This window comes from Gossypium hirsutum, chromosome A09 (genome assembly GCF_007990345.1).
Source record: "Gossypium hirsutum isolate 1008001.06 chromosome A09, Gossypium_hirsutum_v2.1, whole genome shotgun sequence".
Taxonomy (NCBI): Eukaryota; Viridiplantae; Streptophyta; class Magnoliopsida; order Malvales; family Malvaceae; genus Gossypium; species Gossypium hirsutum.
This window is the reverse complement of record NC_053432.1, coordinates 37981783-38053871: the sequence shown is the minus strand read 5'-3', so window position 1 is coordinate 38053871 and position 72089 is coordinate 37981783. Positions and strand designations below refer to the sequence as shown.

Below are 72089 nucleotides of genomic sequence, written 5' to 3'. Positions count from 1 at the left end.
GAGTGTGCGGGCTCAATATACATTCGTGAATCATTATGGACACTATGTGTGCGACACTATTGAGTCGATCGCGGACAGCGGATCGGGTAAGTGTCTTGAGTACATGGCTAATAGGTGCTATGCTTATACTTGGTGTTGAGCTCGGTAAGTTGAACCTATGTGACAACTATACTTGAAGTCACGTACATAAAATTTATCGTAGGATGGGTGAAAGGCCGTTTAGTCGTTTGATTGTAACGAAAATAAATTGATTTATGAAAATGCTTCAATGTCCTATTGATGAGTATATGGATTGTGAATGCACGAATTGATATGAAATTGAATCGATAGGTTGGAGGAACTATGGTATGGTTCGGTATGGATGGAGTAAATTGTCTCGTTCCATTTTGTTTCCTCTTGTGATAATGTTATTGATGGATGGTAGTGCATTGCTTATGACTTACTGAGTTATAAACTCACTCGGTGTTTCCTTGTCACCCATTATAGGTTGCTTGGACTCATCTATTTTTGCGGGGTCAGGCCGTCATCGAAGTCATCACACCGGATAGCAAGTTTTGGTACTTTCTTCTTAGTTGGCTTAGAAGAACATTTTGGAATGTATAAGCTATTACGTTGTGTTTGAATTTTGGCATGTAAACTTTAAGCCATGCGAAAATGGCACGAATGTTCGATTGAGTTGGATCAAGGGTAGGCATGAGATGGACCTAGTTACTTTCGTAACAGATGCTGGCAGCAGCAGTGTCATGAGATTGAAAAATCACTAAAAATAGTAGGAGTGGAATTAATTGATGAATAAATTATGTAATCGAAGCTCGATGAGTCTGCTTTCATGAGGAAGTAACGAAAAGATCATATGGGCAGTATATTAAGAGATAATCAGATTATTGTGGGACAGGGCCAGAACGGTTTCTGGATTCCCTGCTCCGACTTTGGAAATTCATCACAAATTAACCAGAGATAATTAGGGGTCGTACCATATATGTACAGATTCCTCTCTGAGTCTAGTTTTCATAGAAACAAACGGCATCAGTATTGAAGCCCCGTGCAGGGAGATATCCAAGTCGTAATGGGCAAAGGTCAGTGTAGTCTTCCCCTGCAACTTGGAAGACTTTGACTAATAAACTGTACTAATTGGCCCGACCAAAAATTCTAGAAAAAAATACATAGATGGGCACATGAGTCTAGTTTCTGGGAAAAATTACCAAACTGATTTTCGAGTTACGAAACTCAAGATATGATTTTTAAAACGACTAGTACACAGATTGGGCAGTGTCTGGAAAATAAACTTTGTAAGGGGTTAAAGTCAGTTAACACCTCGTGTTCGACTCCGGTGTCGGTTTCGGGTTCGGGGTGTTACACTAGCCTTTAACCAATTCACGTCAAAGGGAACTGCCTCGGACACCTACACCATCTTACTAAATTAAATTAACAAATTAAGTAGAAAAAGATACATTACAAGTTAAGTTTCATGGGTTATTTTTGTAAACTTCCCTTATGGATGCCTTGTCACAAGTGCTCATAATTCTAAATGAACTCTGTCGCTCATTAGGAAAAAAGAAATGTTAGTAAAAGAACAAAAAGTAATGACTAAAATTAAAATCGTATATATAATTTAAAATTTTCTTAATTATTTTATTAAATGAAAAAATTAAAACTAATTTAGTGGCGTTGCCTCCCCAGCAATGACACCAACAACTTGACTACCTTCAGATGTACTAACATCTAGAGTGTGAATACTGCAACCAAATGTTATCATTAGGCAGTTTTCGCAAGTATATGTGTCAGATTATAACATAGTTTATACAACAAGGAATGTAAGTACTTTGAGGATCGTACCCAAGGGAGGCAAAACTAAACTAATTCTAACTTCGATGTTAATAGATCTAATTAGTAATTTAACTAAATTATATTATGATAATTCCTAAAGTGATGAAAATTCATACTTTATAAAAATAATTAAAATGCATAAAGATAAAGAGAGAAAATGAATTTGTAGATTTGATCAATTATAAGAATGGAAGACTAACTCGCTTCGGTGGTCATAACTAATTCCTGTTTGGGGTTCTATTCAACCAACTAGTTATTAACCTAGCATGATCTCTTGATCTTTCACTAAACTAATAAGTCAAAAAGAACTACTTATCTCTCGACCTCACAATCTAGACCGAGTTGGGGTAAAGTGTTTACAGATACACAATACCAATTTTGGGTTCATTCCCAGCTAGATGACTTCCAAGGGTTGTCAGGCCTAGAGTTTTAAGTTATTCCTATCCCAACCAGCTGATCCGTTAAGAAACCATGCATAGAAATTAATTACTCCCACGTCCACTTGCTAATCTCATATTAAATGATCAGTTCCTCATGGATCTCATAAATGACATAAACTTCATTGAAAAGATAAACAAGAATAATAAATCAAGAATAATGTTTAAGAAGAATCTTGATTTGTATTGATAATCAAATGAGTAGAAATCCATAAAGAGTTAATGAATCCACAAATTGAACTCTATAAAGAATTATAGAAAAGCAAAAGTAAATTATAATGATAAAAGAGCCTAAGTACAAAATAAACTGAAAAACTAAAAACTAACATTAAACAAAAGTTGTGACCTAAAAGTTGAATAAAAAGTGTTTATGAAATGTTTAGAGTTGCCTATATATAAGCTTAGGGTTGATTGTCATCTACTAACCTAATTCGACTGATGTTTTTAAGTTAAAGTCTGTTGTGCGGACCAAAATGCCCTTGGCTTATTAATTCTCCAAGTCAAGGCGGTGTCGCGACATCGTTTGATCTATGTCCAACACTAATGGCAGTTTTGTGCTAAGTCTTGATTTTAGGGCTATGTCGTGACACTCTGTTACTATGTCACAATAATAAAGGTAGTTTTCTCCTTTTGCGTATCCTGCTCATTATGTTTTGACATCGACACTTCGTGTTGCAACATTGCAGCCAATTCATGTTCATATGCCTCTGAATGATGTCCTTCACACTCACTGAATACACTAGCGTTCCTTTAGGCCTATTTTGGCCCCTAAGGTCATATAAATACCTCAAATCACACTTTATTATTATTATTTATTACCTAAAGATAAAAAATAAGTAAAAACCTAATTAAATTTCTTTTATACGAGCTCTTTAAGTACAACAAGTTACGATAGATCAATCACACCAATCACACCGCTCTTACAAATTTAGTTCCTGGCATACCTCTTGAATGGAAAACTTCCCCATTGGGATTCCCATTACTTACATCTTGGTGGACTTATTTGCTTTTTCCGTCCTTGTGGACTACCCATGATACCTTAGTGTCATACAATCATTATCTTATTCAAGCTAACCCTATGTTTAACATTCTAGAAAACTATATATTCTTATGTCCCGGTAGACTCTTTTGGTTTCCTTAGTTGAGCCAAGGTTTTACACCTTCTTACCACATATCCCCTTGGTCATGGCAGACCACCTCGTGTTTATTGTCCAAGCAGACTAGTTATTTTGTGTTTGCTGTCTCAGTGGATTATCTCAATGGATGCTATGGAGTCTTTTATCCATGGTCTTACACCGATTCACCATTCTAGTATACTATCATATGATGGCATGAATTCTTTCATCCATAGTCTTACTCATTATACCTAGCTACAATAACATATTTCATCTATGGTCTTACATCATATACCTTATACCTTGTACCATGCTGCCATGACATCTTTCATCCATCGTCTTACACTACGTATCTCATACTAGACTACCATAGCATCATTCATCTATGGTCTTAGGCCATATTGTAACACCCCTAACCTGTAACCGTCGCCAGAATAGGTTAAAGGGAATTACCGAACTTGTAACTCAAATCAGAACTATCATAAACCAAATATCATCTCATTTCAATAATTATAAGTCACTCATACTCAATTTGAATTTAAATCTAACATACAAGGTCTAAATCATGCATTTGGGACCAAATCGGTAACATATGCAAGTTTTAGAACTTAGAAAAATTTTCAACTCTTCAAAGGTCACACGCCCGTGTGAGCATTAGACACGCCCGTGTGTCCAAGCTGTGGTGAAACAGGGCATACATACTGACTTGTCCACATGGCCACAAGACACGCCCGTGTGCCTTGGCCGTGGTCAAAACTGACTTAAGTCACACGGCTGACCGCACACCCGTGCTCAAGACTGACTTTAAACTGTAGGACTACCCCAGGGGACACACGGCCGTGTAACATGATTGTGTGTCGCATTTGAGTATTCCTTACAAGCATCATTCAAGCATCAATATACTACATTTTCAGTCAAATTCAACTCCAAACATGTATCAATCAATCCATACTATCATCAATCAATTTCATGTTCAGTTTCTATTCCAAAACATACCAATATCACATGCCAAATTCATTTACTCATACATGATCAACATCTCAAATTACCATATCAATCTTATACCAAGATTATACCATACATACATACAATAAAACATACTTCCCAAAATGAACTCATACCATGCCCGAATATACACAAACATTAAAATCTTTAGCGAGCCATTTTCACATGGCTACATATAAATACACAAGTCAAAATGAACCATCTGAAAACTAGCCTATACATGCCACATTACCAAAAGTTAAAGCTTTTATTTGCCGAAGTGATAATCGAATAGTGTGATGACGTCTCCTCAAACTTCCAACCCGAGCAAGTCTCTGAAACTCTATTGACATAGGATAATACACAGAGTAAGCTTTGAAACCTTAGTAAGTCATAAGAAATTAAATCATTTCAATGATATTTATAGACCAATATCATTAAACCAAAATTAACAAGTCTCAATCAAATATACCTTCATTGTACTCGTAAATTCATGAAACCACATTAAATAATTCACTTAACTTATTTAATAATGAATGTATACCCTTGCTTTCAAACTCGACTAACAACTGTTAGCTCATTCATATAAATCAAACTCACTCATATTCATTTCATTGCCGACCAAACCATGGTCATTTATTACAAATCATACATAAACTTATATCAACTTCTTTATAAACACTTCCAAACTTGAAAATCCATAATTTTCTTATTCACATAAACCAAATTCACATACATGACTCATATAGTCAACTCAACCATTTTGATTTCATTATTTTTTCAAGTTTTCGAACCAAGCATTCACACATCAAAGCCATGTCTTACTTTTATTCCACATCTATAATCTTTTAAATAGCATTAATAATACTATCAAATCCAACTCATTTCATCATTCATTTACATAATTTTTCATCTACTTCATACTTAACATTATCAACCACATAGGTTCCGTACATACCTATACCATTATGTTCTTATCTATCACATTTATCACTCTAATGCTTGAAACACTAATTCATTCGATCGTCCTTGAACATTCAACAAACTCGCACACTTAGTGCAGATTAATTAGCTGAAACTATAATTGTATCACACACTTAGTGCCAATTAATTAGTCGAGGCTATAATTGTATCAGGCACACTCAGTGCCTCAAATTCAATTCACATTTTACATATTTCAACTTCACAATTATTTTTCTTTACAACTCAATTCAGCACATATAATGCACATATATTTCAATTTAACAACATTTATTTACTATGAACTTACCTCGTACTAACACGAACAGATCGAAATAACTATTCAATAATTTTTGACTTTCCCCAATCCAAATCTGATTTCCTCATTTCTTGATCTAATTCAAAATCAAATTTAACTTATTTAATCACATATTTACTCAAATTCATCCAAAAACACATAAATGGGCTAATTGCACTTTTACCCTGACATTTCACATTTTTTGCAATTTAGTCCCTATTTCACAAAACACAAAAATAATCAAAATTTGACGACACCCATGCTTGGCCAAATTTTACCCAATCTCAAATCAGCCCATACTTTTCACTTTATTCATACTTTTAACCACATAATTTCATAATTTCACAAATTAGCCCATAATTTGCATTTTTACTCAAAATCACTTTATAAAATATGTAAAACTATTATCTAACTTTCATATTTCATCATCAATCATCAAATAGCATGAATATTCATCAATGGAAACTCACAAATTCATCAACAAATTTGGAAATTAGAGCACGGGCTAGCTAGAACACAAAGCAACGATCACATAAACATAAAAATCATCAAAAACTAAGCTCGAAACATACCTCAATTAAAAACAACAAGGGCCGAACCCTCAAAATGCTTCCTTGGTTGTTTCTTTACTTTGCATTCAGTGGAAGATGAAAGAATATAACATGATTTTACTTTTATTTTATTTATTACTAACTTTAATAACCTATTTACCATTTAAAAACATTAAACCTCCACAATCTCATAAATGGGCTATTTACCAATTAAGGCCATCATATCAAAAAGCCAAGGGCAATTAACACCTTTAACTAATAGCATGCAACTTTTACGCTTTACGTAATTTAGTCCTTTTTACCGAATTAACCATTCAAACAATAAAATTTCTTCACGAAATTTTCACACAATTCTAATATCATGTTGTAAATATTAAAATAATAATAAAATAAATTTTTCAATGTCAGATCGTGGTCTCGAAACTACTATTCTGACTAGGGTCTAAATCAGGCTGTTACAACTTTCCCCCCTTTAGGGATTTTCGTCCCCGAAAATCTTATCAGAAGGTAAATTAAGGATTTTCTTTCACATAGTATATTTCAAATTCACATATAACTTCGGATTTCATAGCTCTTTACTCTCACTATTAAGATTCCGATCTGCTTCCCACTAAACGTCATATCAAACTAAATCTGCTTCTAACTGTATTAAGTTACCTTCATTTTTTGCTTTATTACACTGATGATATTAATCTCATGAATCATTTATTCACAAAGCTCGATCCTGAACAACAGAGTTAGAAAATTGCCACATACGATATCTCATACAATGTCATTTTTATACTCACCATATAATTTATCAAACAGTATCAATGTCACATACATCAATATTTCAAGAATTTGATTTGCATTCCTCGATTTCACTATAATCTCATACTCATAGATTATTGTAATTTGCCTTAGTATTATCATATGAATTTTAGATCTTAATCCGAAACAACAATGACTGGCACCAAAAGGAGACTTGCCATCATAAAAACGAATAACTCAGCTGTTTAATCAAAAGAGAAAATCTATACGTACCGAGAGATTTCTTTAGATAGTTAACAATGTTTCGAATAACTCTATCTTTTTTGATAATAAGGATAATTTCGATATGGAATTCATCCACACTCTATTTTCTATAATTAACAAAGTCAGAAATATCACATTTCACACTCAATCATCAATATCATATCCTGGACTGTTGTGCATCTTGTTAAATCCCATATGGACAGATAAACTATCACTGAGAATTTCTTATAGCAGTTGTTGTCTATTCGTAAAGCTTTTTAGTATACACTCTCTATCTCAAAATAACAAATAATCATCGATACCACATCTAAGGTTCTAAATCAAAAATCAATTTATGCTGAACCTCTTTTTAACTTATAATACACTGACACATTTTTGAGTTTTACAATTTCACTAAATAAACATTTATTTAACCTCTAATTCATCTAACAGCTGTTATAAGATCAACCAAGTATCCATCGCTCAAAAAACACACAAAATTTTCCCATTCAAAACATCCAGAACTATAATCATTTTCCTTGAATAAGAATCTCTTACAGACTCAAAAGTTTTTCGACAATTCGAGCTAACTTTACTGTGCCAAGTTCGGATCTTTCTCTGACATTAAACATTTTAAACTCATGTAGTCTTCATATATATCATATAACTCTTTATTCAACTCAGACGAAACCAGAACTAACATTTCGGTTAAATAAGTCTTCGTGCAAAAGAAAGCTTCAACATTCGAACTAACTTTAATTTTTCACAACATTTCTCAGATAGAATTGTTCCAATAGATATAATTTTGTATTAAATCTTCAAGAATACGAATTCTTCTTCCAAACTATCCCTCAATTCACACATGTACTTTCAAAGTTTATTTCTAGTCCAGCAAATAGATTCAAACTCATATAACCCAATTATCCTTTCAATCAAATAATTCAAATCAAACTAAACCATTGAATATCTCTTTTCCAAGAAATCTTTTCTTTTCATAAAAAGGATAATCCAGGCATATCATTATACAGAAGCCACAACCATCATATAGAAATCATAATGTCATAATAAGTCTGACGTCTTAACCGTAACAATAAATAATTTCCCGACTATTAATAAAACATTTAAACACAGAAGAAAATCAAATATGATTTGGACAAAAACCAATGCAGAAGCACAACTTTTATAATTCTAATAACAGTACTGTGGTACTCCCAAATTTCAAAATAGAAATTATGATTATAGTAAATATAATCATTCCCTCAGATAGAGATTTCTTGCAGATAACTACATGGAATCATAAGAAAATCGGAATAGCAAAATTTCAATGTTTGAAGCTACACAGAGTATCAGAAAGTTACACCCTATGTAGAATGATATCAATTCTGATGTCATCCCAGGTAAGATCCAGAAAGAACAATGTCGCTCATAAATATTAAAATCCACAGTAACAGAAGTTATATAATCTTCATGTATTTTCGTCAGAACAATAACCAGTAGAAACAAAGTATTAGCCTCATAAGGACCTTACAGTCGATGTTCATATTCACTCAAGGGAATAAATACCAAAGATGGACCTAGCAATATCGAACATAATCCAAACAAACCAACCATACCTTCATCTATTAGTATGCTTAGCTAATGTTCTCATACGATAAGAATTCTTTCTGAACTAAACAGTCACATATATGATAAGAATTCTTTCTGAACTAAACAGTCACATATACTTCTGAGAATTGCACTTAGCCATTAATACAATTCAATCATTATTTCAACTATCTAATTTTGCCATCAGAAATTTTCACATTATCCATTCACTAACAGAAGTCAATTTAGAAAAGCTTCTAATTAATATTTTCATTAGATAACATACTTGAATAAATCAATTGATCAGAGTTAACTTCTTCAGTAATAGTGACATCACATAATTTGAATAATCTTCAGAACTATCTAATATCTCTTTTAATACTATCTTCATTTGTTAATTCATTCTCTTTTCTGACCACATTATTAATCTTTCGAACACAGACTTCTGTAACGCCACACTCGAAAGCTTATTCAACCCAAATCCTATAGATTTCATTGTAACATTTCACTGATAAGGGGGATAAGGGTAGTAAAGCCTCAAATTTAACTCACACATAAATGCACATAACACATGCTATCACCAATAGCCAATTCATTTCTAATTTCACATTCTCAAAACGTTTAATAAACATTTGCTTTTAATCACTTTTGTTTTTAACACATTGTTCATATGCCAATTCAAATCACTAATTCACAATCAAAGCATTCATATAGCAATCATAAGCCACATATCAAAACTCATATACTCATATCCTTTTATTCATATGAATCATGCTACAATACAAAAGAAACTTCATGTTTCTCATATGGCTCAAATATTCTTAGTCACTTGCATATAAACTCATCACATTTTCAAATAGCTCACATAACAATTAATCATATACATGCATACTTTTCATTGCCAAATTTCATATAATTTCATACCTCTATGAGTCTCAACTCATCATCAACACATTTTCACTCAAACATTTGAGTACACATTCCATACTATCAGAATTTGCTCGGTTGGAAAACTTATCTGTCTCATCAAAATAATTTTCGTCAGAGTCGGAAGATATCACACTATCGCAGGATAAATGTGGCACGTATAGCTAGAATTACATATTCTATAGTAGTCCTAGAATCGACTAAACCATGGCTCTGATACCAATAAAATGTAACACCCTAACCCGTAACCGTCGCCAGAATAGGTTAAAGGGCATTACCGAACTTGTAACTCAGATCAGAGCTGCCATAAACCAAATATCATCTCATTTCAATAATTATAAGTCATTCATACTCAATATGAATTTAAATCGAACATACAAGGTCTAAATCATGCATTCGGGACCAAATTGGTAACATATGAAAGTTTCAGAACTTCGACAAATTTTCAACTCTTCAAAGGTCACACATCCGTGTGAACAGGCCGTCTGTCTCACACGGCATTAGACACGCCCGTGTGTCTAACCCGTGGTGAAACAGGGAATACATACTGACTTGACAACACGGCCACAAGATACGCCCGTGTGCCTTGGTCGTGGTCAAAACTGACTTTAGTCACACAGCTGACCACACGCCTGTGTGTCAAGCCGATGCTCAAGACTGACTTTAAATCGTAGGACAACCCTAAGGGACACAAGGCCGTGTAACATGACCGTGTGTCGCACACGGCTGAGACACACGCCCGTGTCTCTGCCCGTGTGGACAAAAATAGGCCATTTGAAAAGCCAATTTGCCACCCAATTTGAGTATTCCCTACAAGCATCATTCAAGCATCAATATAGTAAATTTTCAGTCAAATTCAACTCCAAACATGTATCAATCAATCCATAATATCATCAATCAATTTCATGTTCATTTTCTATACCAAAACATACCTATATCACATGCCAAATTCATTTACTCATACATGATCAACATCTCAAATTACCATATCAATCTTATACCGAGATTATACCATACATACAACAAAACATATTCCCAAAATGAACTCAACCATGCCCATATATCCACAAACATTAACATCTTTAGCGAGCCATTTTCGCATGGCGACATATAAATACACAAGTCAAAATGAACCATCTCAAAAACTAGCCTATACATGCCACATTACCAAAAGTTAAAGCTTTTATTTATTGAAGCGATAACTGGATAGTGTGATGACGTCTCCGCAAACTTCCAACCTCAGCAAGTCTCTGAAACTCTATAGACATAGGATAATACATGGAATAAGCTTTGAAAGCTTAGTAAGTCATAAGCAATTAAATCATTTCAATGATATTTATAAACTAATATCACTAAACTGAAATTAACAAATCTCAAACAAATATATCTTCATTGTGCTCGTAAATTCATGAAACCACATTAAATAATTCACTTAACTTATTTAATAATGAACGTATACCCCTACTTTCAAACTCGAATAACAATTGTTAGCTCATTCATATAAATCAAACTCACACATATTCATTTCATTTCTGACCAAACCATGGTCATTTATTACAAATCATACATAAACTTATATCAACTTCTTTATAAACACTTTCAAACTCGAAACTCTATAATTTCCTTATTCACATAAACCAGATTCACATACATGACTCATAGTCAACTCAACCATTTTGATTTCATTATCTGTTCGAGTTTTCGAACCAAGCATTCATATATTAAAGCCATGTCTTACTTTTATTCCACATCTATAATCTTTTAAATAGCATTAATAATACTATCAAATCCAACTCATTTCATCATTCATTTACATAATTTTTCATCTACTTCATACTTAACATCATCAACCACATAGGTTCCGTACATACCTGTACCATTATGTTCTTATCTATCACATTTATCACTCCAATGCTTGAAACACTAATTCATTCGATCATCCTTGAACATTCAATGAACTCGCACACTTAGTGCCGATTAATTAGCTAAAACTATAATTGTATCACACACTTAGTGCCAATTAATTATACGAGGCTATAATTGTATCGCACACTTACTACAAATACATCAAATCGAACTTATATCGGTATCGCACACATAGTGCCCTTTTCTCAGCCAGTGCTATTATAATCTCGCACACTCAGTACCATTTTAATAGCCTAGCTATTTCATTTATCGCACACTCAATGCCTCAAATTCAATTCACATTTTACATATTTCAACTTCACAGTTATATTTCTTTACAACTCAATTCAGCACATATAATGCACATATCTTTCAATTTAACAACATTTATTTACTTATGGACTTACCTCGTACTAACACGAACAGATCGAAATAACTATTCAATAATTTTTGACTTTCCCCAATCCAAATCTGATTTCCTCATTTCTTGATCTAATTCGTATTTACTCAAATTCATCCAAAAACACATAAATGGGTTAATTGCACCCTTTTCCCCTCACATTTCACATTTATTGTAACTTAGTTCCTATTTCACAAAACACAAAAATAATCAAAATTTGACCACACCCATGCTTGGCCGAATTTTACCCAATCTCAAATTAGCCTATACTTTTCATTTTATTCATACTTTTAACCACATAATTTCATAATTTCACAAATTAGACCATAATTTGCATTTTTACTCAAAATCACTTTGTAAAATATGTAAAACTATTATCTAACTTCCATATTTCATCATAAATCATCAAAAAGCATGAATATTCAACAATGGAAACTTAAAAATTCATCAAAAAATTTAGAAGTTAGAGTACGAGCTAGCTAGAACACGAAGCAACGATCACAAAAACATAAAAATCATAAAAAATTGAGCTCGAAACATACCTCAATTAAAAACAACAAGGGCCGAACCCTCAGATGCTTCAATGGCTGTTTCTTTTCTTTGAATTTGGTGGAAGATGAAATAATATAACATGATTTTAGATTTTATTTTATTTATTACTAACTTTAATAACCTATTTACATTTTTACCCTTTAAAAATATTAATAAATACACCAAATGCCACTCCACTAACCTCCACTGTCTCAGAAATGGGCTATTTACCAATTAAGGTCATCATATTAAAAAGCCAAGGCCAATTAACACCTTTAACTAATAGGATGCAACTTTTACGCTTTACGCGATTTAGCCCTTTTTACCGAATTAACCATTCAAACGGTAAAATTTCTTCACGAAATTTTCACACAATTCTAATATCATGGTGTGAATATTAAAATAATAATAAAATAAATTTTCAATGTCGGATCGTGGTCCTAAAACCATTATTCTGACTAGGGTCTAAATTAGGCTGTTACACATATACCGTCGTCATGGTGTCGCCTCAGAGGACTAGTCGATACTGCTGTCGCAGTAAATACCTCTCCATGATTCCTATTTCTCAAATTCTCCTCTAATTACCTCCTTTACACCACCTAACCTTAATTCTTAAACACCATAGTGTTCCCTCTAGAATGCCTAGAGCTTTGCCAGTGGCAGTATCTACTAGGGTCACTTCCCTTTTCCCTTCCTAACTTCATCTATCCCCTCAAAAATTTTCCTCATAGTTGTCATGCAATACATGCAAGTATTTTCATACAAAATAATAGCATGGAGTACATCAAACCCTTAAAACATACAATTACAATTTATTACATACTGAAATTGTAACAGCCCGATTTAGATTCTAGTCAGAATAGTTGTTTTGGGACCACAAAATCTGAGTGAAAAAAATATTTTAATATTATTTTCCCTGCTTATAATATGTGAATTGATATCTGTGAAAATTTTGTATAAAAGTTCAATCATTTGTGTGCTCAATTTGATCAAAGGACTAAATCGCAAAATATGAAAAAAGATGTGTGCTACATGAATAAGTGTCAATTTGATGTGTCTTATTAAATGAGAGGTCCTTACGTTGATATTAGACCATTGAATTCATGAATGGACATATATGCCAAGGTTTAGTGGATTTTAAATGATAATAATAAGGCTATTTTAATAAAATGTATATTATTGTTATTAGATTAATAAAACAAAGCATGAAATTATTTCATTATTCATCATCTTTTTCGAAAATACAAAGAAAAATAAGAAAAGAAATAAGCTCGCTAGGTTCGGCCATTGAAGGATATGATTAAGGTTTGTGTTTTACTTGATTTTTTATAATTTCTACGTTTTTGTGATTGTTGCATCTTGCTCTAGCTAGCCCATGCTTGAATTTGTTAATTTGATGATGATTTTATGAGATGCCATTGATGAATGTGTGAGCTTTGTCTTGATAGTTGGTGAAATATGAAAGCTTGATGATAGATAAATATGTTTTGTATTTGAATTTTTGATGAATTTGAGTAGTTTGGGCTAAATTATGAAAATGAGAAATTGAGGGGTTAAAATGGGAAATAAATGAAATATGTGGGCTTACATGAGCTAGAGTAAAATTCGGCTAGGCATTTGTGAAAGGAAATTTTGTGTATTTTGTGATTTTAAGAATTAGGGACTAAAATGTTAAAATGTGAAAATGTGAGGGCTAATTTGTAAAATGCCCTAAATATGTGTCATGGATTGATTTGAATGAATTTGAGATTAAATAAATCAAGTTTGAATGTGTTTAGATCAAGAACCAATGAAAACAAAATTAGATCGGGGAAAGTCGAAAGTGGTCAAGTAGTCAGTTAAATCCATTAATTTTCGTACGAGGTAAGTTGATATATAAATATATATATTTTTGATTTGATTAATTTATGCTTATAAGTTTTTTAATGGTGATAGTTGAATATGCAAGATGAATGTATGAAATCTGAGAAAGTTTCAGTAACAAGACGAGGTTTGAAAAGCCCATTACGAACCATAGGAATAGTTAGGATACATAAGTCATGACATAGGATTCCGATGTGTGATTTTGTGTAAGACCACGTTTGGGACGTTGGCATCGATTTGCTATTTACGTGTAAGACCATGTCTGGGACATCGACATCTTATTTGATTTCGTGTAAGACCCTGTTTGGGATAGTGGCATTTATATTTGATTACATGTAAGACCACATCTGGAATGTTGGCATTATACTAGCTTTTTGCGCTATCCGAGTATCCTTAATCATTTCGAACAGTTCAACGGGCATTCCGAGAAACGAATAACTATGTGAATAAGTATCTGATTCAGGTACGATTGAAATGTATATCATGATTGAGAATGGAAAGTAAGTATATGTGCAAGTGATGATATTTGATATAAGTATGAGAAAATATGTTATATGTGTAAATGAATTGGGAATGTGTGAAATGTATATAAACCATGTGGTTTGAGATAGTATTTGGTTATGCAGTATATGAATTTCATGATGCTTATATGCTTGAAATGATAAGTTTATTTGTATATGGCTTACTAAGCTTTTGAAAGCTTACTTTGTATGTTTTCCAAATTTTTTTATACATTATGGAAGCTACTAGAAGCTCGGGGATCGTCGAGGATCATCACCACACTATCGAACTCTATTTTTGTACCTTTTGAGAATGTATATATTAAAGTATGGCATGTATAGGCTAGAGAACTTTGGATATGTTTTGAAATGTGTATATCTAGCCATGTGATATGGCTTGCTTATGAATGATATTATGAATGAATTTTGGTGTATGCATTGTGTTCAAAAATGGTATGTTTTGATGTGTTCATGGATGGCTGAAGAGAATTGATCAATTTGGTAAGATTTTGGTATGTGCCTATTTGAGGAATTAGTAAGATTATGGCATGAGATTGAATGTATTAAATTGAGACATGAAACATATGTTTTGGTATGATTTTCGCTTATGATTTGGTATGGATATAAGCATGGTTGTTAATGATATGGCATGAATGGTACATGTTTTGCTTATGCATTGGTTGGAATTTGGTATGAAATGTGCTTGGTTTTATGCTTGTAGGGATGACCAAAAAATGGGTGGCAAATTTGGCTTTTCAAATGGCCTATCTTTGTCCATACGGGCAGAAACATGGGCGTGTGTCTCAATCGTGTGCGACACATGGTCATGTTCACGGCCGTGTGTCCCCTAGGGTACCCTACAATTCAAAGCCAGTATACCCTACAGTTTTGACACGGCCTAGAGACACGGGCGTGTCTAGTGGCCATGTGTGGCACACAGCCTTGGCACATGGGCGTGTGTGGCCATTTCGAAGGGTACACGGGCTAGATAGACAGGCGTGTGGTCGGCCATGTGAACTGAGTCAGTAACCTCCCTAATTTTCACATCGTCTAGCACACGGGCATATCTTTTGGTCATGTGGATAAGTCAGAATGTATGCCCTGTTTCGCCACAGCCTAGACACACGGGCGTGTCTAATGCCGTGTGAGGCACACGGCCTGTTCACACGGGCGTGTGATTTTTGAAATGTTGAAAATTTTATAAGTTTCTGAAATTTTTATATGTTATTAATTTAGTCTCGAATGCATGATTAAGGCTTTGTATCTTGATTTAAGTATATAATGAATGTAAATAAGTGATAGTTATTGAAATGTAATGTTAGTTAACAAATTATCATTCTAAAATGAGTTATATGTCTAGTAATGCCTCTTAACCTATTCTGGCGATGGTTACGGGTTAGAGGTGTTACATTTGGTTGGTATCAGAGCCAGGTTTAGTCGATTCTAGGACAAATGTAGTGTAGGTGAGTCTAACTATAAATGTCATATATACGAACTGCGATGTGTAATGAATCCTGACAATGAAAATGTGTTTTTATATAGCAAATGGATCTTGAACGAGCCGAGCTGACGATATTGAAAGTAATGCACCTGCTTCTGCTCAAGTGGCAGCGCCATTTGATTCTCGACCTGTGACTAGTAGCCATGAGGAGAGGCTAAGAAAGCCTTTTATCAAATGATGAACAATTGGTTTACTCAGTATATAAGAACCAATCCGGCTATGGCACAACCTTCACCCCCGTTAAATCCTCCACAAATTCCTGTCATGCCACAAGCTAATCCGATTTAGTTGAATAAGCCACCTGTTGATAGGATTAGAAAATATGGGGCCGAAGAGTTCCATTCTACTACTAATGATGATGCTGAGAGAACTAAATTCTGGTTAGAGAATACGGTATGAGTGTTCGATGAAATGTCATTGACTCTGGATGAATGTCTTAAATGTGCCATTTCACTACTAAGAGATACGACGTATCACTGGTGGAAGACACTAATATCAGTGGTTCCAAGAGAACGAGTCACCTGGGATTTCTTTCAAGCTAAATTTCGAAAGAAATACATCAGTCAGAGAATTATAGATCAGAAATGCAAAGGGTTTCTTGAGTTGAAACAGGGCCATATGTTTGTTACAGAATACGAGCAAGAATTTGTGAGATTGAGCCAGTATGCACGAGAATGTGTCTCGACTGAAGCAATTATGTGCAAGAGATTCAAAGATGGCTTGAATGTAGACATCAAGTTCTTAGTCAGGATTTTGGAGATAAAAGAGTTTGTGGTGCCTGTTGAATGAGCATATAAAGTTGAAGAACTCGGGAAAGAGAAATGAAAAGTCGACTCAGAAGCTAGAGATACGAGAAAGAGATTTGTAAGTAAATCATTTTAGTCTGTGTCAAAGAAATTCTAAGATGAGTTTAACAGTTCAAAGGCTAATGTGGGACATTGGAGTAGAGATCGTGCTAGATTGTATTCGAGTTTCAGAACTCCAACTGCTTCTGTTGCAAGTGTTGGCAATGTCCGATTTGATCGACTTGAGTGTAGACATTGTGGTAAAAGTCATCCGAGAAGTTGTAGATTGAATGACCAAGCTTGCTTTAGATGTAGATCTTTAGATCACTTTATCCGTGAATGTCTTGAGTCTGTAGAGCATGAGATTGTGAAAAATCTGAGGCCAAGTAACACCTCAGCTCGAGGTAGACCACCCAGAAATACAGGTAATGTGAGTGGCAGCTAGATGGGAACTAAAGATACGACTATTAGATCTGAGGCGAGAGCACCTGCTAGAGCTTACGCGATCCGAGCTCGTGAGAAAGCTTTATCTCCCGATGTTATAACTAGTATATTTACACTTTACGATACTTCTGTGATTGCATTGATAGATCCTGGATCGACGCATTCTTATATATGCATGAACTGAGTGAGTAGTAAGACTTTGCTTGTAGAGTCTACTAAATTTGTAATTAAAGTATCGAACCCCTTAGACCAGTGTGTTTTGGTTGATAAAGTGTGTAAGAGTTTTCCATTAATGATTCGAGGTTCATGTTTTCTGGATGATTTGATGCTATTACCATTCGACAGATTCGATATAATTCTTGGTATGGATTGGTTAACTTTACACGATGCTATTGTAAACTGTAAATGGAAGACTATTGTTTTGCGATGTTAGAATGATGAGATTATTCGGAATGAGTCTGATGATCAGAATGGTTTACCAGTAGTAATTTATTCGATGTTAGCTGAGAAATATGTGAGAAAGGGTTGTAAACCCTATTTTCCTATGTGATTGATTCAAAGTGACAAAAAAAGAAAATTGAATTGCTTTTTGTCTGTGAGTTCCCTGATGTGTTTCCTGAAGAACTTTCGGGATTACCTCCGATTTGAGATGTTGAGTTTGGTATTGAATTAGTGCCAGGGACTACTTTGATTTTGATAGCTCTGTTAGGAATGGATTTGACCAAGTTAAAAGAATTAAAGTCTCAATTGCAAGAGTTGACTGATAGAGGATTCGCAAGACCGATTTTCTCACCATGGGGTACTCTTGTTCTGTTTGTGAAAAAGATAGATGGCACGATGAGAATGTGCATTGATTATCGTCAGTTGAACAAATTGATTATCAGGAATAAATATCCTCTGCCATGAATTGATGATTTGTTTGATCAGTTGAAAGGGGTTACTGTGTTTTCAAAGATAGATATTAGATCAGGGTATTATCAGTTGCGAGTAAAAGATTCAGACATTCCGAAAACTACTTTCAGAACTAGGTACGGGCATTATAAGTTTTTTGTTATGCCTTTCGAACTAACGAATGCTCCTGCTGTATTTATAGACTTAATGAATAGAATTTTTAGACCGTATTTAGATCGATTTATTGTCGTATTCGTTGATGATTTTTTGATTTATTCGCGTAATGAAATTGAGAGTGCAGAACATTTAAGAATTCTGTTACAAACTCTGCGTAATAAGCAGTTGTATGTGAAGTTTAGCAAATGTGAATTCTGGTTACAAGAAGTCAGTTTTATGGGACATGTTGTGTCATCATCTGGTATCTGAGTTGATTTGAGCAGAATTTCAACTATCTTAGATTGGAAGCCTTCGAGAAATGTTTCTGAAGTCTGCAGTTTTCTGGGACTTGCCGATTATTATAGACGATTTGTGAAAAGCTTTTCTATGATTGCTACTATGTTGACGGAATTGCTTCAGAAAGATGTGAAATTGAATGGTCTGAAAAGTGTCAGAAAAGTTTCGATCAGTTGAAAGCTCTATTGATTGAAGCTCCAGTGTTGGTACAACTAGAACCAGGTAAAGAATTTGTGATATATAGTGATGCTTCATTGAGTGGTTTGGGATGCGTTTTGATGCAGGAAGGCAAAGTTATAGCTTATGCCTCGAGACAGATAAAGCCGCACGAAAAGAATTATCTGACACTTGATCTGAAATTAGCTGCAATTGTGTTCGCTTTGAAGATTTGGTGTCACTATCTGTATGGTGAGAAATGTCATGTATTTTCAGATTACAAAAGTTTGAAATATCTGATGACTTAGAAAGATTTGAACTTGCGACAGAGAAGATGGCTAGAACTGCTAAAAGATTATGAGCTTGTTATTGATTATCATCCGGGAAAAGAAAATGTTGTTGTTGATGCTTTGAGTAGGAAATTGTTGTTTGCATTGCTTGTGATGAATACTCATTTAGATCTGTCCGATGACAGTTTGATTTTAGCAGAATTGAATGTGAGATCATTGTTTTTACAACAGATTATTGATGCTCAGAAAGTTGATAATGAGATAATAGCAAAATGAGCTCAGTGTGATATGAATCCTGATTCTGAATATCGAATTGATAATGATGATTGTTTGAGAATTTGAAGGCGGATTTGTGTTCTGAGAAATTTAGAGTTGACTCAGATGTTTTTGAACGAAGCTCACAATAGTCGTTTATCTATACATCCGGGTAGTACGAAAATGTATAATGATCTGAAACAATATTACAGGTGGTCTGGAACGAAAAGAGATATCTCTAAATTAGTTTCGAAATATTTGATCTGTCAACAAGTTAAAGCTGAACATCAGGTGCCATCTGGTTTATTACAATCGATTATTATTCCCGAGTGGAAATGGGATAGAATAGCGATTGATTTTGTTTTGGGTTTGCCCCTATCTCCGCGAAAGAAAGATGCAATCTGGATTGTCGTTGATAGATTGACGAAATCAACTCATTTTATCCCGGTACGATCTGATTACTCACTTGATAAATTAGAAGAGTTATACATTTCTGATATTGTGAGACTACATGGGGTACCATTGTCTATTGTGTCAGATAAAGATTCGAGATTCACTTCGTGGTTTTGGAAGATACTACAAGAGGCTTTAGGTACGAAATTACACTTCAGTACTACTTTTCACCCGCAGACGGATGGTCAATCCAAGCTGATTATTCAGATACTAGAGGATATGGTGAGATTTTGCATCCTTGAGTTTGAAGGGACGTGGGAACGATACCTGCCATTTATTGAATTTGCGTATAATAATAGTTTTCAATCAAGCATTAAAATGGAACCATACGAAGCCTTATTTGGTAGAAAATGTCGTACACCGTTGTATTGGTCAGAGCTCAGTGAAAATAAGATTCAGGGGGTTGATTTGATTAAAGAGACTAAACAAAAAGTGAAAGTGATTCGAGATAATCTAAAAGCAGCTTCTGATCGTCAGAAATCATATGCAGATTTGAAACGAAAAGATATTGAATTTGAGATCGATGACAAAATGTTTTTGAAAGTATCTCCGTAGAAGAAAATACTCCAATTCGGCAGAAAAGGTAAGTTAAGTCCGAGATTCATTGGGCCGTATGAAATTATAGAGCGTATCAGGCCGGTTGCTTATAGATTATTGTTACCACCTGAATTAGAAAAGATCCATAATTTATTTCACGTATCGATGCTTCGACGATACAGATCCGACCCTTTGCATGTGATTTCTCCGTTCGAGATAGAAATTCAATTCGATATGACCTATAAAGAAGAACATCCGTATTTTAGCTCGCGATACAGATCCGACCCTTCGCATGTTGATATTAGACCATTGAATTCATGAATGGACATATATGCCAAGGGTTAGTGGATTTTAAGTTAGAATAATAAGACTATTTAAGTAAAATGTATGTTAATATTATTAGATTAATAAAAGAAAGCTTGAAATTAGTTCATTATTCATCATCTTTTCCGAAAATACAAAGAAACAAAAAATAAAAGAAATAAGCTTGCTAGGGTTCGGCCATTGAAGGACTTGATTAAGGTATGAATTTTGCTCGGTTTTTGATAATTCCTACGTTTTTGTGATTGTTGCATCTTGCTCTAGCTAGCCCACACTGAATTTCTTAATTGATGATGATTTCATGAGATGCCATTGATGAATATGTGAGCTTTGTATTGATAGTTGGTGACATATGAAAGCTTGATGATAGATGAATATGTTTTGTATTTGAATTTTTGATGAATTTGAGTAATTTGGGCTAAATTGTGAAAATGAGAAATTGAGGGGCTAAAATGTGAAATAAATGAAATATGTGGGCTTATATGAGCTAGGGTAAAATTCGGCTAGGCATTTGTGAAAGGAAATTTTGTGTATTTTGTGATTTTATGAATTAAGGACTAAAGTGGTAAAATGTGAAAATGTGAGGGCTGATTTGTAAAATGCCATAAATATGTGTTTACGGATTGATTTGAATGAATTTGAGATTGAATAAGTCAGATTTGAATGTGTTTATATCATGAACCAAAGAAAACAGAATTAGATCGGGGAAAGTTGAAAGTGGTCGAGTAGTCGGTTAAATCCGTTCATTTCCGTACGAGGTAAGTTGATATACAAATAAATGTATTTGAGTTGATTAATTTATGCTTATATGTGTTTGAATGGTGATGGATGAATATGGAAGATGAATGTATGAAATCCGAGAAAGTTTCGATAATGCGACGACGTCTGAAAAGCCCTTTACAAACCATAGGAATAGTTAGGATACATATGTCATGACATAGGATTCCAATATGTGATTTCGTGTAAGACCACGTTTGGGAAGTTGGCATCGATTTGAGATTTACGTGTAAGACGATGTCTAGGACATCGGCATCGTATTCGATTTTGTGTAAGACCCTGTCTGGGACAGTGGCATCGCTATTTGATTACATGTATGACCATGTCTGGGACGTTGGCATTATACGAGCTTTCCACGCTATCCGAGTATCTTTAATGATTCTGAAAGGTTCAACGGGCATTTTGAGGAACGAATAACTATGTGAATGGGTATCTGATTCAAGTACGTTTGAAATGTATATCATGATTGAGAATGAAAAGTAAGTATATGTACAAGTGATGATATTTGATATAATTATAAGAAAATATGCTATATGTGTAAATAAATTGGGAATGTGTGAAATGTATATAAACCATGTGGTTTGAGATTGTATTTGGTTATGAAGTATATGAATTTCATGATGCTTATATGCTTGAAATGATAAGTTTATTTGTATATGGCTTACTAATTTTTTGAAAGCTTACTTTGTGTGTTTTCCAATTGTTTTATAGATTATCGAAGCTACTAGAAGCTCGGGCATCGTCGAGGATCATCACCACACTATCAAACTCTATTTTTGTACCTTTTAAAAATGTATATATTAAAGTACGGTATGTATAGGCTAGAGAACTTTGGATATGTTTTGAGATGTGTATATCTAGCCATGTGATATGGCTTGCTTATGAATGATATTATAAATGAATTTTGGTATATGCTTTGTGTTCAAAAATGGTATGTTTTGATGTGTTCATGGATGGCCAAAGAGAATTGATCAATTTGGTAAGATTTTAGTATGTATTTATTTGAGGAATTGGTAAGATTATGGCATGAGATTGAATGTATTAAATTGAGATATGAAACATATGTTTTGGTATGATTTTGGTTTATGATTTGGTATGGATATAAGCATGAAATTGGTTGTTAATGATATGGCATGAATGGTGTATGTTTTGGTTATGTATGGGTTGGAATTTGGTATAAAATGTGCTTGGTTTTATGCTTGTACGGATGACCCAAAAATGGGTGGCAAATTTGGCTTGTCAAATAGCCTATTTTTGTCCACACGGGTAGAGACACGGGCGTGTGTCTCAGCCTTGTTTGACACACGGTCATGTTGCACGGCCATGTGCCCCGTAGGGTACCCTACGATTCAAAGTCAGTATACTCTATAGTTTTGACACAGCGTAGACACACGGGCGCGTCTGGTGGCCGTGTGTGGCCATTTCGAAGGGTACACAGACGTGTTGTCGGCCATGTGACCCAAGTCAGTAACCTCCCTAATTTTTACACGGTCTGGCACACGGACGTGTGTTGTGGCCGTGTGGATAAGCCAGTGTGTATGCCCTGTTTCGCCATGGCCTAGACACATGGGCGTGTCTAATGCCGTGTAAAGCACACGGCCTATTCGGCGTGTGATATTTGAAATGTTGAAAATTTTATAAGTTTCTAAAATTTTTATATGTTATTAATTTAGTCCCGAATGCATGATTAAGGCTTTTTATGCTTGATTTAAGTATTTAATGAATGTGAATAAGTGGTACTTATTGAAATGTAATGTTATTTGATAAATTATTGTTCTGAAATGAGTTATATGTCCGGTAATGTCTCTTAACCTATTCCAGCGACGAGTACGAGTTAGAGGTGTTACAGAAATGCATTGGCTAATACTTTTGTTACCATGCATACATGTCATACTAAACCAATAGAGATCATACAAATCGTGTTGGAGTATAGAATCTCACATTGCTTCCTTATTCCTGGTATCTTAGCTTGTCAAACTCGCTAGGGTCTCCCTAGTCCTGCCAGTAGTTTCTTATTTCTTTGCTGTTAGACTTGGCTTCTCATGATGGTAACAACAGGCAAAGCGTCCTACAACTACATATTCTTCTTCTTCTTCAGATTGTCTGAAGAATATGATACTTGGTTTAGAGAATGAGAAGATGGGTAAACAAAATTATGAAGAATTTTATTTCTATCCCGTCATATTTATACTCCCTTGGCACGATCTCCACAAGTCGTTGTTACCACTCAGCCCTAATTATTGTGTCTTTCAATATGGAACTAGTCAGTTAAAATCTAACCAATCTGGATTTGAGATCTAACTTTCCCTAACCAGCCTCCTAAGTTACTAAGTACTTTGTTAGTGCTTGTGAATTTCTACTCCTATTCAATTAGATCTCCGACTCTTCCTCAAGTTCAACTATTTACGATAACCAGTTATGAGTGCAAAAACAAGCTTTGCTATCCATCATCCGCTATCACCTTAGATCCTTGATAATTAGGTCTCATTTCATACGTTTGATAATTCAATTACAAAAATAATATTAGTTCACATTCAACAGAAGTATAATCACAACCAAGCATAATTGTACACTTCTATAATTAAATTCATTTTTGACCTTAATATCTGAGATGCTCGCATCTCATTATTTACCTGATCTAATCAAAATCCAACTTTACAATTATTCTATAGGAACCTAATCACCTATAAATAAGTTATCATTTATAGTAAAATATAAGACTAAAAATATATAAGAATTTAGAACGACAGTGTCCACAAGTGCATGAGTTAAATTGTAATATAGTTTTGTTACAACGAAACACTTGGAAGTATTCCAATAATTGTACCTAATGGAGGATAGAATCAATCTATAAGAACCTTTTTTACAATAATAAGTCTAAATAGTAATAATTATCCTTATATTGCAATAAACCATCAAATAGATTAATGAGAGAAATTAAATAACTAAAATAAATAAACAAGAAAAATAAACAAACAACTAAAAGCGATAAACCAATTAGGAATATTAACTCGCTTCAGGGTTTGTAATTAACTTCATAATAGAGTTGTAGGGTGGATTAACTATCGATTAACCACTTATTACCTCCTGACCTCTAAATAATTAATCAATTGGCTGATACTCGCTTATCTCTCAACCTCACTTTCTAAACCAAGATAAACTACGATTTACTCGATTCGACTTATCTCCCAATCTCATCTAGCCTATGATAACTTCATAGTGTTGTCAAGCCTAGGATTTAAGAACTGGTATTTATACCAACTAATCCTCTTGAGAAAACCCTAAATCCTACATTAATCAAATCCTTATCCACTAATTAATCTCTCAGAAAGGATTTAACCACTCATATTATTCATAATTTCAGTGTCAATTAAATAAATCATGTGAAGAACACAATTGAATTGGAAAAGAAACAAGATTAGAATAATCATGAATTTATATTGAATGGAGAATGAAATAGAAAATCGATTGAATGGAAAAATGAAATATGTCGAATGCAAAGAATAAATGAATTGAATACTTCAATAAAATAAATAGACTCTTAGATCAAAATCGATTCCAAGAGGAAAAACAAATAACTTAAAGTAGCCGAAAGAAAACTAATTTAATTTACTCCTAAACAACTAGGGTTTTTAAGTGTATCTAGAACGACTTAGTTGCATCAAACCCCTAAAGTCTTATTTATAGAAGTGTTGGCAGCCCAAATTAGGTATCTAGCACATCTTCGGTGTTTGTATAAAGTTGAATGTGCAAATAAAATTAGCCTTGGCATTCTCTGGCATTACTTCAACCTATGTCTCACCATAGTCCTTGCATGGCTCGAAATGACATGTATTTTTTTCCTTGTTGGTTTCGTTTCATGTTTTGATGGCTCAGGAAACTTTTCCATCACTTGTACCTTGCTTCCACGTAAATTTGGCCTATAATCCTTCATCCTTTACACTCTATTAACATATTAGAACTACCTTAGGCTCGTGTCGACTTAATGGGTCACAACACTCATAAAATGTGTTAAAAACATTTATTTTACTAATATTTAATTCTAACTACTAAATATCAAGAACATAATATAAAATACTAAAATTCTTGGAAACAAGCTCCTTAAGTGCAGATTTAAGCCGAATTAAATACTAAATTTGACGGTAGGTCAAATACCCTCACACTTAAGTCTTTACTTGTCCTCATGCAAACAAAACAAAACAAAACAAAATAAAAACAAGAAATAAACTAACCTAAAAATGAGAAATAAACATTCAAAGAAAATAAAATGCACTCGAGCAAGCTTGATACATGAAATTGGATAAAAATATAAATTAACAAGACAATTAAATAAATATATAACTCTAGAGTGATATATAATTGACTCACAATTTCTAAAGTTAGATGGGTTAGTTCAATAAATTACAAGGTAAACAAATAAAATAATGTTAAGTACAGGTTTCCATTAAAACAGATATACAAATATACACATATGTTCAAATGAATATAAGTGGTAAAAACATAGAAACTTGGCATGATTTCATTCATGTAACGTACTACCTAAGTCACATAGGACTTTTAAGCTTGTAACATTCTGCAACTTAAGTTGGTTTGGACTTCGAAGAATAGGATCAACAAAATGGTTAAACACAAAAGTAGTTTGACACATGATATTGTTCTCGATACTCCTTCAGAGTATACATTTTGTTACCCCCTGCGTAGTTGGAAAAAATGAGTACAATCATTTGGGCTCCTAACAATTTTTTGAACAAATGTGAGCATATTTTATTTCCAACTCTATTTTTATTTTTCATCAATATTTTCTCGATTGGCATTTTGCCTTATTTTTCTACAAGCTCAAAATCTTATACTCACTGTTCCATACAATTCCTTAGTTCACTCTATTTTTTCTTTAGAAAGCATTGAGATGTATTTACCTAATCCCTTAATATCGATTGCCAGACATCTAAATCCATGCAAGGACCAAGAAATAAAGGATCAAATAGAATATGCAATAGGCTTAAGGTTTCATTTTGGTCCATCGTGAGAATGGATTTAGGCTCAAAATAAGTACTAGGGAAAATATTTACAGGATAACTTTTAGGCTTGAGAAATTGTCTACCAAACAATGCCTTAGGTCGTCCCAAGGTCATTCTATACATGGATTAAATTGGCAAGTCTATCAATTTCTACAACCTAGAATTCAATTAAACATACATGCTATTTATATACCTATTTATCATGTGGTTACTTAACATATTAAATCTACGCATAGTGTAATAAATTAAACTAATTAGTCTAAAACTAAAAATTTAGATTAAATTATTATCAAAAATAAATTTACATTTTATGAAAAAAATCCTATTAACATGCTCCGAACCAATCACTTGTATTTGTACAAGCTCAAGCACACATAAAACATACAAAAAACTACTAAAAGCAAAGAAAATAACATAAAAAGAATTTTTTTTTATAAATTTCCTAAGTCACCCCACACTTTATTCGGCACATTATCTCTAATATGAAATTAAAATATAAAGGAAAGAGGTTACCTAATTGGTGTGATGTGTGCAACACAAAAATGGTGGGACTACTCCTTTCAATTTTGGCTCAATCTTGTAGTATCATAAAAAATATGGGGTTTGTAACATTCCACAAATCAGGGGTTAGTAGAATCGGGTTTGTGAATCGAGAGAGAGTGGTCATACCTTAATTTTTGAAATTTATCTATGCATTTTTAGGAAATAAATGACGTATTCGTTTGTTGGTTAAGTGTTAGTGAAATGCTCCTTGAAACCCAAGTTCAAATCCCTTCTCTCTCACTATTTTTATTATTTTGCAAAGTTTTCCTTAAACCCTTGTATGTGACATTATTTGTTTTTAAAATAAATATTGTAAAATTATATTAAGAATGAGGAAAAAACCTAATGGTTAAAAGAAATATGAGAAAGCATGGAAATTAAATGAGGTCCCAAGTTCAAATCCCTTCCCTTACGAAATAATTAAATTTTGCAAAATCCCTTATTTTTTAATGTGTGTGCCATCCATACCCTTGAACCCTAAGTATAAATATAAATTTTTATTGTATTTTTCAGCATTTAATACAAATTTTACCTAGCCAAGCCGTTCACCCTCTTTCTCTCCTCTTCTCTCCCATTGTTGTCATCGCCTACACCTAGTTTTACCATCTCTTTCTTCTTTTCTTTTTTGCCAAAAGATTTGTTAACATATTCTTCACCATATTGTTGTAATTTTTCCTCATTAAAATCAGACCCAAATCTAAAATCTTGAACTCCAAGATTGATCTTGAACATTGTCAAGAAAGTGCCATTGCCGTTTCTCTCGACTAGCTTGGGTAAGGTCTCTTCTCTCTTCAATTTCTTAATTAATATTTTTCATTCAAAACATAAATTTCTAGATATAAAATTTGGGTATTTTAAATGATTTCAAAGGTATTTTTCTATAATTTAATGAGATCTCAAACCATTTTAAAATTCAGCCTCAATTTTGGCTACCATGGGTGGTGGTGCGTGCGCCTATGTGCAAGAGAGGGGGCTATTTTGTTTCTTGGTTCTTGCCTATATTTTTCCAGAATTAATTTGAGTTCTTGAACCCTCATAATCATCTTTTAAACTCATTTCAATTATGGAAAAAATTTCTTGATCGATTAGCCATTCGGATCCCACAAATCGTGAAGCGTAAGTGCAATTAAATGTAACTAGTTTGTTATTTCGACATAGTTGTTGGGTAAAGGTTATGATTTGATTAAATGAAGGAATTTAATCATTAATTAGATAATTATTTTCCAGTATATTATTGAATTATGTGCTGACCCAAATGCCCCAAATCATCTGTAAAGGCGAAAAACGATTGTTCGTATGGTTTGCATCGATACAGTGTAAGGAATCTAACTAGTTTGGATTCATAAAATAGTTATAATTTCAACGATTGGTTTGAACTAATAAGTGGGTGTTTTGGGGATGTTTTAATGGTAAATTTATTTAATTTATACTGGATTTTGGTTTAGGTTCATTTAAGGAATTATTAAGGAATTATTAAAGAAAATTGGAAGATTCGCTAGTGTGCTGCAAGGAAGCGAAAAATAAGGTGTGAGTCCTAAACTCATAAAATTGATTGAAAATGTTAAATATCACCTTATATATGATAAATTAGCTTGCTGCTTGGATTGTCTTAATATCCAAATTATTGATTTTGTGAGTTTCAAACCAGGTATGTTTCGAGCCTTAAAAGATTGACATGTTGGCAAAATTGCTAGTTTGATAGTATGGATGTTTGATTGAGTTTGTAATTGCATATTTGAGTTATGAGATTTGAGAATGTTTGACTGAATGATATAATGTGTTGAGATATTAAGATTATGTATGATTTAAACGTATGAGATATTTGTTATATTGTGTACTGAAAATGGTGCTATTTATGCACAATGAAAATCCATAAAGTATGTGAAATTGAATGATACTGATTGATACCAACACAATAGTAATTTGAAACATTAGAATAGTGTTTCCATTTACTGAAAGTATGTGATTATTGAGGACATACTGAGCATGTCAAATGAATGTGAAGAGTATTGATACATGATTATGTATAAGATTGTGTGACATATTGCATATGCATTGGGTTGGGATTTTGTGGTTGACGGAGGAGTTCCATGGAGTATTGGTGGCATATTAAGTCCATATTATTCGTAGTTAGTGCACTGCACCTGGAGTACTGAGGGGATTGGTGATTTTATCAAATATTATATGTTATTGGCAATTGTATTGCACTATTTAATATTTTGTAGATTTTCTGCATTATTGATTATTCAGTGGTTTTACCGTATCGAGCAATGCTAATAATGTTTTGGAGTTTGGTAGATGGGTTCTGGGGAACTCGTGGTGTGTAGCGGATGGTATGGGTAGGAATCTTTTTGCACTGCATCATGTGCATGACATATTCGAATGTTATTGATTTATCCTACGCATTGTATTTTGCTGTATTGAATGGTGTCAAAATTGATGATTGTTACTCGAATGAATGATGACCTATGCTCATACACCGTTTGACATCAATTTGATAATGGCTATGTAATGACATGAAATTCCTATGATGGTTCTGTTTTTTTCTATTAATGCTAATATGTGCCACTGTATTTAATGTATTTGCCTGTTTAAATAATTATCTGACTCACATGAGCTTTTCATAAGCTCACCCTCAGTAGTGTTTAACTTTTTAGGTAAGCCTCAAAATTAGGATCAGACTTCGCATTCGGAGAATCAACTTGGACCTTGGATTATTATTTTATAATGAAGTATTATTGAGTCTTTATTGGTTTTGGCTTGTAATTTTTAATTATTTCTGGTTTATGGCTTGATAACTTTTCTTTTGGGGATTTTTGCATGCATGGATTTCTCAAGCATAATAATCGAATAATGCACGATATTGCGCTTAAGTAAAATTTGATGGTGTTCCCTAGTTTCCACTACATTGCATGTAACGCCCTGAATTTTGGCCTAGAAGTATTAGGTTTGACCAGGGGTGCAGTTAGGAGACTGCACATAAATTTTTAATTGTGCAAGGAAGTGACACAATTAAGTGTTTGACTTAGTGGTTGTGTGCTCTGGAAGTGTCTGGGAAGTCATGGGTTCAAGTCCTGGCTTCCATGAAATTTTGGTTTTTAAGGATAAAATCCTTATCTTTGGTCAATAGGATTATAAATAAAATTTGGTAAGGCATGACACAAAGAGCCTAGTGATCTAGTTGATGTGGCATGTGGATGGTTCCCTTGAGGTCTAAGGTTCAAGTCATGGCAAGGTAAAAAGAGTATTTATTTTGCTCTCTTGCCATGTGAGAAGTAGAAGTCAATTAGAACTCTGTAGGTAAGATGTTTGAATGGGTCAGTTGAGAAATTCTAGGAGTAGAATTGGGGATGTGGATAGGGAGTTGATCGGTTGGAGTGAATTTAGGAGAATTTTGAGGGATTTCAAATGGAAGGAGGAGTTGTGGCCAAATAGGGCATTGATCACTCACGATTTCGGCTATAGGTAAGTTGTGGTCACTTAATTTCGGTTTTTTTTGGCAATTGTAATGCTATCCAGTCTTCACTTCGGAAGTCGGGCTTTAATTTTCTTTTCGTACATCTTTTGGTAGAGTGATTCGATTCTTCTTCCCTCCCTTTCTAGTCTGTCAAATAGGCCTATTACCCTAGCCACTGTTTCGATTTTGAATAGGTACTTCATGACTCCATTTTTCCTTTTTTTTCCCTCACTCTATTCCTTTTTGGCTGAATATACTCCTTTCTCTCTCTGACTCCAACATTACCCTCTTGACCGAATGCCTCTGGCATTTGTGGCTGTACTTCTCTTCCTCCTCTCTCAATTGTGCTATTTTCTTCTGTTTAAACCAAATATCTCATGTGTTACCTGGGCAGCATCTGGATTGGAGTCAAGGCCAATTTTTTGTTAGTCTTTTCTTGTCTCAGGTTTGTGATTTCCTCTTCTTCTATGAGCTGAATATATCTTGCACATTCACCCTTATTCTACCTTTTGGCTGGCACTTAACTCTGTGGTTGCTGAATGTTGCTAGGGGCGTGATCTCTATAGCCAAGGGGGTTAGGACGATTTTCCTTTCTTAGTGAGTAATCCTGTCAATTCGTGGTAAGTACTTTAGGTAGTATTTATTTACTAGGGATTATAACTTCTGATGAATCTGTTAGAGTGTTCTCAATACCTTGGTTTGGATTTTCCACAAACATGACTAATAGTGGATCGTTGTGAATCATAGGTGCTTTGATCTCGGAAGGGTGCGTCAACAGTTTCATTACAGGTGTGTAATCATACACCCAATTTTGCTACTGTCAAAACGTCAAATAAACGTGTGTATTCACACACTGAATAGACTGTAGAACGGCAAAAGCCGAAGAGCCGAAAAGCCAAAAGAATGGCCTTTTGACCACATGGGTGTACGAACCCAAATATGGTAAGCCAAGCCCACGAATCATGGGCGTAAGACTGGAGAGGCCACCATGAGCGTTCTTATGGGCTTAGGCTGTTTTGGGCCTCGATGGATCGAAATGGGTCGTGTGGGCCCAATGGGCTCGTGGGCTCCACACGACTAAAATCAACAGTACGTGGTAATTACTGATCTGGGTTGTGTAGTTCTTTGGCTAAATGGGCCACACGAGTGTGTGGGCCCACTTGGGCTGAGTAGTGGGCCTTGGGCCCATTTCCACCGTTATGATCATTTAGGTTATCTGTGTTGCTCGAGGCGACTGTAGACCTTCGGAGAGGGTTATCTAAGTTGAAACCCCAAAATAGGTAAAATAACCGTCATGCCTGTGTAGGGTAAAATGACCGTAATGCCCTTGTAGGGTAAAATAACCATAATACCCTTGTAGGGTAAAATGACCGTAATGCCCTTGTAGGGTAACATGAACATAATACCACTGTAGGGTAAAATGACCATAATACCCCTGTAGGGTAAAATGACCGTAATACCCCTATAGGGCAAAATGACCATAATGACCATAATGCCCCTGTAGGGTAAAATGACCGTAATACCCCTATAGGGCAAAATGATTGTAATGCCCTTATAGGGTAAAATGACCATAATACCCTTGTATGGTAAAATGATGATTATGCCCTTATGTTTCGTATGACTAATGTGCTTATGATTTACATATATGATTGTACTAAGTATGACTTTGCATACACGTAATATTTATGACATGACATATTGCATGGGGTTGGGATTTTGATATGGAGGAAGTATTGTACTGGTGACTATGTCACAATTACTGATACTGGTGGCTTTACCACATTCACTGTTTCAGGCAGCTATGCTACATTATTCTTACTGGAAACTTTGCTACGATATTGGTGTGCTGGCTGGGTGAGTCGATTTATATCCCCACATGGTGTGTTGGTTGGTACGGTTGGTGTGCTGGCTGGATTTGGGTGTGATGCATAATTGCATTACACTGTACTGATACTGTATTGGGCTTAGGCCCATACTGTTACTGTATAGGGCTAAGGCCCGGACTGTATTGTTACTGAATAGGGCTCAGGCCCAGATTGTTACTACATGCATTGTTTACTATTTGACTGATAGGGGATTACACACTGAGTTTTCGTAAACTCACCCTTTCTTTTAACTGTGCAGGTTATCCTCAGCCTTAGACGATTTGGAGCCGCGAGGGACTCGGAGGTGGCCACATGATTGCGGATGTTCTACTTTTGACTTTATTTAGTTAATTTTCATATTGGGTTTTTGATTATGTAATAAGGCCATTTGTGGTTTTAACTTTTATTTGGGCTTTTATTTCTTACCTTAAATTGCTAGACTAGGAAAAGATGAGTTTTCAAAATAATAATTGTTTTCAAGGAAAACACACATTTTAAACTTCAAGGTTTTTAAAAGCTTTCGCGGTTTTATTCAGTTTAAGGAAACAACGGTGATAAATATGGCAATCGTTTTGACAAATTGATTTCAATTAGTAACAACTTATTTGCCAAATTTTCTCAGGCAATGAAAACTAAAAGGGTTTTAAATTAAATTTGGATTCCTAACGATAAGTCCTATTTCTGAAAAGCACTTCGATGTGACACGTCAGATTCGGCCATAACGTCTAGGCTGGGTTTGGGGTGTTACATTGCAAAGGAACTATTTTTGAAAAACAAATCGATAAGGCAATCCAAAATGACTTGAAAAATGATTTTTCTGCTGCATTAGTTTAACTTTGAGTTTTTTTTTAAAGAATAGCGACAAGCAAACGGTTTTTCTAAAACAACACTGTCAAAAATAAAATGAATCCTAAGCATACACAACCTAATGAACGAATGCTTTTAATCTAACTCAAAGTAAAACTATGGTTTTCTCTAAAATGAGTTTATTTAAAGTCTTAAAAAGTAATGTAAGTTAGCTTAGCCATTTCGGTGGCTAATGTAGCCTTCTCAATCTAGCCATAACATCTAGGCCGGGTTTAGGAGGTTACAAGGTTCCTATAAAGAAAACTAAAATGGACAACAATGCTAAATCCTAAGTAACTAAAAACTAAAACAAAAATTAAGAATCATCCCAAATAACTTATTAGTCCAAATAAAAAAATGTGCAAAATTAATCAGAATCAGGGTCTGACTACTCCACTAGCTTCCAAATTCTCCTCTTCTTCTCCTTTAGGTGATTGTTTTTATTGTTGTCATTCAGAATTGATATGCAATTGATTCCTTCAAGTCAATACCTTAAGTAGCATTGCCTTGCATTGTAGTATGCCTTCCACCCAATGTTGAACTCTTAACTACGATCCCCATTTGGCTTGTCACATTGCCATTTGTGGTTGTGGTTTTGAACGGTTGTGGGTATGGTATTGTCCAGAGAGGGGTTTTTATGCCATATCTTCAAGCATAGTGTTCTACAATAGGCCTGATATAGGTGATACCTTGTATCATATATTCAAGATGTGCTTTAATATCGTCCTCCCTTAGTGTAGCTTGCTCTTCATTCTTATTGATATCTTGCACTTGATTTGTGGGCTTGACGTTCTTTGAGAAGTTTCCACTTGGGGGTGGTTGTGGCCATTGGAAATCTTTAATACCATATTTCTCTGTTGTTAGGATTGCTAATTTCCCACGTTATTGGTTGCATGCAGTTTGATATACCCATTATTGTCATATTTGCAAGAGCATTTCTTCCAGTGTTTCCTTCTTTGGTTGTGATACGCTACTTCTTGCTTGTATTATCTCCATGTTCAATTTGTTTGGCTTGGAGTTTTTGTCTGTACTTTCTATTGTTTCCATTCAATGTTATTCCATAAATAACTAACTTATTCTAGGCTTGGGAATTGGAAGATGGTTATACTCAAAAGAATATTTGATGTTGGTGGCTTGGAGGTTATTGGTTGTTGATAAGGACATTATATAGCAGCATTCTAGGGTTGGACTTGCCGTGCAAAGTTTGTGAATTTCTTTGAACATTGTGTTAAACCAAGAATGAAAAGTTGCCAAAAATAGCTTGCATGTCACACTATAGGATGTGCATGGTGCAGCACAACACATATTTTTACTCCAAATCTTACTTTAAAATGAAGGTGTGGCGTGCCATAGAGGTTCTATGTTGCACCATGACAATATATTATGATGTTTTCAATTTCCCTGGGTTGTGTCATGTCATGGGATTTTCATGTGATGACATGGCTTCAATATGGCCTCTTTAGGACTTGTAGAGGGTCCTTGGTTGCCAACACATACACCCCACTAACGTATAGCTCTTCCATTATTCTCAAAAACATGGTTCCTTCTAATTTTAACATGAAATAACTAGTATAATTCCTAAATTTAACAAATAAAAAATAAATTAGTATACAATATTTACAAATTAATTGAATTCGACAAATTAAAATTTATATTGTGCTACCAGACTTGTCCGATAATATGCTCGTCAAGATCGATTGTCAATTTAGAAGTGGCCAGAAATGACCTACACAATAGAATATGGATTTCTTGATCTTACTCAAAGTTGAGGACTACAAAGTCGAGGGGGATTATGAATCACCATACCTTTACCAATACATCCTCGAGTACACCTTTCAAGTACACTAAGGATCTATCGACTTATTCCTCTATCCAGGGTTCGTCGACCTCTTTAGGAAGCTCTTCCTCTTCATAATTGGGCTTGCTAGGTGGCTTCACTTCTTTAACTGATCGCAAAATGATCTCCTTTACATGTTCCTTCCAATCTCTTCGAGGATTGTCCTCAGTATTACTATGGAGGTGTTGACCATTTTATTTTTAGAACATCCTCATTAGTTGGTGCATTTGGTCGCAGAGACTACCTATTTGGTATTCAAGTTTTCTACATGTTGCTTAGACTTGTCGAATGTCCGTCTTTATAGTTTGCATCTCCCTGTCTAATCGGTCGAATCTTTGACCACATGCAGCTTGATCATTACCCATGACTCGTTGTTGCAAGTATGGTGTTTTGTAAGGAGGGTTCAGTTGAGTTTGTGCTTGATTTGTGCCTCCTTGATTACCTCTCCAATTGAGGTTTTAATGATGCCTCTAACCAGGATTATAGGTATTCAAATAGGGATCTCAACCCCTATTATTTTCGTAGCTCGCCACCTCCGGTTGGTTCTTATAATGTGGCTCCACTATTGTCAGTTTGATTGGTTGAAATCAATCATCATCATGGTCTTTGTTTATCAATGTCACCTTTGGAGGCTTAGATTTGTACATAAATCTTGAATTAGGCCACATGTACGAGTTCATGGCCATGTATTCCATGATTTTATAGGCTTGTTCATATGTATGGAACATGAAAGATCCGCCAGATGCTTCGTCTAAGCTGGACTTGATGTGTCTATCAACACCATTATAAAAATATGTATTTAGAGCCATGCTTGCAGTCCATTATGTGAGTACTTCCTCAGCATTAATTGAAATGCTCCCACACCTCATATAGAGATTCACCTTTGTATTGTTTAAAGTTGGCAATTTCTCGCCTAAGTTAAATGGTTCGACTAATTGGGAAAAATCTATAAAGAAATTTTTCTGCTAAATCATTCCATGTTGTAATAGAACCCAATTTTAATGAGTGTAACCAATCGACTACATTTTCACATAAAGAGAACAGGAATAATTGAAGACACACAGCATCATCGGATGCCCTATTTTACTAAAAGGTGTCATAAAGTTGTAGGAATGGCTTTAAGTGTTGGTTCGGGTCTTCCACTATATTCCCCTTGGATTGCAGCATATTTTGGACTAGCTGGATGGTGACCATTTTTATCTACAAATTATTAGCATTAATCACTGGTCGTTCTACACTACCTCACACCACGTGTAATGTAGGTAGGGTGTACTCACGCAACGTCCATTGATCCATTGGGAATTTTCCCGATTATTTCCTTGTTTCTCTTATAGATCATCGAATAATAGATTTACCTAGGGTAAATTAATTATTGCGGGTGGATCTGTGTTCATTGCTTGACGATTGCACCTAATAATCTGCTCTAGATCTGGGTGTGGTTCGATTGGAGTGCTGGTGCTTCAGGTCATAAATGACCTAAAAAGAAAATAAAAATAAAAATAAATAAACAAAAAATAAATATCGTATCTATAGGTTTTAATGTTCTTACTTATCTTTTAATTTTAAAAAATTATTTTTGAAAATTTATTCCTGAAGCCTCCCAGGCAATGTCACTAACAACTTGACTGTCTCTAAATGAATTACCTTTTATAGTACAATATAACACTAAAAATATAAAAGAATGTAGAACAGTAGTGTCCGCAAGTGCATAGGTAAAATTGTAATATAGTTTAGTTATAACGGAACACTTAGAAGTATTCCGAGGATCGTACCCAAGAGAGGGTGGAATAAATCTATGAAAACCTTTTTACAATAATAAGTCTAAATAGTAATAATTAATCTCTATATTATGATAAATTATAAAGTAGATTAATAAGAGAAATTAAATAGCTAAAATAAATAAACAAGAAAAATAAAAAAATGACTAAAACCAATAAACCAATCAAGAAGATTAACTCACTTTAGAGTTTATAATTAACTTTAGAGTAAGGTTCTAGGGATTAACAACTTATTACCCATCGACTCATTAATCTCTCCTAAGGGATTTAGCCACTCATGTTATTCATAATCTCAGTGTCAATTGGATAAATCATGTAAAGAACTGTAACGTCCCGTACCCGAGACAGTCGCCGAGTCGAACACGAGGTGTTAACAGACTTAATTCATTACTTAAACAGCTCAAACAATTTATTTTTAAAATTTTCAGTCAAGCTAGCAATCTGCGTCACAGTCGCTTAAAAATTAATATCTCGAGTTCCAAAACTCAAAATCCAATTCCGTAAATTTTCCCTAAAACTAGACTCATATATATATTTATTAATTTTTTTCTATAATTTTTGGTCTAGCAAATTAGTACAGTTTATTAGTTAAAGTCTCCCCTGTTTCAGGGTTCGACTGCTCTGACCTCTGTGTATTACGAATCATATATCTCCTTGTACAGAGTTTCAATGACTATGCCATTTGTTTCTAATAAAACTAGACTCAATAAGGAATCTGTACATAAAAATCATGACTTATAATTATCTTTGAAAAATTTATGGTGAATTTCCAAAGTCAGAACAGGGGATCCAGAAATCGCTCTGGCCCTGTTTCACAAAAATTTAAACATCTCATAAAATATAACTCATATACCTATTTTGTTCCATCCATATGAAAATAGACTCATAATTCTTAAATTCAATATTTTATTCACCATCTAATTGTATCTATACTATTTTTAATTATTTTTCAAACTCACATCACTGCTGCTGTCTGAATCTATTTTATGGTAAATTTTACCTATTTCATGGTTTCCATGAATTAGCTAGCAATTTAGCATACATAACACCAAATATGATCATGATTAGCCATTCCAATGGCTAATCATTACCAAGCATTTCCATACCACTCAATAAACATATCATAAGACCATATATACAAAATGATTATAATGCTATACATGCCATACTCAAAATATGCAAGCCATTATGCCAAGATGGTATACGGATATAGTGTGAGCATGCCTCCGACCGTTCCCGATTTCCGAGCTAGCTTGTCAACACTACAAGGAATGAAAAGGAGGAAATAAGCATAAATGCTTAGTAAGCTCACATGCAAATAGCAAGTAACACAACTATATAAGCAAACATAAAACATCATTTGCATAATCATCACCGAGACATTCATATCACATTTTCATTTATCATCTTACCATATTGTTGTTATATCGAGTTTTCAACCCGAGGGTTAAGTACATACCTGTTCAAAGTATTCATTTCACAACACTTACCAATACGTCCCTTTCATCTCAAGTATTCCTCCATTTGAGTAGAATTTTACCCGTTGAACACATCGGAATATAATTCGAATACATAGAAAGTTTGCACATAAGTGCCACATATGTAGCCAAGCTACCATGTAACCCGCCCATAAGTGAACTCGGACTCAACTCAACGAGCTCGGATGCCTAGTTACATCTCTCGAACTCGGACTCAACTCAACGAGTTCGAACATTCGCATCCATAAGTGAACTCGGACTCAACTCAACGAGTTCGGATGCCCAAATATCCTAGTGACATGTCACTTGTATCCTAATCTATTCCTAAGGTTCAAACGGGATTTTCCTCGAACACATCTCCATGCCATCTTCCGTAAAATACCGAAACCAATACTCGGTAGCACTTTATATTTAACAAATAATTCACATAATTTGCATTTTATTCGAAAATAACCACAAAGCATATAATTCATGATAAAAATCAGCATATCATATAATTAACATCAATAATTTAAAAATAACAATTATACTACATTACTTACACATGAACTTACCTCCTATGCGAAAATGGCTACTTTTACCATTTCGTCCACAACTTGGTATTTTCCCCATTTTAGCCCGAATTTTAGTTTTCCTTGCTCTATCATTTAAAATATAGTCTAATTAGAACTCATATTACTCAAATTGACCTAAAATCATATTTCGGAAAAATTACAGTTTTGCCCCTAAACTTTTGCATATTTACAATTTTGCCCCAAAGCTCGTAAATTAAACTTCAGCTTGTTTTCTTATGTTTTATGACATGCAGATAATTTTTCCCTTCTATGGCAACATCAAATTCTCACTCTAACATGTACTTATGACTATTAGGTATTTTTATCGATTAAGCCCTTTTGCTCGTTTTCACTTAAAACCGAGTAGTACAAGTTGTCTAACATAATTTAAAACCTCATATTCTATCATAAAACACCGAAATACACAAATTTCACCTATGGGTATTTTTCCAAATATGAACCCTAGGTTGAATTATTGCTAGCATAAGCTTAATCGAGCTACCGGGACTCCAAAAACGTAAAAATCATTAAAAATGAGGCTAGAACGGATTTACAATCGAGCTTGGAAGCTTGAAAAACCCTATCCATGGTTTCTCCTTTCTATATTCGGCCATGGGGTTGAAGATGAGCAAAATTGGCTTTTAATTTTGTATTTTAATTCATTTTACCCCTAAATGACCAAAATGCCCTTACTACTAAACTTTCCAAAAATTCCATCCATGTCCAATTTTTGTCCATAGACTTAGAAATTGGTAAAATTACTATTTAAGACCTCCTAATTAAAATTTCAAAACAATTTCATACTAGAACTTCTAGAATGCAAGTTTTACAAATTATTCGATTTAGTCCCTAATTTCAATTTAAGCACTTTATGCATAAAATTTCTTCACGAAATTTTCACACAATCATGCAATCATATCATAGACCTCAAAATAATCAAAAAATAATTATTTCTATCTCAGATTTTGTGGTCACGAAACCGCTATTCCTACTAGGCCCAAAATCAAGATATTACAAGAACACGATTGAATCGGAAAAGAAATGAGATTAGAATGATTGTGGATTTATATCGAATAGAGAACAGAATAGCAAATAAATTTACTGGAATAATGAAATATGTCGAATGCAAAGAACAAATAAGCTAAATACTTTAATAAAATAAATAAACTCTTGGATTGAAATTGATTCAAAGAAGAAAAACAAATAGTTTAGAAAATTCAAAAGAAAACTAATTTAATCCTACTCCTAAACTAGTAGGTTTTTAGTGTGTCTAGGACGACTTAGTTACATTAAACCCCTAATGTCTTATTTATAGAAGTGTTGGCAGCCCAAATTAGGTCTTCAACACGTCTTAGGTCTTCATATAAAGCTAATTGCTTGAACAAAAATAGCCTTGGCATTTTTAGGCATAACATTGACCTATGTCACACGATAGTCCTTGCATGGCACGACATGACATGTTTTTTTTCCCTTGTTGGTTAAGTTTCTTGCTTTGACGGGTTGGGAAACTTGTGCATCACTTATCCCTTACTTCAACATCAATTGGGCCTATAATCCTTCATCCTATACACTGAATTGAACATATTAGAACAACCTAAGGCCCATGTCAACCTAATGGGCCACAACACTCATAAAATGTGTTAAAAAATAATTAGGTTCCTAATATTTAATTTTACCTACTAAATACCATAAACATAATATAAAATACTAAATAACTCGAATTAACTATTACATTTGGCGATAGGTCAAAACCCTAGATTGCCATTAGATACTGTAATATCCGAAAGTTCTTATCTCTTTTAATTATGTTCTTAATAAGCTAAACATAACCTTTCAGCTTGGAGCTTAATCCAACAACATTCCAAACCAATCCACTCATTCTCAACATGTTCATCAAATAATCAAACTTAAACTATCATTAACACACATTTTCGATCTTATAATTTTTAGGTTCTTAACTTTTTTTGTCTCTGGTCTACCATGGATTCCACCATGAAAACTTAACTAAACATTTGTAATTTTCCAAATTAACTGCTTGGGTTGCAAGTATCAACTATCTATATCTAATAAAATATCAAGAATTGATGAAGAAAGCTTACCAAAGTCCTTCATTAGGCTACGACAATGGAAGGAAGAAACAAAGATAATTTTTTTCTCATTTTTGATGGTTCGGCTAAGCAAAAAAAGAAGATGAAAACTAAACTGATCACTCTCTCTCCCACTAGCATATATGGATTTTTTTTGGCAAGCAAAAGGAAGGTAGAAGTAAAATAGATAGAAAGAAAACCAATATTTGTAGCATACTATTAATGCATATAGCCTTGATAAACCGTAAATTATACATATTTTGACCCTATGTTTAATGCATTTTATGGATGATTTCTCATTAGAATTGGTGAATTTGATGCTCCTAATGCTCTAATTTCATGTTTTATACTTAAGAGAGAGCATAGGAGAGAGAAATGAACGAGAAACGAGCCAAAAACAGAGAAAATGGGCCAAAGTACGAAATCAACATGGCCTGGACCTCCTTACATGGGCAAACCACAGGGCCGTGTCAATCTGGAAAAATTGAAGCACGATTCACATGGGTATAGCACACGCCCGTGCAATTTTAACAGGCTCAACACGGCCTGAAGTAATCGCACATGGGCATGTCACACAGGCGTGTTCCTGTCGAGCCCAAGTTAAGTCCAATTCGAAAAAGGCCACTTTTGAGGGCTTCTAGGCATTCCAAAGCCTATAAATACACCCTAAGGAGGAAGAAAAAGAGGGGGAGAATAGGGGGCAAGGAATTACTCCAATGAAGCTGATTGATCCATCTCAGAAGCCAGATTCATCATCAAGGCTGAAGATCTCTCCTCAATTTCCCTTCAGGAGTTTTGGGTTTTCTTTATGTTTTGTATTCGTTATTCTTCTGAGATGTTTTGTTATTTAGTTATGAACTAAAACCCTTAAATACCTAAGGGGAATGAAACCTAAGACGAATCTTGTTATTATTTTCTGAACCATATGATAAATATTTAAATTGTTCTTAATTATGTGTTCTTAATTCTTGTTTTGATATCCCAGTATACTGATTCAAGACATGCACTTATTCAGAGGAGGAATAGACCCTATCTAAGAGTACTTTTTTCATAATTAAGCGGAGTTGATTGCGCGCCTAGAAATAGGGTGATAAGATTTTTCTGGATTAGGGTGAAACCTAATAAGGGGATCCATAGATCGAGTTAATGCAACCCTAGAGTGTTAATTAGAGAAAAGTCTCAGTTATTCAATTTAGGGATTAGACGTTATTAGTCTTGAATAGGGATAATAACATAACTTAGGGATCTCTACAGAACAAGTTGAATGAATAAATCGTCCGATTTAGAGCCAGAATAATAAGTAAAGTCTAGGTGGATTTTTCCTTAGGTATTGTCTTAAGTCAATCGATTTTTCCCAAAAGCAATTCCCCAATTCTTTTCTCTGTGTGTTCTTAGTTTAGATAATTAGTTAATTAAAACAAAACCCCATTATTCTTAGGCTAGATAATAAAAAAGACAGTCATTACTAGTACTTTTAGTTCCTTTGGGTTCGACAATCCGGTCTTGCTAAAACTATACTACTGTTCGATAGGTACACTTGCCTAAATCGCGATAATAGTTAGTTTCAAGAACGATTAATTATAAATTTTTAAAACCTATCACGAAACCTCGCGATCAAGTTTTTTGCGCCGTTGCCGGGGAACTAAGATATTAAAAATGCTTAATTTTTATTACTTTAGCTATTTATTTTTCTTGCAATTTAATTTAATTTTATCATTATTATTATTTATTAATCTACTCTTTCTTTCTCTTGGCAGGTTTTCATAGTTTATGACTAGAAGAAACCCATCAAGGCCACTACTTTTTGACGAAGAAATCGATCGAACAGTTCGTAGAAACGAAAGAGAAATAAGGCAAAGCTTAAGATACACAGAGAACGAGCGAAAAGATGATACTCAACCCCCAACTGAAGAGATGGCTGAAAACCAAGGCAATCAGCTACCTCCTGCAATTGCGGTTAATAAAAATCCTGCTCCACGCACTATGTATGATTATGCTAAACCTTCTTTATCAGGAACTGAATCTAGCATAGTTAGACTTACTATAGCTACAAATACTTTTGAATTAAATCCTAACACTATTCAGATGATACAACAATTTGTTCAGTTTGATGGTTTGCAGGAGGAAGATCCCAACGCTCACTTAGCAAACTTTCTGGAATTTTGCGATACATTTAAAATAAATGGCATTTCTGATGATGCCATTCGTCTTTGGTTATTCCCTTTTTCATTGAGGAACAAAGCTAAACAGTGGTTGAACTCGTTACCACGAGGGTCAATTACTACCTAGGAATAAATGACCAAAAAAATTTTACTAAAATATTTTTCGCCGGCTAAAATGGCTAAATTACGTAATGATATCTCTTCTTTTGTGCAGATGGATTTAGAAACACTCAACGATGCATAGGAGAGATACAAGGACCTTTTGATAAGGTGCCCTCACCATGGGTTACCGCTTTGGCTCCAAGTACAAACATTTCACTGTGGTCTGAATCCTTCGACTCGGCAAATGGTTGACGCAGTTGCTGGTGGAACCATCAACAATAAAACACTGGAAGATGCCTATGAGTTTATAGAAGAGATGTCACTGAATAACTATCAATGGAAAGTTATGGGGACAAAGCCAACGAAAACAGCCGGTGTTTATAACATCGATTAGGTTACCATGCTCTCTAATCAGGTAGAATTCTTAAGTAAAAAGATTGATGGCTTTCTTAATTCTTCACAGGTTCACCCAGTAATACAGTGCGAAGCAAGTAGCAGTGGAATAAACCATTCGAAATACCAATCTTATGGCCACAACATGGATAACGAGCAATTAAATTACACAGGTAATAATCCTCGACCTCAAAACAATCCATACAGTAACACTTATAATGCAGGTTGGAGGAACCACCCCAATTTCTCGTGGGGCGGTCAAGGAAATCAAAGACCACAACATCCTCCGGGCTACCAACAACCACCCTATCAATAGGAAAAGAATCCAAACCTTGAAGAGATGCTCTCAAAGTTTATATCAGTGTCAGACACCCATTTTTAGAACACCAAGACAGCACTTAGGAATCAACAAGCATCGATCCAAGGCCTTGAAACTCAGAGAAGCCGACTATCCAAACTGATCTCGGAAAGACCACTAGGAAATTTACTTAGTAACACCAAATCAAGAGAGCATGTCAAAGCAGTTACACTAAGGAGTGGGAAAGTAAAAAGAGGGAAGAAAAACCCGAAAATAGTAATAATCTAGTGCCGGAGGAATATAAACCACCAGTTCCATATCCAGCAAAATTAAAAAAAGATCGCATTGATGCACAATTCGGTAAGTTTCTTGAACTTTTTAAGCAATTACATATCAACTTACCTTTTGTTGAAGCCATTTCGCATATGCCTACCTACGTAAAATTTTTGAAGGAGCTTCTAACAAATAAAAAGAAGTTCGAGGACTTATCTACAGTAGAACTCAATGAGGAGTGCTCAGCAATACTCTAAAACAGGCTGCCAGCCAAACTGAAATATCCAGGAAGTTTTACTATCCCTTGCTTAATTGGTAGTCTGAATGTTGAAAAAGCACTAGCTGATTTAGGCGCTAGCATTAATTTGATGCCATATAAAATGTTCAAACAACTTAGTCTTGAGGAAGCCAAACCTACTAGGATGAGTATTCAATTAGCCGATAGATCTGTTAAATATCCTAGGGGTATTATAGAAGATGTACTCGTAAAAGTAGATAAATTTATATTCCCTGTTGATATTTTTTTGCTTGACATGAATGAAGATGTGGAAGTACCCTTAATTTTAGGGCGCCCATTCCTAGCCACAGCTAGAGCTGTGATCGACGTGGGAGATGGTAAATTGGTACTTAGAGTATGTGACGAGGAGATTATGTAATGCCCAAAAAATTGGGCCTAGAAATATTGGGTTTAGAGTCCAAGTTCGTGTAAAAGATGGCCCGAGATAGAATTATTGATGTTTTATCTTTTTACGAGAAATTATTATCAATATTATTATTAATTATTTTGTGCAGGATCTAAGTGAATTACGATGGATTTATAGTGTGGGAAAAGGCTTGGCTTCGATTCAAGACTCTAGCAAAAAAAAAAATTTATGCTACCTTAGGGAATCTGGGCAGTAGGCCTTATTAATAATTTGGGCTGAGTTTTAGCATAAACAAGCACCTGCCCAGTGGCTAAGCATGCTAGGAGGGCGTGAGAGGAGCCTGGGTTCAAGGCACGGCGCATGCAAATGGTTGTTTATTTTTAGTATTCATGTTACGATTAAAATAGGGGTTAAGACAAGTTGCAAGCATAATCCAGCACAAGGAGTGCCCGTGGCGCAGTGACAGCAGCGTGCTGGGCACGCGGAGAGGGCGCAGGTTCGAGTCCTTGCGCGGGCGAATTTTGTTTTATTTTATTTTTTTGAAAGCGGGCAGAACTGAAGGTAAGGGTTATAAATTATTGTGGCAGTATTATCTCGAAAACAAGGTTGCGTCCCAGTGGCCAGCAGCGTGGGGGTGTGCCTGGAGGACCCAGGTTCGAGCTGTTATGCGCGCGAAGGACTCTCTTTTTGCTGCATACGTGAGGGAGAGTAGTAGAGTTGGACCGAAACTCTTCTTAACAGAATGATGAAGTGGTGGATAAGGCTGCTGATCAGTTAGGAGTTTGAATGAAATTCAAACATTGAATTTGGCCAAGAATTAAGGAGCAAAACATGGAATTTAAGTCAGGAAGGAATTGTGCCGAAACTGCTATTTTAATTTTGGGCTTTTATGAGTTGTTTCCTTCTTGTTCATCTCTTCTTCATCAAGAATCGAACCTATCTTCTTCTACTCTTCTCTTCTCTTTTTACTCATCTTTTCTCTCAATTAAAGATAGCCTATTACCCTTAAAATTCGAAACTCGAATTTCCTTGGAAGTCGATTGTTCCTATTGGCCGAATCTTTTACCCTCTTTATTCTAATCTTTCAAGAGCCGAAAACCCTCAACTCTCTTATCCATTACCGATTATTTCCTCTTTTTCATAAAACTTCTTTTCATCTATTTTACATTAAAGCCGAACCTTAACCTCTCATTCTTCTATTTTCTTATTAAACTGAATTAAGCATACCTCAGAATAGGTTCTAGAAGCCGAATCATTAGATCTGTTCTCTATTTGTATTTTAGGGATTTGATCTACATCAGATCGGGAATAGGAAGGTACTTGGGAATGTTTCTGGCAAGTGAATCTTCGGTAAATGCTCAGATCTCATCTCTCTGTTCATTATTTCGAGAAATAAGAAAAGCTGGAAACCCCTGTTCATATAGGGTGGCTATCGACTAAGACTAAAGGGTTATTGGTTTTGTTTATTGTTCTGTTATGAGTAAGGTAGACTAAAGGCTGTCAATCAAGGAGGAGTTGGAGGTTAAGATCTTTGGAAAGATTAGATCTAGTAGTTGAGGATTGACGAAGGTAAGTGGTTAAGGATGCCTATTGTTGGCCGAATATGGTAAGCAGATTGGTACGTATTTTGTTTTGATATGTAGTCTGACGTATTAGTAACTCGATTGTAGGCATCTCGTGTATGGATCTCATCAAGATATCATTACAGATCAGGTGCGTAAACGACACCCACTACTAGACTAGATCAGCAAAAGCTGGAAAATCGAAATGCCAAAAAGCTGGCATTTTGAGAACTTGCGAGCGTGCGAGCGCTCGTGCGATTGTTTGTATTGATAATTTTGGTAACTTCAATGGTAAGATTGAAAAGTGTGCAATTTTGTGCACCTCGGTGAATTTGGGCTTCGATGAGCCGAAATTGAGTAATGCGCAACAGGCCCATTTCGGTAAAAACGACCGGTAAGTATTCTGAAGACACGTTAATAACTGTAATGACATGAAACCCTAAAAAGACTGATAATATTACTGAAATACCTCTGTAAGGTAGAATTACCGTAATACCCTTAAAGGGGTAAGCTTACGATTACGCCCCTCGAGGGCAAATAACTGTTCTTACGCTATAATCTAACTGTCTTTCTCAAGCATGCCTTGTTAATTATATATATATTCTTCATACATGTCATACTACATGGGGTTGGGTTTTTTTATGGAGGAAGAACCCGTTCTGGTGGCTATGCCACATATTCTGATATAAGCAGCTTTGTTGCGGTTTATAGTTAGTGCCGGAACCGGTGCTAACACTGTAAGTGTAGGGATAGCGTAGGTGATTTATTCCCCATAGGAATTGTAGGGATGGACGGAAGCAAGTGCAGGGTTGGAGAGGGTTATCATGCATTAATCATATGAGACTGTTTTGTTATAGGCCAACTGTATTGAAATGGGCCCAATTGTGTTAATATGGGCAAGGCCCAATACATCTCAACTTGTAATAGGTCTACGGGCAAGATTAATATTGATATGGGCTAAGGCCCAGTTAACTCTAATTTCTAAATAGGGCTTAGGCCCATTAAAGCATTAACTGATATGGGCTCTGGTTGGGATACTTTACACACTGAGTTTTCCAAACTCACCCCTTCCTTTTTACCCTTGCAGGTGAGCCTTAAACTGGGGACTTGGAGCTGGTAGGATTCAGGGAGGCCACATGGACAACGCAAATGGTTTTTAATTAAATTAGCAGTTCTTTAAGTTATTTTTCAATTATATTTTGGTTGTAACAAGGCCACTTTAATTAATTTTAACTGTTTTTAGTATGTTTTGTTAGCTTAGATATGATATTGTTTGAATTATTTGAAATTGAATAGCTCTAGGGCGTGTTTTAAAAGGGTTACTTGATTTCAAAATATCGCGATAACAAAGCAAAGCTTCTGCAATGAAAACGTTTTCAAAATTTATAACCTTTTCAAATGGTTTTGAACGAATTGGTTTTCCATGAACAATCACTCAGTTAAAGTGTGGCAATGGTTGTGTGCATGTATAAGATTAGATCCGTGGAGAGCTGGGTACTTAAGCAGTCTAATTGACTCACTTCCTCTTTTCTGGCATCCTACCTGGTGCACAGCTTCTATTCACTTTAATCTATAATGAAGATATTCTTTAAACACTAAGAAAGACTTTAGATAAAACATGACTTTTCTAGTAACGCTTCAATGTGACACGTCGGATTCGGTCATAACGTTTGGGCCGGGTTTGGGGTGTTATATTTAGTGGCATCAGAGCCTGGTTGCAACAACTCGGCTGTGGATCGGGTCCAAAAAGCTTTTCAAAAAATTTTGCTAAACTTAGGCCCGAGAAGGGTATTTTGGAAACGGTTTTGGAAAGTTCTTTTCAAAGATATTTTACAAGATATACATGTATTAAGGTTCAATCTCAAAATGGTTTAAGTTTTTCTGGGTTTCTAAAATTCGATAACCGAAGAAGTGGCACACTGAATCCCCGGCAACAAGTCTACAAGTATTTCTGTTACTCATACTACACTGTATTAAGATATTACTGTAGATAGAACTGAGACCATATCATGACACTATAGCTAGGGCAATACTAAAAACCCTAGAATACTGAGACTATAGCTAGGCTATGATTCTGTGAAAATAGAAACTTTAAAATACTATCTCAGCATAAAACATATGAATAAGTACGAAAATTATTGAATCGAGGCCTTGGTAGTTATTTGATACGTATGCCGGTAATGTAGAGTATTGATATGGATTTTGAGGGTAAGCAAAGTCTGCCAACTTCGGGTAGCAGTAACTCAGAGCTTGGTACCGAGGCATTGGCCGAGATAGTAAGGAAAGTGGTAGAAGAGGTATTGGAGACCAAGGTTAAGGAAATTAGGGAAATGCTTCAAGCAGGGTGCTTGGAGTGTAAGAAGAGGAAGGATTTTAGTTCTTAGAAGACTGAGCCTCGTTCTGTGAAACATGTTAAGACACGACCAAACTTTCCAACCTGCAAGAACTACAACAGGCATCATCTAGGTGAATGCCATAGGAAGACAGGAGCATGCTTTAGATGTGGGTCCAAGGAGCATCGAGCTCAGGATTGCCAAGTTTATTCTATTTAAGTGTGTGTTACGAGTTGTATGCGTTCTTGATAAATTTTTCTTTACTTTGGTAATTAGATGTTCTGGGTCGTACTAAGAATTATTTTTAATCAAAGTGCGCAGTGGTAGCATAGTGCAATAGTCGGTATTAGACAACTAATAGCTGGATGGAAAATTTCGAGGACGAAATTTTTTTTAAGGGGGGTAGAGTTGTAATGCCCAAAAATTGGGCCTCGAAATATTGGGTTTGGAGTCCGAGTTCGGGTAAAAGATGGCCCAAAATAGAATTATTGATGTTTTAACTTTTTACAGAAATTATTATCAATATTGTTATTAATTATTTTGTGTTGGATCTAAGTGAATTACGATGGATTTATAGTGTGGGAAAAGGCTTGGGTTCGATTCAAGACTCTAGAAAAAAAATTAAATTTTATGCTACCTTAAGGAATCTGGGTAGTAGGCCTTATTAATAATTTGGGCTGAGTTTTAGCACAAACAAGCACCTAGCCCAGTGGCTAAGCAAGCTAGGAGGGCGTGGGAGGTGCCTGGGTTCAAGGCACGGCGCACGCAAATGGTTGTTTTCTTTTACTATTCAGGTTGCGGTTACAATAGGGGTTAAAAGGAGTTGCGAGCATAATCCAACACAAGGAGTGCCCGTGGCATAGCGACAACAGCGTGCTGGGCACGCGGAGGGGCGCAGGTTTGAGTCCTTCCGCGGGCGAATTCTGTTTTATTTTATTTTTTTTAAAGCGGGCTAGAACTGAAGCATGTAAGGGTTATAAATTATTGTGGTAGTATTATATCGAAAACAAGGTTGCGTCCTAATGGCTAGCAGCGTGGGGGTGTGCCTGGAGGACCCAGGTTCGAGCTACTGTGCACGCGAAGGACTCTCTTTTTGCTGCATGTGTGAGGGAGAGTAGTAAAGTTGGACTGAAACTCTTCTTAGCAGCATGATGAAGCGGTGGATAAGGCTGTTGATTGGTTAGGAGTTTGAATGACGGAGCAAAACATGGAACTTAAGTCAGGAAGGAATTGTGCCGAAAATGTTCTTTTAATTTTGGGCTTTTATGAATTGTTTCCTTCTTGTTCATCTATTCTTCATCATGAACCGAACCTATCTTCTTCTACTCTTCTTTTCTCTTTTTACTCATCTTTTCTCTCGATTAAAGATAGCCTATTACCCTTAAAAGCCGAAATCAGAATTTCCTAGGAATCCAATTGTTCCTCTTGGCCGAATCTTTTACCCTCTTTATTCCAATCTTTCAAGAGCCGAAAACCCTCAACTCTCTCATCCATTACCGATTATATCCTCCTTTTCATAAAACTTCTTTTCATCTATTTTATATTAAAGACGAACCTTAACCTTTCATCTGCTGATAATCTTTTCTATTTTGGTCACCCATTCTTCTTTTTTCTTCTTAAACTGAATTAAGCATACCTTAGAATAGGTTCTAGAAGCCGAATCATTAGATCTATTCTCTTTTCGTATTTTGGGGATTTGATCCACATCAGATCGGGATTAAGAAGGTACTTGGGAATGTTTCTGGCAAGTGAATCTTCGGTAAGTGCTCAGACCTCATCTCTCTGTTCATGATTTTTGGAAATAAGAAAAGCCAGAAAACCCTATTCACATAGGGTGGCTATCGACTAAGACTAAAGGGTTATTGGTTTTATTTATTTTTCTATTATGAGTAAGGTGGACTAAAGGCTGTCAATCAAGGAGCAGTTGGAGGTTAAGATCTTTGGAAATACTAGATCTAGTAGTTGAGGATTGACGAAGGTAAGTGGTTAAGGATGCCTATTGTTGGCCGAATATGGTAAGAAAATTAGTACGTATTTTGTTTTGATATGTAGTTTGACGTATTAGTAACTCAATTGTAGGCAACTCATGTGTGGATCTCGCCAATGTATCGTTACAGATCAGGTGTGTAAATGACACCTACTAGTAGGCTAGATTGGCAAAAGCTGAAAAGCCGAAAAGCTGAAAAGCCGGCATTTTGAGAACTTGCGAGCGTGCGAGCGCTCGTGAGATTTTTTGTATTGATAATTTTGTTAACTTCAACGGTAAGATTGCAAAGTGTGCCATTTCGTGCACCTCGGTGAATTTGGGCTTCGATGGGCTGAAATTGAGTAATGGGCAACGGGCCCATTTCGGTAAAAACGTCCGGTAATTATTCTGAATACACATTAATAACTGTAATGAGCATGAAACCCTAAAGAGATTGATAAAATTACTGAAATACCTCTATAAGGTAGAATTACCGTAATACCCTTAAAGGGGTAAGTTTACGATTATGCCCCTCGAGGGTAAATAACTGTTCTTACGCTATAATCTGACTGTCTTTCTGAAGCATGCCTTGTTAATTATATATATATTCTACATACATGTCATACTGCATGGGTTGGGTTTTGTTATGGAGGAAGAACCCGTTCTGGTGGCTGTGCCACATATTCTGATATAAGCAGCTTTGCTGCGGATTATAGTTAGTGTTGCAACCGATACTAACACTGTAAGCATAGGGATAGCGTGGGTGATTTATTCCCCACAGGAAGTGTAGGGATGGACGGAGGCAAGTGTAGGGTTGGATGGGGTTATCATGCATTAATCATATGAGACTATTTTGTTATGAGACAACTGTATTGAAATGGGCCTAACTATGTTAATATGGGCAAGACCCAATATATCTCAACTTGTAATAGGGCTACGGCCAAGATTAATACTGATATGGGCTAAGGCCCAGTTAACTCTGATTTCTGAATAGGGCTTTGGCCCAGTAAAGCTTAAACTGATTTGGGCTCTGGTTGGGATACTTTACACACTGAGTTTTCCAAACTCACCCTTTCCTTTTCACCCTTGCAGGTGAGCCTTAAACTGGGGACTTGGAGCTAGTAGGATTCAGGGTGGCCACGTGGATAGCGCAGATGGTTTTTAATTAAATTAGTAGTTCTTTAAGTTATTTTTAAGTTATATTTCGGGTTGTAACCAGGCCGCTTTAATTATTTTTAACTGTTTTTAGTATGTTTTGTTATCTTAGATATGATATTGTTTTAATTGTTTGAAATTGAATAGCTCTAGGGTGCATTTTGGGTTACTTGATTTCAAAATATCGCGATAACAAAGCAAAGCTTCCGCAACGAAAACATTTTCAAAATTAATAACCTTTTCAAATGGGTTGAAATGAATTGGTTTTCCATGAACAATCACCCAGTTAAAGTGTGGCAATAGTTGTGTGCATGTCTAGGATTGGATCCATGGAGAGTTGGGTACTTAAGCAGTCTAATTGACTCACCTCTTCTTTTCTGGCATCTTACCTGATGCACAGCTTCTATTCACTTTAATCTATACTGAGCATAAGCTTTAAACACTAAGAAAGACTTTAGATAAAACATGACTTTTCCAGTAACACTTTAATGTGACACGCCGGATTCGGTCATAACGTCAGGGCTGGGTTTAGGGTGTTACAGATTATCTTTAAAATTTATGATGCTATGAGATTCTCTAGGGAACAAGATGATTCATGTTATTTCATTGACTCTATTGATCATATTGCTCAAGACTCTTTTCAAGAAATTGTACAAGAGGAGACGACCAAATTGTATCCAGCTTAAGACAAGGAGACAGGTGAGGAGCCTAATGACCATTCATTAAGACAAGTAGAATATGAGGGCATTAAGATAAATGATTAACTTAAGCAAAAACCCTCTATTGAGGAGCCTTCCAAACTGGAACTGAAACAATTACCAAACCACTTAGAATACACATTCCTTGGAAATAGTTCTACATTACCAGTTATTATTGCTTCTAATTTGCAACCCAAGGAGAAAGAGGAATTAATCCAAGAATTAAAAGAACATAAAAAGGCCATAGCTTGCAAAATTTCTAACATTAAAGGAATCAGCCCTTCTTTTTGCACCCACAAAATTTTGATGGGAGATGAATACAAACCGTGTGTGCAAGCTTAAAGATGTCTAAACCCCAACATGAAGGAAGTTGTAAAAGCCGAGGTAATTAAACTTCTAGATGTTGGAATTTTTTTATCCTATTTCTGACAGTTCTAGGGTAAGTCCAGTGCAGGTTGTCCCCAAGAAAGGAGGCATAATGGTTGTGACCAACAAGAAGAATGAATTAATCCTAACAAGAATAGTCACAGGGTGGAGAGTTTGCATAGACTACAGGAAACTGAATGATGCCACAAGAAAATATCACTTCCCCTTGCCATCATTGACCAAATGTTGGAAAGATCATCCAGACACATGTATTACTGCTTTGTAGACGGACTCTCTGGTTACTTCCAAATCCCAATAGCTCCTGAAGATCAAGAAAAGACGACATTCACATGCCCATATGGCACGTTCACTTATCGTAGAATGCCTTTTGGATTATGTAATGCTCCTGCCACTTCTTAGCACTGTATGATGGCCATATTCGATGAACTCGTGGAAGATATCATGGAAGTCTTCATGGATGATTTTTCGGTATTCGGTAACTCTTTCCATATGATTTTTTGGTATTCGGTAACTCTTTCCATCTCTGCCTTAAAAATTTAAAATGAATTTTAATAAGATGTGAGGAAACAAACCTTGTGCTTAACTGGGAGAAATGTCACTTCATGGTTCAAGAAGGTATTGTATTAGGGCATAAAATTTCTAGTAAAGGGATTGAGGTGGATAAATCTAAAACAGAAACAATCGAAAAATTACCACCCCCTAGTTCAGTTAAGGCTATTAGGAGTTTTTTAGGACATGCTAGTTTTTATAGAAGATTTATTAAGGATTTTTCTAAAATAGCTAAGCCTTTGACTAAATTGCTAGAAAAAGATATACCTTTTAACTTCGATCAGGAATGTTTAGAAGTATTTAATACTTTAAAGGATAAATTAATTAATTCTCCAATCATAATTGCACATGATTGGAACTTTCCATTTGAACTAATGTGTGATGCGAGTGACTTTGCAGTAGGTGCAGTATTGGGACAGCAATGATACAAGCATTTTCAACCTATCTATTACGCCAGGAAAACCTTAACGGCTGCACAAGAAAACTATACTACTACGGAAAAAGAGTTGCTAGCTGTGGCTTTTGCATTTGATAAATTTTGATCATATCTCATATTTTCTAATGTTGTTTACACTTACCATGCCGCCCTTCGCTACCATTTAACTAAAACTAATGCAAAACCTCAACTTATTCGATGGATTCTCCTATTGTAGGAATTCGACTTGGAGATTCAAGATAAGAAAGGAGCTAAAAATCTTACGGCTGATCATCTGTCTAGGTTCGAGAAATCCAATACCAGAGAACTAGATGACGTTGAAATAAATGATCCATTCCTTGAAGAACAATTTTTTGCTATATCTAACTCCGAGGTACCTTGGTTTGTAGACATCGCGAATTTTTTAGTTGCTAACATTATCCCGAAAGGGTTAACATACCAGCAAAAGAAGCGATTTTTTAATGATGTGAAAACTACTTTTAGGATGATCCATTTCTTTTTTACAGATGTGCAGATCAAGTCATCAGAAGATGCGTTACAAGATCAAAAATATCAAAAATATTGGAACATTGCTACTCAGGGCCAACTGGAGGACACTATAGTGGAACTAAGACCGCACACAAAATACTTGAATTAGGTTTTATTGGCTTTCGTTATTCAAAGACGCTATCAGGTATGTTACTTCATGTGACAAATGCCAACGGACAAGTAACATATCTAAACGTGATGAAATGCCTCAAAACTATATGCTTTCATGTGAAATATTTGACGTTTGGGGTATCGATTTCATGGGCCCATTCCCCAGTTCATTTAGGAATAAATACATCTTAATAGCAATTGACTACATGTCCAAATGGGTAGAAGCCCAAGCTCTACCTACTAATGATGCTAAAGTGGTACTACTTTCCTTAAAAAACTCTTTTTGAGATTTGGAACACCTAGAGCAATTATCAGTGACAGGGGCACTCATTTTTGTAATACCCAATTTGAAAAAACCCTTAAGAAATACGGAGTTCATCATAGAACAACCACCCCATACCATCCTCAAACTAATGGACAAGTTGAAGTAGCAAACCGAGAACTCAAATGGATCCTTGAAAAAACAGTAAAATCAAATAGAAAAGACTAGGCAACAAAAGTAGACGATGCCTTATAGGCTTACAAAACTGATTTTAAGACTCCCATAGGGACATCACCTTACAAACTTGTTTATGGAAAAAGTTGTCATCTACCATTTGAAATAGAGCATAAAGCTTTTTGGGCTATTAAATTTGTAAACATTGATCCCGAACTTGCAGGAAAAAACAGGTTGATGCAGCTGAACGAGCTTGATGAATAGCGAGGCAATGCATACGAAAATTCATGCCTATACAAGGAAGCAGCAAAGCGGCGCCATGACGTTCGTTTAAAGCAATGAAAACAATTTGAAGTTGGAGATCTCATCTTACTATACAGCTCAAGACTCAAATTATTTTCCGGGAAACTAAAACCACGATGGTCAGGACCCTTCGTAATTCAATTTGTTCTTCCATATGACACAATAGAGGTAAGTCACCCATCATACGGTACTTTCAAAGTAAATGGACACCGTCTCAAACTTTATAATGGTGAGAATTTTAAAGTCAATGGAGAGGAGCTACAACTCCACAAACCGCCCTGAAGGTAATAGTCGAGCTTAGACTATAAACAAGCGCTTCTCGGGAGGCAACCCAAATACTAACTATTTTAAATTATTTACATTTCAAGTTTTATACATTTAGGTTACTAACAGAGTACTTAAAGCACAGTTTCCCAACTCCACACTGCCTAGAACACGGCCGTTCTTAAGGCCGTGTGACCAACACGGATAGAAACACGACTGTTCGATATGGCCGTGCAGAAACAGGGTAGAAGATTTCCCCAAACACGGGCTGTGATAAAATGACACGGCCGTGAGACATGGCCGTGGTCGAATCTGCCAAATAAACACGGGCATACGACACGCCCGTGTCTAGCACCCGTGGACAACACTGCCAGAATGACACGGGCGTGCGCCAACCTACATGACCGTGGGAGAAGCGAACCACGCCAGACACGGCCGTACGACACAATCTTGTAGCCACACGGCCTATACACACTGGTATGCAAGAAGGCTGTGTGACGACATCATAATTCCCGACGAACACGGATGGGACACGAACAACACGGGCGTGTGCACCGGTCGTGCCACTTGAAAAATTAGAATAATTATCTTATTTTCTTTTTCTTTTTCTTTCATTAAGTTTTTAAGACTCATTTTTTTTAAGATTCATTTGTTTTCCTTTTTAAAAAAACAGCTTACCTTCAGAGTCAAGCTTACCATCCAAAATTATCTCTAATACTTGATCTCGTCAATCCAAGAATATCATCCATTCTTAATACAGGAAGTTTCACTTCTCTCCCTATCTTATTTTTATATTTTAATATCTATCTTTGTACATTGATGGCAATGTACATCTTAAGTGTGGAGGGGTATTTATTTCTTTATCAGAAAAATCCCTGAATAATTACCTTGTTCTCTTGAAAAGCTCTCATATCATATTTAGGATAAATTTTAATTGATTTATGATTTTGATCGATATATCTTGAATTAAAACATAGGCATTTATGCATTGATTGTTTAAACTTTAAGACATTAAAGAATCAATCATGATAAGTTGATTTTTAAGAATTTAAAATTATAGGTTGTTTCCCCAAGTCTAGGTATTACTTTGAATTGGAATTCACGAGTCTAAACATCAAAAATCCATAATTTTTGTGAGATTGTTTAGCCTTTTGAGCATCTATTAATTCTTTCATGCTCACTTTTATCATTGCTTTAAGTGCGTCAGTATTGAACTGTTATTCTAGAACTTGCTTGATTATGCATGTCGAGACCACACCATTTGATTTGATATGTCAAAATGATTAAGGTACTTAGGATTAACCTATTCATGCCATGAAAAGCCTACCTCCGCGATTAACCCCTAGTAAACCCCCTTGAGCCTAACAAGCCATTTCTTGTATTACCCTTAATATTAACCTTTAACCCATTATTGTTGAAATCCCTTAAATTAATCCCTATTTTTTGTCGAGATTTGAGTTGAATGGATTGCCTAGCTATGTTTTGTTCTTGATAGTTAGTCTATATTATTTTAACATGTTTTTTTTAAAAAAAATACAAAACTATGTATACATATCTATAATTTCATATTCTGAGAAGAAGCTCTGTTGTACGCAAGTAAAGATTAACTCTTTTTCTAGTTACGTAATTTTTCAATTCAATCTCGATTCTAACCATTTCTTTCAGCTTGTGACGAAACCCCCTAACCAAGCCTCGTTGCAACCCTCTAAATACCTTTTGATTGATGTATCATCTTAAATTATAGTGGTGGAGATTTGATTTTCATGCAAGCCTATGGTAATGACTTCTTATTATTGGGTATTGAGTGCTTCATTTATTTTCCTTAAACACCTTGAGTGATTTGAGTGAATCTTTAGTGAGGATGTGAACCTCTGTGATATTCTGAATCAAAGGTAATTACTTAGATGCGAAGAAACACCTATGTTTGCATGATTAAATACTCAACTTGGAATGTTTGAAACTTTTATGTTCTTCTTAGTTGAATTCTCAATGTATGATTACCTATGGATTATTCTGAGATATTATCGATAGGAATTGTAAGTTGAGAAGAATTTATTTTGATTATGAGTTGAGAATTTTGCTTGAGACAAGCAAATGCTTAAGTGTGGGGGTGTTTGATAAACCATAAATTATACATATTTTGACCCCATGTTTAATGTATTTTATGGATGATTTCTCATTAGAATTGGTGAATTCGATGCTCCTAATGCTTTAATTTCATGTTTTATACTTAAGAGAGCATAAGAGAGTGAAAGGAACGAGAAATGGGCCAAAAACAGAGAAAATGGGCCAAATTACAAAATCAACACGGCCTAGACCTCCTCACACGGGCTGACCACACGGCCGTGTCAAACTGGCAGAATTGAAGCACAATTCACATGAGTATAGCACACGCCCGTGCCATTTTAACAGGCTCGAACACGGCTTGAAGTAATCACACACGGGCGTGTCCTTACCGAGCCCAAGTTAAGTCCAATTCAGAAAAGGCCACTTTTGAGGGCTTCTAGGCATTCCAAAGCCTATAAATACACCCTAGAGGAGGAAGAAAAAGAGGGGAAGAATAGGGGGTAAGGAATTACCCGAAGAAAGCCGATTGATCCATCTCAAAAGCCGGATTCATCATCAAGGCTGAAGATCTCTCCTCAATTTCCCTTCAGGAGTTTTGGGTTTTCTTTATGTTTTGTATTCGTTATTCTTCTAAGATGTTTTCTTATTTAGTTATGAACTAAACCCCTAAATACCTAAGGGGAATGAAACCTAAGACGAATCTTGTTATTATTTTTTGAATCATATGATAAATATTTAAATTGTTCTTAATTATGTGTTCTTAATTCTTATTTTGATATCCCATGATACTGATTCAAGACATGCACTTATTCAGAGGAGGAATAAACCCTGTCTAAGAGTACTTTTTTCATAATTAAGCAGAGTTGATTACGCGCCTAGAAATAGGGTGACAAGATTTTTTCGGATTAGGGTAAAACCTAATAAGGGGATCCATAGATCGAGTTAATGCAACCCTAGAGTGTTAATTAAAGAAAAGTCTCGGTTATTCAATCTAGGGATTAGACGTTATTAGTCTTGAATATGGATAATAACATAACTTAGGGATCTCTACAGAACAAGTTGAATGAATAAATCATCTGATTCGGAGCCAGAATAACAAGTAAAGTCTAGGTGGATTTTTCCTTAGGTATTGTCTTAAGTTAATCGATTTTTCCTAAAAGCAATTCCCTAATTATTTTCTCTGAGTGTTCTTAGTTTAGATAATTAGTTAATTAAAAGAAAACCCCATTATTCTTAGGCTAGATAATAAAAAGACAGTCATTACTAGTACTTTTAGTTCCTTTGGGTTCGACAATCCGGTCTTGCTAAAACTATACTACTGTTCGATAGGTACACTTGCCTAAATCGCGATAATAGTTAATTTCAAGAATGATTAATTATAAATTTTTAAAACCTATCATGAAACCTTACGATCAAGCCTCATCTACAATTGAAGCTTAAAATAAACTCAAGAGATCGATAAAAAATGTGAAGACTAATCGACCACAGCCTGGCCTCCGTAGCCATTATATTCGCCACCATATTATTCCTGCGAGCTATATAATTAATACGTATCTTCTGTGAATGACTCAAAAACCCTCTAATATTGCTAACAAGACACAAAGTGACATATTGCAATGAAATAAACTCAATAGCATTAGTGACGTCACATTCAACTATCAAGTGCTTGATTCCTTTATCCCAAGCTAGCTTTATTCCATCTAGTATCGCTGTAACACTCCAAACCAGGCCTAGACATTATGGCTGAATCTTAAAAGTTGCATTAAAATTATTGAAAAACATTTACTTGTTGAAAATAACTAGGTTTTAGTTGTTTTTACAAAAAAACTTTAAAATTTAAATTCTGATTGATTTTTTTAAGTAACAATAATATTTAAAAAAAAGAATTTTATTGTGTTGTCATTTTAGGATATTAAAAACAAGGAATTTGCAATTTAATTATTTATTAGAAATGATTTAGGGTAAAAACCTTTTGCAGTAGACTTTAAAAAATTCTTAGAAAATAAAAAATTTATAATCATGTTTAAAATTGAGTAAAATCATACATAATTTAAATAAACTCAATAATTTTAAATATTTGAAATCTCATCAAGCATTCATTCATAGCAATTTAAAGTTGTAAAATAAAGAAACAACCCAATAAGAATTTCTAATGTCCAAAGTCCAAAAAAACATCTAAATAGTTTATAAACTCATTAAAAACCATTTGAGAGGCTCCACCAAATGTCGAGTCCAAGTCCTAAGTCTGAGTATTACCTGAAAGATTATGAAACTAAAGGAGTGAGCTTTTAAAGCCAAATGTGAGTCCTTTAACAGATAAAAATCAATAAAAAATAAGCATCATGTAAAATAATCAATTATCTTTATGGACATGATCATGGCAATGCAATTTTTGTAAAATAGTTATGCAGATTTATTTTAAAGCATTCTACCCATCAACGCTACAATCCAAAATCGAGTTCCCCAAAACTCGTCCATCTAAACACTCCAATTTGTGGTCAAGCCACCAGTAATGCAAATAAACTATCAGTAGTACAAACAAATTGCCAATATTGCAGATAAATTGCCAGTAATACAGACAAGCTGTGAATAATGCAGATAAACTGCTAGTACTTTCTCTTTACACATATCCCACCCCATGCGTGTGATATGGCCATAATAAACATATTTTCACTTTGTTACATCATTTCACTTTTAGGCATGTGAATCATGTTCATCCAATCATTTAAATAGTATCAGATAGACAAGTTTTGACATGCAATTTACACATTATCTCGATGTATCAAAACATCACATTTTAATTGTCATATACAACATTTATGCCATAATGTCACATAAAATGAGAATGAGAAAAACATGTTTTTCAAATCAGTAATAAACATACCCACACAACATGTAACACCCTAAATCATTAAATTTTGTTTCTGTAAATATCTTACACAAATGGGTATCTACTTCAGTGGTTAAGTGCTCTGGGTATGTGTGTGAGCTCCCAAGTTCAAGCTCTATGTGTGTGAGGTCTGAAGTTCAAGCTCTACCTTTAGCAAATTTTGTTATTTTTGGAATTAAGCCCTTTCTTTATTCAGTGAGCTCATATTTAATTGTCTGTAAATCCACATCAGAATGAGCCTGCTGGAGTGGTAAGGGTGTTGGTGTGTTGGGGGTCCTGTGTTCGAGTCCCTGTTTGCTCTACTGACTGATAGAGTTTCGGTTGTACTGAAAGTTTGATAGAGGGAATTAGTGGGAGGAAAATATGGGATTTGGGGGTTATCAAAAATTGCTATCTTCTCTTTTTGAAAAAATTTCTCTCCCTCTTCATGAGAATGCTATCTTCTCTTTTTGAAAAATTTTCTCTCCCTCTTCATGAGAAAAAAACTAACGTTAGACCTTTGTTTCCTGCCATTTTCCTTTTCCTTTTCTCCCTTTTAGTTTTGCTTTCCATTGTCAACTGTCACACCATTGTTTTCAACATTCTTGTTTTCGTCACACGTCTTGGTAGGTGGGTTTTTTCCTATTCTGCAATTTGTAGTTTTTTTTCTAAGTGTTGATTAGGGTTATACCATTGTTTCGGGCAGTAGCGAGTCGAGAAGATCGTGATTCTACTCTTACGGGATCGTAGTTAATCGTTCGGAATGTTAGAGTAAGTGGTAAGTGCTTGATCTAAGTTATGGCTAATATTGGGTTTTCAGTTCAATCGAGTGTAAAAGCTAAAATTGAGCGTTTTCTTGGTTTTAGGTTCTGAAAGGCTCGAGATAGTTCTCGCATCAAATCATTACTACGTGTGTACTCGAAAAGAAAAAATGAAGCTTTGACAAAAGCTGAAAAATGAAACTGTCGACGCCACACGAGTGTGTGGTTGCCCGTGTTGTACGCCATGTGCGATTACATGGCCGTGTGGTCAACGAAGGCATGGCTGTGTGTAGCACATGACCATGTGGTGGCTCGAGTGTGGCCGTGTGGGCCACACGGGCAATTCCAATCTGGGTGTGTAGGCCTATACGGGTATAACACACGGGTGTATGGAATCTGGGCCAGGCTGTATTGGCCACACAAGCAAGGTTAATCTGGGTGTGTGGGCCACACGGACGTATGGGCCCACGCGAGCATATGGGCCCATTATACTGAAATTTTTGCACGGGTCTTCCTAATCGATTGTGGTCATGCCGTCGGGTTGGTAAAGGCTTACTAAACCCTAAAACTATGTGATCTGTTAGACTGAAACACTGTTCTGAGTATGATTATGTGATATATACTTGGTATTTGTTTATGTAAGCATGTTAAGCATGATCTATCTGTTACATTTTGTATGTATGCTCTATATTTGTTTTGGGGTGGGATTTGTATAAGAGGAGGAAGTATTCTGATCGGTGTTAAATGTTTATATTTTTGTAGCTTGACTGCGTATTATATCTAATTTGTGTTTTAATGACAGGATGTGGTGTGTAGGGATGGGTCAGTGTTTTTTTAACCCCACATGGTGTGATGGGATGGACAGAGATGGTGTGTAGAGGATGGGGGTAGGATTATGCATATCTGTATCTGATTCTGCTATTGTATCTGAAAAAGACATGATGCCTGTATTTGAATCTATTTTGGTTCTGTATATGATGATTGTATGCTTGCATGCTTAATTGTGTTGCATTACATACTGGGTTTACATAAACTCACATCTGCTTGTTTGTTTGTCAGGTAATCCACAGTCTTGGGCGGTTCGATGCAGTGGGACTCAGTGGTGACCTCATATTCATAAAACTGCTTAAAGTCATTTATTTATGGTTTATGTATGATTTGGTAATTGTTTTGAGAGTTGTAATGTTTGGGGACTCTCTGGACTGTTTTATTTTCAACTGGTCATTTCTGATTTAATTGCTTCAGTAAAACGTTTTATTAGAAACAATGGATTTATGCAAATAATGATTTTCCTAAAAACACGACTTCGTTTTCAAACATAAATGATTAAAGCTTCTGCTGTCATAAGAATTGGCAAATAAACTATTAAAATAATATTTTCTGTATTGAACACGAAGTAATGTGGGTTTTATAAATGATTAGTTAATCAAATCAACCTGTTTTCAAAATCTTTCCATGTGACATCACCAAATTCGGCCATAATGTCTAGGCCGGGTTTGGGATGTTACATTTAGTGGTATCAGAGCCAGGTTACAAAAGTCAACTATGAATTTTAGGCTCTAAAATTTTGTTTAAAAAGTATTGGATTTTAAATAATTTGAATAAGAGTGGAAAGTGTGTGGTACACCAAGTCTCCGGTGCTGATCTTGTAAGTACCTCTGTACTTAGATTAAACTATTCTGAAACACCATAATTAGTACTATTTTAAACTGTATTGAGATAGTTAGAAGACTAAAACCTCTGAAAACACTTCTGAACTTCTGAGAAATTGTCCACAAAATATCTGTTAATAAATACTAAAACTGATGCATAAAATTTTTAATGTAGATAAAACTTGGATTTGACAATGAGTGCTTGTGGAATTCGCAGATGTGGTACTCGTGGCCATGGAAGAGGCCGTAGTGGGCTCGAGCTGAGTCTTCCTCTCTGGGTAGTATGCCAAATCCGGACACGAGTGAGAGGCTAGTATTGCCTGCTACTGAGACTAGGTCTCAAAGTTGCTCGGCTAGGGACGACACATTGTCACAAGTCATGCTAAGGATTTTGGAGAGGGTCGCTAGACCCCATTTTGAATCTGGGGGCCGAGGGTCGGTAACTGAATGACTCCAGTCCAATGGGGCTAAGTTATTAAGGGGTGTCACTAGAGTCGCCCCTAGTGTGGCCGAGTACTAGTTGGAGGCCACAGAGAGGATTATGAATGACCTAGACCGCACTCCTGAGTAGAAACTAAAGGGTGCAGTCTCTCTGCTTTGCGATTAAGCTTATTGGTGGTGGTTGACTATTGAGGAGGGTACTCAACCTGATCGTTTGACTTGGGACTAATTTAAGACCACTTTCTAGAGAAAATATTTGGAGGCAAGCTATGTTGATGCCCATAGACGTGAGTTCATGAATCTCACACAAGGGGATAGGTCTATGGTCGATTATGAGACCGAGTTTCTAAGGTTGAGCCACTATGCTCGAGGCTTGGTGGCATCAGAGTACAAGAGGTGTGTCCATTTTAAGGATGATCTAAGGGACAATTTGAAAGTACTGTTTGCTTCACAGAGGGAGTGTAAGTTCGCGGTATTAGTAGAGAAGGAAAATATTGCTGAGGTTGTTAAGCATGTGGAGCTCCAGAACAGGAACAGAGAGAGGGGTAAGAACAAGAGGGATTTGGAGCCTCATGTTCTGCGTAGAGGCCTAAGAAAAAGGCTAGATCTAATGGCCTAATTAGTGTTAGGGCCCCTGTTGCTCTTACTGGGTTACAGCCATGCAATGATTGTGGTAGGCGCCATCCGAGTGAGTGTTGAAGGAGGACTGGGGCTTGTCTAAGGTGTGGGTCTCTTGAGCACCGTATTAGGGACTGCCCACAGTGGGCAAATCAGATGCAAGCGTTAGCACTGGGTTCTGTACAGCCTCAGTAGTCACCTAGAGGTCGTGGAGCGGCTAGGGGTAGTAATGGTTTAGGTCGAGAAGAAAGAGCACCAGGCAGAGGTGCTAATCAAATAGAGTCGAGGCAACATGCACTTGTCTGTACTGCTCGACACTGAAAGGATAGAGATGCTCCAGATGTTATCGCCGATACGTTCTTAATTTTTGAGGTACCATATATTGATTTGATAGACATAGGTTCTACTCATTCCTATGTAGCTAGCACTATATTTGAAAAATTAGGGGTTTCTATGGAAAGCACTTCTAGTGAGGTTACTATACTGAGTCCATTAGGGCAGTTTGTCCAAGTTAGGAAACTCTATAGGGATGCTTTGTTAGAGTTGCAAGGTACTATTTTTCTGGAAAATCTGATAAAGCTTTCGTTTAGGGAGTTCGACTTAATTCTCGGTATGGATTGGTTGGTCAAGAACCGGGTTAGTTTGAACTACGCAACTAACAGGGTCATTCTGAGGACTAAGGATTATAAGGAAGTGGTCGTGATCGGTGAACGTCGAACGTCGAACGTCGAACGCCAAAATTATCTGTCCAATGTGATCTCCGCTCTTGTAGCTAAGAAACTGGTTCGAAAAGGGTATGAGGCATACTTAGCTTACATTAGTGTTTCAAGTTCTGGGGACTCTTTTGTTGGGAATATCAGAACTATAAGGGATTTTCTGGATGTTTTCCCTGTGGAGTTATTGGGTTTGCTTTCGAATAGAGAGGTAGAGTTTGGGATTGAGCTTCTTCCAAGTACAGCTCCAGTGTCTATTGCTACCTACCGAAAGGCACCGAATAAGCTTATGGAGCTTAAGGCTCAACTATAGGAACTTCTGGAACATTGTTTCATCCATCCTACTGTGTCTCCGTGGGGAGCACCAATTCTGTTTGTTAAAAAGAAGGATGGGACCATGAGGATGTGCATTGATTATTGGCAACTGAATAAGTTGACTATGAAAAATAAATATCCGTTTTCGAGGATGGATGACCTGTTTGATCAGTTTCGAGGGGCTTCTATGTTCTCCAGGATTGATCTTCGATCTGGGTATCATAAGTTGAGGGTTAAAGCAGCTAATGTTCATAAGACTGCATTTAGAATTCGTTATGGGCATTACGAGTTCCTAGTTATGCCTTTTGGATTGACAAATGCTCTGGCAGCATTTATGGATCTGATAAACCGAGTGTTTCAGCCTTATCTGGATCAGTTCGTTGTGGTCTTCATCGATGACATTCTGGTTTACTCTAAGACCGATGATGAGCATGATGAGGATATTAGAGTTATGCTCTAGATTCTTTGAGAAAAGTAGCTTTATTCTAAGTTGAGCAAGTGCGAGTTTTGGTTGCGGGACTAACCTTTTTAAGGCTGTTATGGGATTCGAATAGATCGTTGAAAGATTGAGGCTATGTTAGATTGGAAACAACCTAAGAACATGTCTGAAATTCACAGTTTTTTGGGTCTAGCGGGTTATTATCGGTGTTTTTTGGAGGGTTTCTCTCTGGTTGCAACTCATCTTATTAAGCTTTTGCATAAGGCTGTCCCTTTCGTTGGTTTGAGAAGCTCAAATTTGTTCTGACTCAGGCTTCTGTTCTGATACAGCTTGAATCTGGAAAGGGGTTTGTAGTATACAGTGATGCGTCGCATGTTGGTTTGGGTTGCGTTCTGATGCAGGACGATAAGGTTGTGGCTTATGCATCCTATTAGCTTAAGACACACGAGGGGAACTACCCGACGCACGATCTCGAGTTGGCTACAGTAGTCTTTGCATTGAAAATCTAGGGGCACTATACGTATGGTGAGAGATGTATTATTTACACTGATTACAAAAGCCTCAAGTACCTCCTCACTCAGAAGGAGTTGGATCTTAGACAGCATCGATGGATTGAGCTACTTAAAGATTATTACTGCTTCATAGAGTATCATTTTGGTAAGGCCAATGTCGTGGCCAATTCTATCAGTCATAGAGCGACGTCTGATCTAATGGCGATGTTTGCTCACCTTAGTTCGTTTGATGATGGGAGTCTGTTGGCCGAGTTTCAAGTTAAGCCAACTTGGATTGATCAGATTTGAGATAAGTAGTTAAGGGATTAGTCTTTGAGCTTGCGGTTTCGACAGATTGAGAGTGGTACTACTACTGATCTTGGGTTAAATAGTGATAGTGTGTTATGTTTTCGAGGATGGATCTGTGTGCCAAACGATTCTAATCTGAGGCAGTCTATTCTATGGGAGGCACATAGTAGACCTTATGCTATGCCAAACAATTCCAGTTAAGATTCCCTTATGGAAATGGGAACGTGCAACGATGGACTTCATTAGTGGGTTGCCTTTGATACCCACTAAGAAGGATTCTATTTGGGTCATCGTGGATTGATTGACCAAATCTGCTCACTTCATTCTAGTTCGGACTGACTACTCTTTACAGAAGTTGGCAAATCTCTACATCTCTGAGATTGTAAGACTGCATGGGGTTTCTCTTTTAGTAATCTGTGATAGGGCTTCATTTCTCGATTTTGGAAGAAATTGCATGAGGCTCTAGGTTTGAGATTAGATTTTAGTACTGTGTTCCATCCTCAGACTGATGGTCATTCTGAGAGGGTAATTCAGATTCTGAAAGATATGTTTCAGAGATGTGTGATTGATTTTCGAGGTAGTTGGAAAGACTATTTTTCGCTAGCTGAGTTTGCCTACAATAACAATTTTCAGTCTAGTATCTAGATGGCACCTTATGAGGCTTTGTATGGCCGTAAGTGTCGAACCCCGTTATGTTGGATTGAGTTAGGTGAACGTCGAGTATTGGGTCCTGAGTTGGTTTTTGAAATCGAGGATAAGGTCAGACTGATTCGGGATCGTCTGAAAGTGGCTTCTGATAGACAAAAGCTTTATGCGGATCTGAAGACGCGTGATATTGAGTACTCTATGGGGGACTTCTTCTTTCTTAAGGTTTCACAATGGAAGAAGGTTCTGAGATTTGGCCGTAAAGGCAAGTTGAGCCCTAGGTTCATTGGGCCGTATCGAATTCTGAAACGTGTGGGACCGGTTGCATATGTAACACCCCAAACCCAGCCTAGACGTTGTGACCGGATCCGACGTGCCACATCGAAGTGCTAAAAACATTTTCTATATTTAGTCCAGAGAATTGTGCTTAGTGTTCAAAGGATGATTTCATTATAGGTTAAAGTGAATGGATACTATGCACCAGGTAGGATTCAAGAAAAAAGGAGGTGAGTCAATTAGACTGCTTAAGTACCTCGCTCTTCCATGATCCAATCCTAGACATGCACACATCCATTGCCACACTTTAAGCTTAATACTTGTCCATGAACGACAAATTAAGTTTAAGTCTATTTAAAATATTTATTTCCTTTGAAAACATTTACGTTGCGGAAGCTTTGCTAGGTTATCGTGATATTTTGAAAATAAGTAACTTTTATAAAACGCGCCCAAGAGCTAACCAATTTTAAGGAATCAATTTAAGTGATGTGAATCTCAAGTTGAAAATGATTTAAGTAATTTAAAAACCCAAAATAAAAACAATAAAGCGGCTTTATTACAACTTTAACCAAAACATAAATAATCAAAAATAGATGCGAAATTTAAAAAGAAGCTAATTGAAACTTATTTAAAAACCAAAAATTTAATCTTCGTGGCCACTTTGAATCCCGCCCAGCTCGAAGTCCACAAACTAGGGCTCACCTGCAAGGATGGAAGAGAAAGGGGGTGAGTTTGGAAAACTCAGTGTGTATGGAAAACCCATCCAAAGCCCAAGTCAGCTCAAGCCCATTAGGCCTAAGCCCTATTCAGAAAACAGTATGTACTGGGCCAAAGCCCTTTTCAGAATACAGTAACTAGGCCTTAGCCCCTTTTTAGATAACAGTATGGCCCATAGGCCCATTCCAGAACAGAACAGATATATTCGTGTACGCAAGCCCAACCCAACCTATAACCAACCGCTACACTCCACCTGTACCAGCCCTCCACTCCATGTGGGGAATAGCTCAACCCACCCAGCCCTACATTCCACAGTTGCAGCATAGCTGCTCAGATATCAGTAAGTTGTGGCAAAGCCTCCAGTACGTGGTCAAGCCACTTTCAGTACTTCCTCCATCAATAACCCAGTCCCATGCATCAGATAATAATAACATGGCATGCAGTAAATAAAAACAGTCAAACAATCATTCAGGTCAACCTTAACCCTAGGGGTATATCAATAATTTTGCTCCTAAGGGTAAAACTGTAAACTTTCCACCTATACAGGTATTTCAGTACTTTTATCAGTTTTAAGGGTTCTCATGAATGTTACGGTCCTTACTAGCCCATTTGTCATTGCAGTAATTTATTCATCTCAATTTCACAATCTTAGCCATTGGGCCCTAAAACCCCTAATGGGCACTACAGTGTCCATTAGCCATTTAAGCCTAGTTAACTCAAGTTTTATGACCAGTTTACCGGTTTAATCAGTTTCGATCCTACAGTCTAAAAGAACATACTTATTGCCTATTTTTTTATATTATATATTTTTATTATTTTTTTATTTATTAACCCGTATGAGCCCGTAAGCCCATTGGGCCCAGTTTTAGCCTATCGAGGCCTAATTACCGAAGTGCACGAAATTTCACACACGACTAACTTACCACTTTGTGATTTCAGATCTAATGATTTCTAAACATCTTGTGAGCACTCGCACATTCACAAGCCCACGAAATGCCGAAATTTCAGCATTTCGACTTTTGCCGAATTGAACTATGAGAGGGTGTTCGATACACACCTATTTCGCGACGACTGCTACTGAGATCCCTTACAATGTCCTACAATTGATTACCACAATTCTTAGGTTGCAACCCACAACAACCAATCCTAATATTCAGCAACCCATATTCGAACCATGCCCCTAAAGCCTTTAGAATCTTACCTTTTTGTCGAAAACTGATGACTAGATCTAAGTCTAGTTGTTCCAAAGATCCAAGCCTTTGACCAAACCTCTAGAAGACACTAATCACCAAAAGAAATCACCAGTTAAACACCCTTAAAGCCCTATGCCCAAATCAACAGCCTCCCTAGATTTTAAGGACTTCGGCTTATCTAAATTGTAAAATAAGACTAGATATGAGGTGATGAGCACTTACCACTTATTCCTCTTTGATTTCTACACAGATCTGATGTAGATCTATCCTATAACGATAGTAGAACTCGAATCCAGGAGATCTGAAGTTTCGACTATAAGTCCCTAAATCTATGGTATTTCAGCTTTTTAAGTGATGAAGAAGATGACGATTTGAGGCTATAACTTTGAAGTAATGTTGCCAATAGATACTAAGGGTTTAGAGAAGATGAAAGTTGATAAAAAAACAAAAATAACTGAAGGATTTTGGCTTGGAGAAATCGGCATAAGAAGTGAGTTTTCAGGGTTTCAGCTTTTATGGCAATCAACTGTGGAGGTTTTGTGGAGGATGGGATCGATAGAGGAGGTGATTAAGGTGATCAGAAGGTTTCGACTAGAAGAAAAAGCAAAAAGGAAAAAAGAAAATGGAGGAAAAAGAGAGGAGGAAGAAATAGGCACCAAGGAGAAGGAATTTGCGTTTTCGGCTTTTGTGAGAACTTAGAAAGGATGAATGACAGTGAAAGCTTTCAGTTGGCTAACCCTAATTCTCCAAGACAGAAAAAGAAAAGAACCTAACCCTAATATCAACTAAAACAATCGGCCCAACCTCCCTAAGGCCCTTGCCGAAATTCACTTAAGTGATCACATGCCCGACACATGCCTAAAATTAAAATGTAACCGTATGCCTACCTTGCAACTTGAACCCTGGACCTTTAATTCCTTCCCAGACGCCATTTTTTTTAGGAACTTAGTGGCGCCACCTTGCCACTTTACCACAGACCTTTTTCTATCCTATTTTACCTCCTCAACTTTAAAAGCCCATATCGCCAAAACCCTCTCTCCCAAAATTAGAATTCAAGAATTGCCTCAAATTAAATTTACTCTTGGTCCGTTTAAAGGCCCACCAACATGCTCAGACCCAAATTATTAATAAAGCCTACTGCCTAGATTTCCTTAAGAGGCAAAATTTAAGAATTTTGCTAAAGCCATGGGTCGAGCCCTGGACCTTTTTCCCACACCATAAACCCTTCGCAATTTATTTAATTACTAAACTAAACATACAAAATAATAATAATAATAACATCCAAATTATTCGGGCCATCTTCTACCCGAACCCAGACTCAAGGCCCAATACTTCTAGGCCCAAAAATTGGGGCGTTACAGCTTATCATTTGGAGCTACCTCCAAAGTTAGACTGTATTCATGATGTATTTCATGTTTTGATGTTGAGGGGTACTGATTTGACCCATCTTACATTATCTCTGTTGAAGAAATCGAGGTTAAACTAGATTTGACCTTTGAGGAAGAGCCGGTTCAGATTCTAGATCATGATATTAAGGTTCTGAGGAGGAAGTCCATTCCTTTAGTGAAGGTTATATGGTGGAATCATGGCACTGAGGAGGCTATGTGGGAACATGCGGACTCGATGCGTCAACAGTATCCTTATCTGTTCTGATCAGGTAAATTTTGAGGTTGAAATTTCTTTTAAGAGGTACAGTTGTAATACCTTAAATTATTTGTTTTTGTTTCTGCAAATATCTGACACAAATGAGTAACTGCTTCAGTGGTTAAGTGTCATGGGTATGTGTGTGAGGTGTCAAGTTCAAGCTCTACCTTTGGAAAATTTTTTTATTTTTGGAATTAAGCCCTATCTCTGTTCAGTGGGCTCATATTTAATTGCCTATAAATCTACATTAGAATAAGCCTGTTGGTTCAAGTGGTAAGGGTGTTAGTGTGTTGGGGGTCCTGTGTTTGAATCCTTGTGCGAGCGAGGGAGTTTATTTTTCCTATGCTAATCGATAAAGTTTCGGTTGTATTGAAAATCTAAGAGAGGGGGTTAGTGAGAGAAAAATATGGGATTTGGGGGTTATCAGAAATTGCTATCTTCTCTTTTTGCAAAATTTTCTCTCCCTCTTTCTATGAAAAAACGATGTTAGACCTCTGTTCCCTATCGTTTTCCTTTTCATTTTCTCCCTTTTGATTTCACTTTCCATTATCGGCTGTCACACATTTGATTTCGACATTCTTGTTTTCGTCACACGTAGGTGGGGTTTTTCCTATTCCGCAACTTGTAGTTTTTTTCCAAAGTGTTGATTGGGGTTATACCTTTGTTTTGGGCAGTAGCGAGTCGAGAAGATCGTGATTCTACTATTACAGGATCATAGTTAATCGTTCGGAGTGTTGGAGTAAGTGGTAAGTGCTTGATCTAAGTTATGGTTCATTTCGGGATTTCGGTTTAATCGGTTGTAAAGACTGAAATTGAGCGTTGTTATGTTGGTTTTTAGGTTCTAAAAGGCTCGGGATAATTCTTGCATCAAATCATTACCAGGTGTGTACCTGAAATGTAGAAAAGAAATCTTTGGTAAAAGCCAAAAAATGAAACTGTCGACGCTACACGGGCGTATGTCGCCCATGTGGTTGGCCGTGTGCGAGTACACAGTCATGTGGTCGACGAAGGCATGGCCGTGTGCAACATATGACCGTGTAGTGGCTCGAGTGCGACATGTGGACCACACAGGCAAGAGCAATCTGGGCGTGTAGGCCACATGGACGTGTGGAATCTGGGCCAGGCCGTGTGGGCCACA

General features: G+C 35.9%; 2 non-coding genes across 2 annotated transcripts; one reads left to right on the top strand and one right to left on the bottom strand.

Annotated features, from left to right (window-relative positions):
• Positions 1-36119: 36119 nt before the first annotated feature.
• LOC121206925 (small nucleolar RNA R71) lies at positions 36120-36225 on the top strand. The gene has a single exon (XR_005902096.1). It is a non-coding gene; the product is annotated as a small nucleolar RNA R71 (small nucleolar RNA).
• A 7319-nt stretch (positions 36226-43544) lies between these two features.
• LOC121206811 (small nucleolar RNA R71) lies at positions 43545-43651 on the bottom strand. Its single transcript, XR_005901984.1, has one exon. It is a non-coding gene; the product is annotated as a small nucleolar RNA R71 (small nucleolar RNA).
• Between the last annotated feature and the right edge of the window lie 28438 nt (positions 43652-72089).